The sequence below is a fragment of the Orcinus orca genome, chromosome 20 (assembly GCF_937001465.1).
Source record: "Orcinus orca chromosome 20, mOrcOrc1.1, whole genome shotgun sequence".
NCBI lineage: Eukaryota > Metazoa > Chordata > Mammalia > Artiodactyla > Delphinidae > Orcinus > Orcinus orca.
In genome coordinates this window covers 54,803,073-54,873,851 of record NC_064578.1, presented here as the reverse complement: position 1 = coordinate 54,873,851, position 70,779 = coordinate 54,803,073, and the positions used below count along the sequence as shown (strand labels likewise).

Here is a 70,779-nt window from a genome sequence, read left to right as displayed (position 1 = left end):
CCAATTTTTTCCCAGCTTTATTGATGTATGATTGATTTGTTAACTATGAATTAACATTCATTCTCAAATTAATATCTTTCCTCTTTAATAAGCTGCTTTTAAAAAAATTTTATTTTTTTGGATTCAGAAATTCCAAAGACTTAAGAACTGAGATTTGATAGCCTGAGGTGGCCAGGGGAGGTCGGGACAGAATGGAGGTTGGGACTAAATCAGAAATTCTTCCTGCTGAATTGAAAGGTCTTCATCTGCAAATCACTAGACCTCGTTGTCATTACAATCACCTGGACTCTCCACCTTCCCCACCCAATTCTTAGCTTTATCTGTCTGGTCTCCATACCAATCAGAATAGGGTTTTTTTGTTGTTGTTGTTTTTAAGATCCTCAACGGTTTTTAAAATCCTTTTACGTACAGCATTCTTTCCTCAACATTGATCTACAGCCTGGAGGTGAATGGGTGGTAATCCTGTTTATTCAAAGGATTCCTGCCATGTACTGCTTTGTGATGAGGTTAAGAAAAAAAGTGGGGTGATGGAAGAAGGACTGTTTCCAGACTAGATGAAATGCTTCTCTTGGGTGCCTACTTTGCTTACGTGTGTGTCTGACACCTCTGAGACTTAATAGGCATCATTTAATATACCTTGAGCACCTAAGATGTACTGTCCTTAGTCCTAAATCCTCAGTCCTAAGTGCTGGGGATAAAATGGCATCTAAAAAAGAAAGAAAATCCTGACCCAAGTGGAGTTTACATTCTAACAGCAAAGAGAGTTGACAATGAATTTAATAAACCAATAAAGTAAGCGGTTATGTTAGAACATCACAGGCTATGGAAAAGACAGAGAGGAAGATTGTGAGTGTTGCAATGATGCAGTGGGTCTACTTGTCCGGAATTTTCTAGCTATTTAATTGCTTACTTCCCTGATTTCATGCAAGGCTGTCGATCAGATCATGCCTCCTCATGGACACCTCCTCCAACCAGCTTTTCTTTTTTTTTTTGCGGTACGCGGGCCTCTCACTGTTGCGGCCTTTCCCGTTGTGGAGCACAGGCTCCGGAGGCACAGGATCAGCGGCCGTGGCTCACGGGCCCAGCTCTCCGCGGCATGTGGGATCCTCCCGGACCGGGGCACAAACCCGTGTCCCCTGCATCGGCAGGTGGACTTTCAACCACTGCGCCACCAGGGAAGCCCCCAACCAGCTTTTCTAAAATAGCAATTCATGATATTCACCTCCAAGCTGTGTCTTTATACTTAATATGTACAGCAAGCTGACATTATAAGCTCATTTGCTTATTTCTTTATCATCTGTCTCCACAACTAGAATGCAAGCTTGGTGAGGGAATGACATTTTCTGTTTTGTTCAGGGATGTGTGTGCCACTGCCTGGTCCATCACAGACATTCACACAATAAATGAATCAGATGTTCACACAGTAAATGAATCTGTCAAGTGAAAAAAAAAAAGATCAAGTCTGGGAAAACACTAGAAACGGAGAGAAAATCCCTGTGAATGTGTATCTGTGTTATGATAATTTTACATTTGAAAAACGAAAACAGGACTTCCCTGGTGGCTCAGGGCCACAACTATGCAAGCCCACGCGCCTAGAGCCCGTGCTCCGCTACAAGAGAAGCCACCGCCATGAGAAGCCCGCTCACCCTTGCTCGCCACAACTAGAGGAAGCCCGCGCTCAGCAACAACGACCCAGCACAGCCAAAAATAAATCAGTAAATAAAGTAGTTTTTAAAAAGATGAATTTAAAAAAAAGGAAAGAAAGAAAAACAAGAGCAAACCTCTACTTTTAGTAACACCCATTGTGAACCGAGCAGAAGCCTTTGGGAGGCATTTCAGAGGTTAATCACAGTCGCAGAGTGCTTGAGGTAGAGTGGGCTTGGAGTGACACAGCCCTCTTTGGGAATATTTTCTCAGGCACCTTTGTGAGTTCTGTCTTGGTTTTCTCCTTGATTATCTTGTATTTCCTTCAGGGTTCGGTACATTGTGTGGATAAGAAATCCAGTTAAAAAGTGTGAGTTGGGCTTCCTTGGTGGCGCAGTGGATGAGAGTCCGCCTGCCGATGCAGGGGACGCGGGTTCATGCCCCGGTCCGGGAAGATCCCACATGCCGCAGAGCGGCTGGGCCCGTGAGCCATGGCTGCTGAACCTGCGCGTCCGGAGCCTGTGCTCCGGAACCGGAGAGGCCACAACAGTGAAAGGTCTGCGTACCGCAAAAGAAAAAAAAAAAAAAGTGCGAGTTTGTGTTTTTTTTGCCTGACCTACCATCTACATTCAAGCTTTCCGAGGATGGCCATTCCTTTTTTAAAATAAATTTATTTATTTTTGGCTGCATTGGGTTTTCGTTGCTGCGCACAGGCTTTCTCTAGTTGTGGCCAGCGGGGGCTACTCTTCATTGCGGTGCATGGTCTTCTCATGGCAGTGGCTTCTCTTGTTGCAGAGCATGGGCCATAGGTGCGCGGGCTTCAGTAGTTGTGGCTCCTGGGCTCAGCAGTTGTGACTCCCTGGCTCTGGAGCGCAGGCTCAGTAGTTGTGGCGCACGGGCTTAGCTGCTCCGTGGCATGTGGGATCTTCCGGGACCAGGGCTCGAACCCGTGTCCCCTGCATTGGCAGGCGGATTCTTAACCACTACGCCACCAGGGAAGTCCAGTATGGCCATTCTTAATAATATTGGTGATGGAATGTACATGATAGATAAGAGAGAGGAAGGTATGAACGATGAGATTCCAAGTGTCAGGAGTGTGCAAATGTGTGTTTGGAAGTGCTGTTGATTCACATGGACGAGAAAACATGGATGTGCCTCAGCTTTCGGGGGGAGCAGAGTCATGAGTTTTAATTTTGAGTTTCTGAAGTCACCTTGTAAAATTTTGGAACCTCTTAACTAATTGAATTATTCAATACACTTTCCCGAGTGTCTGTCAAGCTCCAGGGTCTGCCTGGGCTCTGAGGACACACATATAAACCATTCAGTATATATATATTTTAATCATGCCACTCACATCCTGTTTACTACTCCAGCCTCTGTTTTCCCATCCAACAAATCCCTCGGAAGGTTGAAGAAAGGGGATTGTTTCTATATCTGGGTACCACTGTCTTTATGTCAGAGACTATCCATCTCTATTTCCTTTTATCCAAAAGAGCAATTCAGCCTTACAAATCACTACTTTATTGATGGATGGTTAAAAAAAAAAAAATTCCATGTGAGAAAGAAAAAAAAAAGTAAGGAATTGCAATAGGGATTGTAAGGGAAGCAAACTTTTATGCTTTTAAGGTTCTTGCTGGCGGTTCCTGAGAGTTAAATTGACATAAGTTTGACCAGCAGGAGGAAAACATACACATTAAAAAAATACAGAATGCTTCATAATGTTGCGTGTCATCCATGCACAAGGCCTATGCTAATTTACTCTGTATCATTCTGTTCCGATTTTATTACCCATGCTGTGGAAGCTAGCTCCATGCAAATTTATTGAATACAAGTTTTACACGACACGGGAGCCTTCACGAGGACTCAAGACGCAAGGAGATGGCAAGACTTACTTTTTTTTTTAAAAATCAATAATCACTTTTTTAAAAATTGGAAAGTATAGTTGATTTACAATGTTGTGTTACTTTCAGGTGTACAGCAAAGTGATTATACATATAGGGCTGGCCAAAAAATTCGTTTGGTTTTAAGGAAACAGACACATTTTTCATTTTCACCAAGAATTTTATTGAACAATGTATTCACTAACCAAATGAAATTTTTGGGCCAACCCAATATCTATATATTCTTTTTCAGATTCTTTTTCATTATGGTTTATTACAAAATATGAACTATAGTTCCCTGTGCTATACAGTAGGAACTTGTTGTTCATCTATTTTATATAGTTTGTATCTGCTAATCCCAAACTCCCAATCCATCCCTACCCCCCTTTCCTCCTAAATTTGTTTTCTGTGTCTGAGTCTGTTTTGTAAATAAGTTCATTTGTGTCATTGTTTTTTGATTCCACATATAAGAGATATCATATGATAAAGCCTACTTGCTTTTACATTGGGTTATATAAGAGACGTGTCTAGAACTCTCTCATTTACAACTTGTATTAAATAAATGTACATGGTTTTCTCAGCTTCTCATCCTTAATGACAAGAATGTGACTTCCTTCTGAATAAGAATCATCTGTCATCTGGGAATTTCACCTTCCACTTTTAGGAAAAAGAAGAAAGGTCAGAGTGTTTTCCCTGTATTTGCGGTTTCAGGTGCCTTTCACTCTAAATAGTCAGTATGCCAGAGCTGCATAGTTTGGGGTGGCCTGTAGTAAACTCCTTCAGGGTGAAGACTTTCTCAATAGGGGAGACGGACTGAGCGCATCTCCAGTTATAACAAGGAGAAATGGGGATTTGCAGCCACAGTGTATAGTGAGGGGATCAGTGGATGGAAAATCACTGAGAACAGTTCCAAAGGTGGAATTCTGACTTAATGAGTCTAATAGGATTCTCGATGAGGCAGGTCAAGGACTTAGACATTAAATGGAGGGATGAGAAACTTGATCAGATATCAGAGGTGATCAGATATCAAGGGTGGGGGAAATGATTTAGTCGAATTCTTTGCTAAGAAGGGGCTTGGGCATGTGGAAGGCAGGCCCAAGACCAAGGTCAAGGTCGTTATTCCCTCAATTACAAATGCGACCTGGGGGGTGAAGGGAAAGACTAGGGGGCCAGAGCTGGGGAAATTGATGCAAAAGTAAAGGGCAATGGAGGCGGGAGTGGGGGTGGGAATCTGAAAGGGAAACGGGGACTTGGAGGCAAGAATTCCTCCCTCCTCAGCAGGAAAGACATTCACACCCTCATTCAGTGCAAAGAATGAGATTTGACAGCTGCTTCAGAGAGTATTTTGAATATCAACAGAACACAAAGAGTAGGCATACATCTGTTAACAATGGTAAACAAACTTAATTCTATTTACTATGAAAGCCCTAGGGGTGGGGATTTGGGGGGGATGGGACATACTCTCATTCTTCGGATTTCTAAGAAATTACCGGTCCAGAACAGTAGTTTTAATTTTTTTTTAATTTTTAAATTTAATTTTATTTATTTTTATACAGCAGGTTCTTATTAGTTATCTATTTTATACATATTAGTGTATATATGTCAATCCCAATCTCCCAATTCATTCCACCCCTCCCCCCCAACCCCTGCCGCTTTCCCCACTTGGTGTCCGTATGTTTGCAGTAGTTTTTTTAAATAAACTTACTTTCTTTAAGACACTTTTAATTTTACAACAAGTTCAGATGTACAGAAAAACTGGAAAGAGTACAGAGTCCCCATCATACCTGCGACCAGTTTCCCCTGTACATTAATACATTCTTAGTCCAACAAGGACCTACTCTATAGTTCAGGGAACTCTGCTCACTACTCTGTAATAGCCCAAATGGGAAAAGAATTTGAAAAAGAATAGATACATGTAAATGCATAATACCTGAAACTGCTGAAAATGCTGTATACCTGAAACTAACACAACGTTCATAATCAACTATACTCCAATATAAAATAAAAATATTTTAAAGAATAAATTTAACAATACATATACATGAGTATGGCAAATTTGTTACAATTGTTACCAATATTATTATTATTAGCTGCAGTTCATAGTTTATTCAGATTTCCTTAGTTTTTTTCTTTTTTTTTTCTTCTTTTAACCTAATGTCCTTTTTTCTGTTCCAGGATCCCATCGAGGACATCATGCTACATACAGTTGTCACGTTTTCTTGGGCTCCACTGGGCTGTGAGGCTTTCTCAGACTTTCCTTATCTTTGACAACCTGGACAGTTTTGAGGCATTCTGGTCAGGTATTTTGTAGAATGTGCGCTTCAGTTGGGATTGGTCTCTTGTTTTTCTTATGATTAGACTGTAATCATGGGTTTTGGGGAGGAAGACCGTACATTTCAGTGCCTTCTGATCACATTTCAAGGGTACATCCTTTTTTTTTTTTTTTTTTTGGCCTCTCCACAAGGCTTGTGGGATCTTAGTTCTATGACCAGGGACCGAACCTAGGCCCTCGGCACTGAAAGCTCGGAGTCCTAACCACTGGACCGCCAGGGAGTTCCCTTAAGAATACATACTGATCCAAGACGCTCTCCTTGACCAAACTTCAGTCAGGCTCCCCTGAGGCCTGTAGGGAAACACAACTGGCCACCCCGATATGCGTCTCTTTGGCACGCGGGTTATTTGGAGCTGAAAATAATCAAGGCCCCAAAGACTCAGGAAGAACATTTGACCTTCCCCCTAACTGCTTAAAGAATTAAAATGGTGGGTCTGTTCCCAGAATAGAGCTACGACCAGAGATGTCTGCAAAGAATATGAGCTAACAGTAGGGGAAACTCGGCAGGACCTGGAGATCAGAGTCCTCTTTGTTGCATTGTCCCTGCCGGCCCAGCAAATCTTTGTCTACCAAGGATTTGCTTTTCCATCTCCATGTGAGTTGTCTTCCTCCCCTTTCAGGTTCCAAACCACCAGCCCCAACATCCTCTCTTGTCTTTAGCTGAAGTTGGCATTTAAGATGACAGTGTTGGCCATTTTGACAAGTTACTCAGTTTTCCTGGGACTCTCCCATGTATACATGCTATTAAATGTTTGTTTCATTTTCTCTTGTTAATCTGTCTCATGTCAATTTAACCCTTAGATCAGCCAGAAGAACCTAGAAGAGTAGAAGCACATTTCTTGCTCCTGGACAATACTGACCAAGACTTTCTCTCTCTTTTTAAAAAAATCTTATTCATTCATTGATTTATTTCTGGTTATGCCAGGTCTTAGTTGCGGCCCACAAACTTTTAATTGCAGCATGCATGTGGGATCTAGTTCCCCTGACCAGGGCTCAAACTGACGTCCCCTTCATTCGGAGGCAAATTCTTAACCACTGCGCCACCCCTATGCCACCGGGGAAGTCTGTGAAGACTCTCTCTTTGACCGAACTTCAGTCAGACTCCCTTGAAGCCTCTTAACTAGGCCTTGACCTTGGCCTTTGACCTGTCTGTGGCCTGCCCGGTCCAGTCTTAGCAAAGAATCTGGCTGCCTCCACCCCCATCCTTGATATCCGATAACTCCTGATATCTGATCAAGTTCCTCATCCCACACCCTTGATGTTTAAGTCCTTGGTCTGCCTTTAGCAAGAATCCTGTTAAGCCAGTTAGTAAGAATCCCCCTACCTTGATGTCTCCTCTCAGTCATTTTCCATCCACAGACCCACGTTTACTCTGCTGTTGGCTCCGAGTCCCTGGATTTTAGTCCAATCTCAATCCCCTATGGCAATGGTCACAACTCCTATTTATTTGTCTGAAATAGTCTTTACCAGTTCTTAAAATGTATTTTGTTTTATATTGAAGTATAATTGATTTACAATGTTGTGCTAGTTTCAGGCCTACAGCAAAGTGATTCAGTTATACATATACTAGTATCTATTATTTTTCAAGTTCTTTTCCCATTTAGGTAATTACAGAATATTGAGCAGAGTTCCCTGTGCTGTACTGTAGGTCTTTGTTGGTTATCTATTTTAGATATAGTAGTGTGAACATGTCAGTCCCAAACTCCCAATCTGTCCCTTCCCCCCCCGCCCCACTGCCCACCCGCCCTCCCCAGCCGTAAGTTCATTCTCTAAGTCTGTGAGTCTGTTTCTGTTTTAAGTCTTTACCATATTTTTTCTTTTGTTGCCCACACCATGCCACTTGTGGGATCTTAGTTCCCTAACCAGGGATTGAACCTGGACCCTCGGCAGTGGAAGCGTGGAGTCTTAACCACTGGACCGCCAGGGAATTCACAAGGCTTTACCAATTTTACAAGTGTCCAGTGGATAATTTTGTTTTCTTTAACACTTGTTCCAGAAACTTCACTGTCAAACACTCAGAGCCATACCATTTATTCCAGGATTCCATGCTCAGATGGGGTTTACTGATGGTGTACTTGTTTAAAAAAGAGAGTACATGCCAAAGCGATGAAGGGTTGGAGACAGGAGAGGGGAGAGATGGGCCATGAAGGACCTCTCTGGTCAGCATTGGGAAACTAACGTCTCAATAACTGTGTCCTGTTATTCGCCCTCTGGACTCATTTTTACCAGCCACTCTGTGCTGTCCAATACAGTAGCCATGTGTAGCTTTTTAAAATTAAATAAATTAAATTAAGAATTCAGCTCTTCACAACAAGGTCCTACTGTATAGCACAGGGAACTATCTATATTCAATATCCTGAGATTAAACCATATGGGCAAGGATATAAAAAGGAATCTATAAGGAATTCCCTGGCAGTCCAGTAGTTAGGACTTCATGCTTTCACCACCAAGGGCCCAGGCTCGATCCCTGGTCAGGGAACTAGGGTCCCACAGGCTTCACAGTGTGGCAAAAAAAAAAAAAAAAAGAATGTGTATATATATGTGTAACTGAGTCACTTTGCTGTACAGCAATTAACACAGCATTGTAAATCAACTATACTTTAATAAAAAAATACAATTTAAATTTTTTTTAAAAAGGTAGGGGAAAAAAAGAGAATTCAGCTCCTCAGTCTAGAGTTGCCAGGCAAAATACAGGATGCCCAGTTAGATGTGAAGAGCCGATGAACAATGAGTGACTTTTTTTTTTTTTTTTTTTTGCGGTACGCGGACCTCTCAATGTTGTGGCCTCTCCCGTTGCAGAGCACTGGCTCCGGACGCGCAGGCTCAGCGGCCATGGCTCACGGGCCCAGCCGCTCCGCGGCATGTGGGATCTTCCCAGACCGGGGCACGAACCCGTGTCCCCTGCATCGGCAGGCGGACTCTCAACCACTGCGCCACCAGGGAAGCCCCCAAGAGTGACTTTTGAGTATAATTTTTCAGTATGTAACAGGGAAGAGCTAAATCTGACTACACATTGAAACTGTATCTTTTACTTTAAACTGTGCTTCCCGTTGCTTTTGTTCACTAAAAGGATACTATCTATACATAATGGCCTGCCTCCGGGAACCCTACCCATCTGCCTGAAGGTTAAACCAAAGTGCCTTTGTTCAGGGAAGTATCCTGACCCGGTCCACCTGTGGATGGCTGCAAGAAAGAAGAAATTAACACATCCCCTCCCCGAGGCTGGCCATTCCAGGAGATATTTGCAAACTTTATGGCCTTTTTCTTTACTTCCTCATCTCCTCCCCCTCTCTGTTCTATTTTTAAAAACTGGCATTCAAACCCAGATAAGATGGTTATGGTTGAGACTTTAGTGTGCCGTTTTCTCGGTCTGCTGGCTTTTCTCGCCTCAACGCTTCGTCTCCCGATTTATTGGCCTGTAGTGCGCCGAACAGAGCGAGCTTGGACTCGGTAACAAGTATAAGTATGTCCCAAAGAGTGCGTGTTTATCTGAAATGCACATTTAACAGAGAATCCTGGATTTTTTTTGTCCTAAATCTGGCAACTCTCCCTCAGCTGCAGGAACCACATTTCAAGTGTTCACAGCAGATGCTGGACCCATGGCTACCATGTTGGACAGCACAGATATTATGTTATATATCTGCATTCTCACAGAAAGTTTTACTGGACAGTGCTGATCTATAAAATGGCTTTTATGGAAACAGTCAGGTCTGGGAGATGGGGAAGGACATCACAGAGGGAATGGAAATTGCAGTCAGGGCAAGCATAGGGGTGTGAAATAAAATTCATATTTTATGGCAAGACAAGAAAAATTTAAACATAAAAAAAATTCTTCTCTGCCTCTTGTTCCCTCTCCCCCCACTGTGCATTGTATATCTGCATTATGCATCACCAAACCTAAAAAAGCAGCGTTCTCCTAGCATCAAAGACAGCTCCTTAAGATAGGATTCCTTCTAGAGCTTATAAGGGGTCACATGACCCACCACGAAGTTGCTTAGATCTGGATTATGTAGACTGTCAATAATACATTATATAATGTACAGCCCTCTATCTAAAAACTCATATAATTGTGCCTTGTCTTCTAAGGGGCGGAACAGTTCTCAGAGCTTTCTGAGATGCTCTTCCCTGGCTATGATCCTCTAATTTGGAAATTTCCATTTCTTTCTTAGATCGACCAATTAATTTTTTGTTAAAAAAAATCAGAGGAGAGGTCTAGAAATTAGGGGAGAGGTCTAGAAAATATGATTAGATTCCAAGGCATTGCAGCTTCTGGAAAAGAGATTTCAGGTGTCTAGGTCATTTCAAAGAATGGGTTCTCATGAGCTTGCTGCAAAGAGATATTTTCGACATAGAGCAATGACAGCTCACTTAGGGAATTCCTCTTGGATTACTGTAGAATCCTGAAGAGGATTGGGGTGGGGCATAATCTCATTTTCTTTATCTGCTTAGGATCTGTTAGGACAGTCTTTTAGTTTCCAAAATCCAGTTTCGCTGAATATTCCTGAAGATTTTTATTATTTTTTAAAAATAAATTTATTTATTTATTTTTGGCTGCGTTGGGTCTTTGTTGCTGCGCGCGGGCTTTCTCTAATTGTGGTCAGCGGGGGCTACTCTTCGTTGTGGTGCGCGGGCTTCTCATTGCGGTGGTTTCTCTTGTTGGCGAGCACGGGCTCTAGGCATAGCAGGCTCAGTAGTTGTGTCGCGCAGACTTCAGTAGTTGTGGCTCATGGGCTCTAGAGCGCAGGCTTATTAGTTCTGGTGCACAGGCTTAGTTGCTCCGCGCCATGTGGGATCTTCCTGGACCAGGGCTCGAACCCATGTCCCCTGCCGTGGCAGGCAGATTCTTAACCACTGCCTCACCAGGGAAGTCCCTTCCTGAAGATTCTTGTGAACAATTTATTTGTTCATTAGGTATTAGTTGAAATCTATTTTCCAGGTCCTAATTCATTGGTAAGAAAGGGAGATGCAATTCCTTGGTACTTGGAGTCCATGTCAAGGGTTCAGAACTTGAGAAGGCCAAGAGTTATAGTGGTTGGGTAGAGGGGTTCAGTTCAAGGGCAACTCCCTGTTGATTTGGGATCCTAGGAAAGAAATTCTAAAGAAAGCATCAGGAGGAAAACCTTTTCCTCTTCCAAATCAGGTCTTGTAGTTGGAGGCCTGAAAATTAATAGGAGAAAAGAGGTTTAGTAACAAGTACATGAAGGACCTCCCAGTAATGAGAAACTTTTATATATCAATTTAACTGAAGGAGGGGGCATTAGGATTTCAGTGGGAGGGTATGGAAATTTCTTTCGGGCTTTTTTTTTTTTTTAATGCGGTACGCAGGCCTCTCACTGTTGTGGCCTCTCCCGTTGCAGATCACAGGCTCCAGACGTGTAGGTTCAGCGGCCATGGCTCACAGGCCCAGCCGCTCCGCGGCATGTGGGATCTTCCTGGACCGGGGCACGAACCTGTGTCCCTTGCATCGGCAGGCGGACTCTCAACCACTGCTCCACCAGGGAAGCCCTCTTTCGGGCTTTTTGATGCTAAGAGAATGGGCAGTCTGTCTTAGCAGCAGAATTTGCAGGAAACTTCCCTTGGAGGGAATGGTTAAGGGCAGCTGTTTTTTGAGGCGGCAGATGAAGGAAGCTTATCTAAAGATTTATTTTTGCATCTTCAGCAGCTGAAATGTTTTCACTTTGGGATGCAGATAGCTTGGGGATAAAAGGAACTTCCCTGGCGGTCCAGTGGTCGACTCCACGCTTCCACTGCAGAGGACTAAGATCCTGCATGCCCCACAGTGCGGCCCCCGCTGCCCCCCTCCCCCCCAAAAAAGATAATTTGGGCATGAAAGATTGTTTCATCGAAACTCTGAGGGTCCATGTGGGCCCCCATTTAAAAAGGAGGTAAGACAGGCAAGCATAGTAGGGTGGGGAGGTATGTAAGAAGACGCTGTGAGAACCCGCATTCATAGGATAAAGAGTTTAATCTGAAAGGCTCTTGAGTGCTTTTTTTTTTTTTTTTTTATTTTGCGGTACGCGGGTCTCTCACTGTTGTGGCCTTTCCCGTTGCGGAGCACAGGCTCCGGACGCGCAGGCTCAGCGGCCATGGCTCACGGGCCCAGCTGCTCCGTGGCATGTGGGATCTTCCCGGACCGGGGCATGAACCCGCGTCCCCTGCATCGGCAGGCGGACTCCCAGCCACCAGGGAAGCCCTTTGAATGCTTTTTTTTTTTGGCCACACTTGCAGCTTCCTTGGCCCTAGGCAGTGAAAGCGCAGGAGTCCTAACCACTGGAGCACCAGGGAATTCCCTCCTGAATGCTTTTCGAGGAACTCTTATGAGGCTGGAGGGTGGAATGGTGGTGCCCATGAGTAAAGCTGAAACTTCACAAATAGTAAGGAACCTGATCTCTGAAATAGAAGCTTCATGAGAGCAGAGAACAGGTCCGAATGAATCAACTGGTGTCTTTCCAGGGCAGTTGCATCTGTGCTCGATATTTGAGTCAGTTATAGTGTCTTAAGTTTGATTTTTTATCGTGGGTGATTGGAAGTCAATAAAATGTTTTTCTATACAGGCTGCCACTGTACCCATTTCACAGATGGGCACACTGAGACCCCGGCAGAGTGTGGAGACCGGAGAGCACATTTTGGGTGAACATGGAGAAAGAAGAGGGGTTGAGTAGACGAGAAATAAACTTTGAGGAAGTGGTGTAAACCCCCAAGAAGACAAATGTCTGCAGTTACCCAGGACTTTCTTTTGGAGTGAGGACTCCTGTTTAGTGGGTGAGATCTGTGACTCCACACATGAAGTCCCTTGCTTGGGCCACCTGGGCTGTGACCACCTTCTGCATCAGAATAGGAGCACCTCAAGGGCAAAGCGTTAGGCAGACACGTCTCTCGTATCATTCAGCTTGGGTGCTGGCCTGCAGAAAGCTTGTTGAGTAGCTCAATTAATTATGGCTCCATTTAGCAAATCAGCATCCCAAGTGCTTAACAAGCATGCTTTCATTTATTTACCCTGGCCACGAGTAAGTCAATGGCTAACGCGGTTCTCATTGTGACTTGAGAACCTAGAGATGTCAAAGTCACTTGCTCAGAATCACGGAGCTTGGTTGGTACAAGCTAGGATTCACACTCAGGCAGTCGGAGTGAGACTCGAGATCTTATTCGTGTTCCTAGCTCCACCTACTGGAGGCTTCCGGTAATTTTATTTTACTTTTTGGCCTCGGCTTGGGGATCTTAGTCCCCCGACCAAGAATTGAACCTGTGCCTCCTGCAGTGGAAGCGTGGAGTCCTAACCACTGGACTGCCAGGGAAATCCCCTGGTAATTATTAGTCTAATTCTTAGATACAAGGGCAGGCCTTGTATCTCGGTGTGATCAAAAAAAGTCCAGAAAATCTCCCTTCCTGCCAAGATCAGAGCTAAGGGCCATGGAGTGTTTGCTTGGGGATTCGCCTTCAGTTAGTTCCCTGTGCTGTACAGTAGGTCCTTGTTGATTATTTTATATATATTAGTGTGTATATGTTAATCCCAACCTTCTCGTTTATCCCTCCCCCAACCCCAAAATTGGGATTTTTCATATCCCCATTTAAGAGATCAGCAAAATGAGGTTTGGCATAGGGGGAAATCGTCTATGTAAAGTTATTAACTTCATGTCTTACTTGTGATAAGAGCTCATTAATTGGGAAACTACTATTATATCATTGTAGTGATAAGTAATACTATTGAAGTTTATTATTGTTTTTATAGTAATGTGTTACCATTATTATCACTATTTTTTGTTAGTACCTATAAGAATTACCACTATTATAAATATTGCTATTATAGTAATAAGCATTACTATTATAGTAATTAGTATTACTATAAATATTACTATAAGTATTACTATTATCACTATTAGTAGTGTTTAAAATGACTGTTTATTGGGCTTCGTTGGTGGCACAGTGGTTGAGAGTCCGCTTGCCGGTGCAGGCGACACGGGTTCGTGCCCCGGTCCGGGAAGATCCCACATGCCGCGGAGCGGCTGGGCCCTTGCGCCATGGCCGCTGAGCCTGCACGTCCGGAGCCTGTGCTCTGCAACAGAAGAGACCACAACAGTGGGAGGTTCACGTACCGCAAAAAAAAAAAAAAGGAGAAGATGAAGACTGACATTAAAGGCATGCTGTAGCAGGACAAGTGGTGGTGCTATGTTTTGAACCCAGGACGCTGGAACTTAAGCGGTCCCATCTGTCACGTAATACAGCCTTTAGAATTCTGGTTTCCTTTATCTTGTCCACGTACCAGGCCAGAAAAGGAAATGTTTGCAGGGACAGCGTCTCAGCTTTGGAGGAAATGGCTTTGCTCGGAGCGCCCCCTGGTGGCAGGGGCGGGAAAGCGCGCCTCTGATGACTGCCATTTATTGTGTTTGCGAGGTACACGCAGCATGTCGGAGAAAAGTCAATTTGGATTTAGGTCAAATTTGGCTTGTTGACCTGCATCCATAATCTTTTGTATACACTCCCACTCCTAGTAGACCACTCCAACTCCCCTACCACTCCAAGTCTATTTAAACTCACATTCCTGCTAAAACATCCACCCTGCAAACAAGTCCCTTCCCCCCACTGGCTCCCCCTGGGTGGTTACGTCTCACCCGGATGAGGAATCGGCGTCCTATGCGCTTGCCCTGCATCCACTCTGGCCTCTCTGGCATATGTTCTGAAGCTAGACCAGAATGTTCTTTTCGAAACGCAAATAATTATCCTGACATAAACCCAGGTCAAAAGAACTTAATGGACCCCAGTGTCCTTGTAAAGCCAAATTCTTACCAGCGTTTACAGGGACCTAAATAACCTTGTCTCTCTTAGTTCTGCATGGTAATTACTCTCTCTCTGCCTCATTAGATTTCAGCCACGCTGATTATCCCTTATTTCTTTTCTGACAGAGGGCTGTCAGCCTGATTCTCTCTGCCTGGAATGCTTTTTGCTAGCTAATCACCAGCCTGATTATCCCTTTTAAACGTAAATGCCATTTCCTCAGAAAATATGTTCCTGACAAGACCAAATTTCCCTCTTTTTTTTGCAAAACAGACCACATTTTTTGGAGTCATACTCAGAAGCTTCTATTATAGCTATGCTTTTTTTTCTTTTAAAGAGAGGAAATTTAAAAACATAGGAAATCAAATGTTACAAAATGAACAAGAAGCATACTGGGTATGCCGGTCTGAACCAGTACCTGATCCTGCTGTCAACTGGCAGGAAATAAAGACATAGGATCATTGCACCAGGAAGGTGCAACCGAAAAAATCCAGACTGTGGGACATCCTTACAGGTCAAATGGCTCAGGTTCTACAACATAGATTATAACAAAGGGAATATAATATTCCGGAGAAGGGTCTGGGTGATCGGGAAGCATCAGAAGAGAAGGGAAAATTATTTCTGTGACTTTATTATGGTGTTTCATCAGTCTCTTATTTAATGATGTATTTCTGTATCTTACTGGGAACGTAAGATCCTTGAGGACAGAAGTTATTCTCGAATTCACCCATCCAAACAGCAGTACAGTGTTTGGCATGGAGCACTGCCCCCAAATATTTTTCTCAATTAGTTCACTAAAAAAATGAATGATGGGGGTTTCCCTGGTGGCGCAGTGGTTGAGAGTCCGCCTGCCGATGCAGGGGACACGGGTTCGTGCCCCGGTCTGGGAAGATCCCACATGCCATGGCGTGACTAGGCCCGTGAGCCATGGCCGCTGAGCCTGCGCGTCCGGATCCTGTGCTCTGCAACGGGAGAGGCCACAACAGTGAGAGGCCCGCGTACCGGAAAAAAAAAAAAAGAATGATGAGACTTCCATGGTGGCACAGTGGTTAAGAATCCGCCTGCCAATGCAGAGGACACAGGTTCGAGCCCTGGTCCGGGAAGATCCCACATGCTGCAGAGCAGCTAAGCCTGCAAGCTACAACTACTGAAGCCCTCACACCTAGAGCCCGTGCTCCGCAACAAGAGAAGCCACCGCAATGAGAAGCCTGTGCACCGCAACGAAGAGTAGCCCCCGCTTGCCACAACTAGAGAAAAAACCTGTGTGCGGCAACGAAGACCCAACGCAGCCAAAAATAAATAAATAAATTTATATTAAAAAAAAAAGGAAGAGAATTTTAACACATGCTACAGCATGGATGAACCTTGTGGACATCCTACTAAGGGGAATGTTGCCAAAGTCTGGCTCCCTGTGCACCGTTGCCAAATAAAAATATGGAGACAGAGAATTGGAAGATAGGAGATAGAGAGGCTTTTTACTTTCTTTGCTAGGCAAAGGGAAGGCACAGTAGGCTAGTGCCTCAAGAACTGTGCTCCCCCCCTTCCTGGGGAATTGCAGGGATTCTTATAGGGAAGTTCGCAGTCGAAGCGAGTGATAAGGATCAAAATGATGAAGGTCTTGCATTCTTCTTCTTCTTGCATTATTTCAAAACAGTCATCGCTGGAGTCAGGCAACCCGGTAATTGGGTCCGTTAGTCTCTGGGTTATCAGTCTGCAGACCTCCTTTCTGAAATGCAAACAGCTACAAGGGCTGATTTGCTACAAGAGTTTAGTAAAGAATAAATACCAGATGCAGGATGTTAATTACCTAAATTACACAGGATTAAGGGGGACAGGTTAGCTTTGTGAAGGAGAAATCTAACTACAGACACTACAGATTAGTAACAGTTAAAACTAGGAAAAACAAAACAAAACAAAACTAGGATTAACTCAGGCCAGTTTATGTTTCTTCTCTAGCCTGTTCACTGCTCCCTTTATTTTCCTGTTTGTCAGGAGAGGAAAAAAAACCTCATTTCTATTTTTGTTGCAACAGAAGTAAGCCTGACAGGAAAGGACAAATATTATATGATTCCACTTAAATGAAGTACCTAGAGTCATCAGATTCATAGAGACAGAAAGTAGAATGATGATGGCCAGGAACTGAGGGGAGAAAGGGGGAACTGTTGAATGGGTACAGAGTTTCAATTTTGCAAGATGAAAAAAGTTCTGGAGTTGCATTGCACAAAATGCGAATGTACTTAACATGACTGAACTGCACCCTTAAAGATGGTTAAAATGGTACATTTTATGATATGTGTACTTTACCACAGTAAAGAGCATCTCAGAACCATCCCCTGAGCGTAACCATAGAAGAGTCCAGGGCTGATAGCAACACCAGGTACTCCCCACCCACCCAAACCTGTCCTGTTTTACTGAAAGCCTGCTTTCGGTTTTAAGGTTTGTTGGATTTGCTGGCAAAATAACCACTCGTCTCACACACATAAACAGCTTTTATCAATTCTTTAACGAAAGGTGATTTCACTTAATTTTAATATACAATCATTAGAAGGAAAAGAATAAGAATATTAGAAAAAACGTAACAGGGTACACATCACCGAATTGGGCCGACACCTACATCCAGATACAAACAGCAGCTGGGAACTTCTGAGTAACAGCAATCTGGAGCCCCAGGTGGGAAGGGTCCCAGGTTTGTGCGTCCATCCTACTGGTTAGATTTCCGATTGGCGTTCTCAGGGCTTCTGTTGTTTATAATTCCAGGCCTCAAACTGATATTATCAGTTTGCCCGCAAAAATGCAGCTCTGGTTCAATTATAACAATGCTGCTAATTTCACCATGCAAGTCACAAGATTTTCCAGACCCCGGGGCACTGGCCAGGTCTCCAGGGCTCAAGAAATTCTAAGACCCATTCCCTTTCTTATCATCCGTGCTGCTTGACTTGTAACAGTCGTTAGGTGTGCAGGCAAGCAGGCAGTCCAGGAAGGGTCACAGGTCGGTCAGAGGCCTGCTTCTGCCTCTGAAGCCTGGATAAGATTATTTTACTAGTTTTCCCAACACATCTTCACCCCCAGCAACCCAGGGGTTAAGGGTTGTCTTTTGTGCACAAGGACTCCCTGCTTTGGGTTTTTTTTTTTTTTTTTTTGCAGTACGCGGGCCTCTCACTGTTTTGGCCTCTCCCATTGCGGAGCACAGGCTCCGGACGCGCAGGCCCAGCGGCCATGGCTCACGGGCCCAGCTGCTCCGGGGCTTGTGGGATCTTCCCGGACCGGGGCACGAACCCGTTCCCTGCATGGGCAGGCAGACTCTCAACCACTGCGCCACCAGGGAAGCCACCTGTTTTTTTTGTTTGTTTGTTTGTTTGTTTTGCGGTACGCGGGCCTCTCACTGCTGTGGCCTCTCCCGCTGCGGAGCACAGGCTCCGGACGCGCAGGCTCAGCGGCCATGGCTCACGGGCCCAGCCGCTCCGCGGCATAGGGGATCTTCCCAGACCGGGGCACGAACCCGCGTCCCCTGCATCGGCAGGCGGACTCTCAACCACTGAGCCACCAGGGAAGCCCTGGTTTTTAGAGATGTATCAGCTCCAGCCCTACACAGCTTAAACTCAACGTCACTGGCTTTGATCCAGGGCTCCAGGCTCTACTCCAACCATCCAGTAAGTCTTGGGTAACCCCCTCTTCTGTAGGAAACCGGGCATTGAGTTCAGATCTTCCTAAAGAGACCTCAGCAATCCAAGTGTGCAATTGGGTCAGCCTGGCTTCTGACCCATTTTCTGCATGAAGACAGGAGCTGGGAGCTGTGGGTGTGTGTGAAAAGAGGTGTGTGTGAAAAGAGGTGTGTGTGCGCGTGTGTGTGTGTGTGTGTGTGTGTGATTGGATCAGTGTCCTGATGATCTACGACTATTTTTTGGCTCGTGTCCAACAATATTAATAATTACCCTTATACAGTGAATGTGACACGTGGACCACTGATTTCAGTCTTCTGTTTGCCCTCTGTGTCTGTGGGTTCCTCATCTGCAGATACAGGGGTGACTGTAAGGGACTTGAGCGTCCGTGGAGTTTGGTATTCATGAGGGGTGACTGTACAGTGATTTACATTAAAACACTTTTGGGTTTGCTCCGCCCAGCAACTCTGAGAAGCTGGCTCTGTTATTTATCATTGGTAGCAATTTTAAAAATGGTGGTAAAATACACATACCATAAAATTTACCATTTTAACCATTTTTAAGTGTACAGTTCAGTAATGTTAGGTATATCTACATTACTGTGCAACCAACCTCCAGAGCTCTTTTCATCTTATAAAACTGAAACCGTGTCCTCACCAAGAACTCCCCATTTCTCCCTCACCCCAGCCCCTGGCAAGCCACCGTTCTCCTTTACGTTGCTATGAATTTGACTACTCTCAGTACTTCCTAGAAGTGGAATCATAACAATATTTGTCTTTCTGTGACTGGGTTATGTCACTTAGCATATCGTCCTCAAGTTGCGTCCGTGTTGTAGCATGCGTCAGAGTTTCCTGTCTTTTCGTGGCTGAATAATATTCTGCTGTATGTATAGACCACGTTGTGTTTATCCATTTCTTCGTGGATGGCCATTTGGGTTGCTTTCATCTTTCAGCTGTCGTGAACAATGCTGCTGTGAACATGGGTGTATCAATATCTCCTTGAGACCTTATTTTCAGTTCTTTTGGATGTACACCCAGAAGTGGAATTGCTGGTGAAACTGCACCTCATATTGGGACTTGAACCCGGCCAAAACCCTGACAGGGACTTGAACCCACGGTCTTTTAATTAGAATCACTGGTCTAATTAGAATCACAAATTAGAATCACTGGTCTCTGGACTCACTGAGGCTCAGATTCTTTGTGTCTCAGCGCAGAAGGAATTCCACGAGAGGCAAAGGAGAGTGTCTGACCCTACGAGGTCTGACTAGGACTGTCATAGCACTTATTCAACTCAGTAGAAGGGTGGTAACATTTTCCTTCCACCTAATGACCTGGGGCATATCTTGTGCTTTTATTTATGGCTTCATAGTTAAACAAGGCTGCTTCACTCCACAGTGTTCTGATAGCTTTCTTGAGCTGATGATCTCAATTTAAAAATCAGCATTCGTATCCACTCAACTCATACCAATTAAGCAGGTAGGGTGTGCCCAGCACTTTGCTGGAAGCTTTTGCTTCTGTAGGGGTGGAAAACTTGGCTTTCCATGTTCTTTGGCTGGTCTAATAATTAAATTGACATAAGGCAGATTAACAAGTTTAATTTGGTATGTATGGGAGCCCTGTATAAACTCTGAAGCTCAAAGACATTCAGGCAACTGAGGCTTAAATGCTCCCCTGACCTAAGGGGAACTGGGTAGGGATCTGGGGCTTCAAAGGGAAGGAAGACATCCACAGGAAGATGGGACGGGCAAAGGCTTGGTAAACAAATGTTTGCCACTCCTTGCAGGTGAGTCTTTTTTTTTTTTTTAACATCTTTATTGGAATATACAGGTGAGTCTTTCTGAGATAAAAAGTTCTCTCTGGTAATAGGTCTCTTCTTGCCATAGGCCTCCTAATGTAAATTATTTTGAGCAATTAAGTGAGAGGCAAAGAGCTTTCCCTGAGTCTGCAGGGTCTTGATTGCTTTCAGCTCAACACAACCCACGTGACAGAGTGGCAAATTGGGGGGAGACAGATTCCACTCCCCCTCACTTCTCTTCAAGCAATCCTTCCAGTGACTTGGAAACATATTAGAAGTCTTGTTTATGTTTAAGAAACCAAAGCTGGGAGATGGAGAACTTGCCCAATGTGTCCTTTTACCAACTGGTCTCCATAACTCTTTTGCTCCATGGAATTGGACTCCCAGGGCCAAGAGTGGATGGACATGTTTTAAAAAAATAATTAATTAATTAACTAGGCTGTGCCAGGTCTTAGTTGTGGCATGTAGGATGTTCGTTGCTGCTTGCGGGATCTTCGTTGCAGCATTATGGGATCTAGTTCCCTGACCAGGGATCGAACACAGGCCCCCTGCATTGGGAGCATGGAGTCTTAACCACTGGACTACCAGAGAAGTCCCTCTCAGCAGCTCTCTTTAGCCTTCCCAACTGCGTCTAAGATGCTGTGTCAGAACGTCTGCCAATCTGTTCCAAAGCTGGTCTGCAGATGACTGCTGGAGCCCAGGGAGTGTTCTGAGAGTTCCACGGCTCCCTGTCTGAACACCCTTGACCTGGTGGCCTTGGGTGTGAGCAATACCGTGGGAGCTGGCGTGCACATCATGGTTGGTGAAGTGGCCAAGTACGTAGCTGGACCTGCAATGGTCATCTGCTTCTTGGTGGCCACCCTGTCTTCTGTGTTGTCTGGGCTCTGCTATGCTGAGTTTTGGACCTGGGTACCAGGTCTGTGTATTGCTACAGCTATGTCACAATGGGACAATGGTATGCTTTCATCATTGGCTGGAACCTCATACTCTCTAATGTCATTGGTGAGATGGTAGGGGTGGGGGCAACAAAGGACTTATTATGGGAAACTAGGAGGGGGGTCTTCAGTCATTCCTGAGAATTTGTTATCCACCTTGTGTGATGTAATATGTAACAGTGGCAGGAAAACCACACAACTTCATTGTACTGAGCTCTATCCTGCTTTCCTTAAATGGTGGACCAAGAACCTAGAAGGAAAGGGAGCTGTAGGGAAGGGGTAACAGGGAGGCATGTCCCACAGGCTCATCCCCTCACCATTTTGAAGTTCTGGCTCAGCTGTTGCCTTCTTGGAATTTTCCCTTACACCTCAGTTTAAAATTTCAACACTTGGGCTTCCCTGGTGGCGCAGTGGTTGAGATGCAGGGGACGCGGGTTCGTGCCCTGGTCCGGGAAGATCCCACATGCCGCGGAGCGTCTGGGCCCGTGAGCCATGGCCGCTGAGCCTGCGTGTCCGGAGCCTGTGCTCCACAGTGGGAGAGGCCACAACAGTGAGAGGCCCGCGTACTGCCAAAAAAAAAATTTCAACCCTCATCTCCCAGACCGCCCACTCCCACTTAACCTGTTTTCTTTTCTTGAATAACATTGATCTCCTAACATATTAAATAAAATGGACCCATTTTTTTGGACCGCCTGGGTCTACTCTCACCACTCAATGAAAAGGAACTCTTTGGGATTAGGTATTTTGTCTGTTTTTGTTTTTTTGGTTTCTTTGGCCGTGCCGTGCGGCTTGTGGGATATAGGATCTTAGTTCCTCGACCAGAGGTCAGGCCCGTGCCCCCTGCAGTGGAAGGGTGGAATCCTAACCACTGGACCACCAGGGAAAGTCCCATGCAGCGACTTACTTTTAATATTAAAATGTATTCACTCAATTAAATTCATTCTCAGCTTTGCCACACCTGGTCATGAACAGAACTCTTTTCCCAGAGTTCCTTTTTCAGAAACTTTCTATAACTTCCTTCTCTACATTCAGATTTTATCCTGTGCTTCTCCCACCCTCCTCACTTTAACCTAGCTTTGGGACAAAATTAATTTCCTTTAACAAAATGCATGTCCATTCCTTATAACTTTTTAGAAACTTCTTTGCACACAAAGATGTTTTCCTTCTTAATTACATATATTAACCAGAATCTTAACCCTTAGAAAAGTTAATTTCTAGTAGAAACTAAGAAATGAGCAATTGTGAACTATTTGTTATGCTAGCATTTTTTAAGTTGAAGTATAGTTTATTTACAATATTACATCAGTTTCAGATGTACGGCCTAGTGATGCAGTATTTTTACAGATTATATTCGATTAAAAGTTATTACAAGATAATGGTTATAATTCCTTGTGCTCTAAGAGATCTCCTTGTTGCTTATCTAGTTTATATATAGTGCTTAGTGTCTGTTAATCCCAAACCCTTAACTTGCCACTCACCCTTCCCTCTCTCCACTGGTAGCCACCTGTTTGTTTTCTGAATCTGTGAGTCTGTTTCCGTTTTGCTATATACATTCATTTGTAATTTTTTTTTTTTAGATTCCACATATAAGTGATATCACCTAGTATATGTAAAAATACTGAGTCACTATGCTGTACACCTGAAACGAATGTAATATTGTAAACCAACCAACTATATTTATAACTAAATAAATAAACAAACACATCCATTCAGGAAGAAAAGCACCTTTGTGGGTGTTGTGGGATCTAGCGCCATATGCCCAAAGAACCCTGGAGAAGTCCCGTCTATCTGTGGACCTGGGAAACACCAGAAAGATGTCTATGTGGGCTACGGAACCTGCAGAGCCAGGGAACCTGCGCGGACCCCTCCTCTGGTGGTGAGGAGGTGGGGGGAACCTGGAGAGTACTGACTTGGGCAGATTCCCACGCAGAAGAGAGAATGTACAAAAGTCCAGTCTTCTCCAGTGGAGATTCCAACTGCCAAAAAAACCAGTCTGGTCAAAGCAAATGCGGCAGTAAGAGGAACTTTCCCCTCCCCCCTCCAGGGAAACATCTCGTGGGGCTGATCTGTCCAGAGGGCACCTCTCCCACCACAGAGGAGGAAAGTGGTGAGTGAGTGCGCAGCTACCCTAGTTACCCAGGACATCGCTGGAGACCCAGAGTACTGAGGCTGGACATCCCTGACAAGGGAGAGGAAGCTTACTGGGAAAGAGGCAGATAAGCATTTAAAAGGGTACTAAAGCAATTGCTTTCAACAGGGGGTCCTCTTACAAGCCTCTGGGAGTACTACATCTGGGAATCTCCCTACTGGGTCCACCAGCACCCTCAAAAGCCCTGATTGCTAAACCCACACCTCCCGCCACTCTTCGGGCGCTCCTTGTTTGAGCTTCCACCTGCAGCACCCAAGGGAGCTCTGGTAGACAGGGCGCATGTTCAGAAAACTGGCCACCTGCCATGGGCAAGGGCGCCCACAAATTTGAGCTATAGCGCCACCTTCTGGAAAACCAAAAAGAGGCTTCCAGGAGGCTGTCTGCCGAGTTGCAAGACCAGAGAAGACGTAGAAGCTTAAGAATTCTCCACAAGAGGGAGCAAGAAGAATGGAACAGGTGTACTGATACAAAGAGAGAGCCGCAGATAACGCAGGACACCACCATGGAACACAGTACGCCAGCTGTGAAAGCACTGATGCAAAACTCCAAGGAAAGCAGAAAATAAAAATGTCATTACAAAAATAAAATAATACTTTTCCAACAGTTGAGCTCAAAGCCAGGACATTTTGTGATTTAGCAGTTAAAGAATTCAAAACTGCTGTTTTGAAGAAACTCAGTGAGCTACAAGAAAACTCAGAAAGAAAATTAAATGAAATCTTAAAAAACCCAAAAAACAAAACACACCCTATCAAAGTGGGATTTTTACCAATGAGATAGAAACCATAAAAAAGAACCAAACAACTTCTGGAGGTGAAGAACTCAGTGGATGAAATGAAAAATGCAGCAGAAAACATCTGTAGGAGAGTAGAGAAAGCGGAAAATAGAATAAGTGAGTTAGAGGATAGGAATTTTGAATAGAGGTTAACAAAGAAGAAAGAATGAAAAAGAGCAAAGAAAGCCTATGTGATCTATGGAGTTCCATCAAAAGTACTAATAGAAGAATTGGGAACCAGAAGGAGAAGGGAGGGAGAAGGGAGCAAATATTTATTTAAAGAAATATTAGCTTGGTGTGATGAATTGGGAGATTGGGATTGACATATATACACTAATATGTGTAAAATGGATAACTAATAAGAAGCTGCTGTAGAAAAAAATAAATATTAGCTGAGAACTTCTCAAACCGAAGAGAGAATTGGATACGCAAATACATGAAGCTCATAGGTCACCCTATTATCTCAATGCAAAAGGCCTTCTCAGAGAAACTGTACAATGAAACTGTCAAAAATCGACAAAGAAAGAATTCTCCAGGCAGCTAGGGAAAGGAAAATTGTAACCTACAAAGGAACCCCCATTAGGATATCAGTGGATTTCTCAGAAGCAGCCCAGGAGACTGGAATGACATATTCAAAGTGTTGAAAGGAAAAGATTCCTGGCCAAGAATATTCCATCTGGCAATGTAACCCTTCAGATATGAAGGAGAGAGGCTGGGAAATTAGGGTGTCATGAGGGGTGATGGTCATGACACTCTCACCTTGAAACACAGGGTAATGGTTGAATGAAAAAGGAAAAAAGAAAAACAATGTAAGCATAGCTCTTACATTTACCAAAGTCACTGTGAGATGAACTAAATATAATTGGGGCTTCCCTGGTGGTGCAGTGGTTGAGAGTCCGCCTGCCAAGGCAGGGGACATGGGTTCATGCCCCGGTCCGGGAAGATCCCACATGCCGCGGAGCAGCTGGGCCCGTGAGCCATGGCCGCTGAGCCTGCGCGTCCGGAGCCTGTGCTCCGCAACGGGAAAGGCCACAACAGTGAGAGACCCGCGTACCGCAAAAAAAAAAAAAAAAAAGGTAAATTATATTGGACATATGAGAGGGTGAGGAGAAGGAAGCAGAGGTGGAAGTGAGTTACATTCTCATGGATCATAGCAGGAAGATAATGCCTGACAATTGGGGTCTTTTAAATTCTATATAATGTGATATTGGAGATAAACATCCTCAAGGATTAAATCTCTGTCCTAATATTATTTTAAACTCTTTGCATGGTTTCTTCTATTATGTTATGGTTGTTTTGAAAAGTTAGACTCCTTTAAGTATATGAAGTTTATTTCAGTATAAGGTGTGTGGAATGGATTCCATATAAAGTGTCTCCAAATGTCCCGCTGTTGTTAAAGAGGGGAGTGCCCTTTCCTTCTAAGTCCCTGATGTCTATTTTAGTGCCTGGCACACAGTGGGCCCTTTGGCAGTGTTAGATGAATCAACTCTATACTCTACTTCTTTTACTTGGCCACACATTTTTTAAAATAAATTTTATTTATTTATTTATTTATTTACAGCTGTGTTGGGTCTTCATTGCTGCGTGTGGGCTTTCTCTAGTTGTGGCGAGTGGGGGCTACTCTTTGTTGTGGAGCACAGGCTCTAGGCACGTGGGCTTCAGTAGTTGTGGCACATGGGCTCCGTAGTTGCGGCTCACAGGCTCTAGAGCGCAGGCTCAGTAGTTGTGGTGCATGGGCTTAGTTGCTCTGCGGCATGTGAGATCTTCCCAGTTCAGGGATCGAACCCATGTCCCCTGCATTGGCAGGCGGATTCTTAACCACTGCGCCACTAGGGAAGCCCTTGGCCACACATCTTATTCAGTAGCAATATGACACTGTTGAAGCATTTAAACTTTGCCGCTGTTGGAGCAGAAAAACTTTCCCCCTCTATCCTTTTAGAGTCTTTGACTGGAGCTTACAAAAAAGACAGACCAAAGGCAAATTACCAGGAGAAAGGATTATATACAGGACCTAACAAAAGTATAACTTGCTAAATGATTAAAGTTACAGGCTTATGTACTCAACTTAGTAGGGGGAGGGGGTAGGGAGAAAAGGCTTCTATGCGAAGAACAAATGGCTTTCTTTGGGAAAGACAAACAAATTAAGAGAAGAAACTGGAGATGAGAAAGTTTGCAATAATGTTTGTGCAGATGTGAGTGGTCTTTCCACCTTCTTCAGGCTATAACACTGCGGGACAAGAGAATTACAGTAATAGGTTTACTCACCTTTGCCTCTTTGGGAGTAGCCTCTCCCCAAGTGGGAGTTTCCAGCAGCCTTACTTACCAGAATTTTCTGCTGTGAGTCAGACAAGGGAAGCTCTGAGAAGTCGTTCTGCATCTGTTGCATCTCAATGTCTTCCCTTTGAAATCACCTTTCTACCAACTCTTGGGTTTTGAGCGGGTCCCCAACACAACCAACTAAAACGCTCCACAACAGCTTAAGCCAGTTCATTCCATCTTGTGTGGTTGGCCCTTCAAAAGTTAATGTAGGGGCTTCCCTGGTGGCGCAGTGGTTAAGAATCCGCCTGCCAATGCAGGGGACACGGGTTCGAGCCCTGGTCCGGGAAGTTCCCACATGCCACGAAGCAATGAAGTCCATGTGCCACAACTATTGAGCCTGCCCTCTAGAGCCCGCGAGACACAGCTACTGAGCCCACGTGCCTACAGCCCATGCTCCGCAACCAGAGAAGCCGCTACAATGAGAAGCCCGTGCACCTCAATGAAGAGTAGCCCCCGCTCGCCTCAACTAGAGAAAGCCTGCGTGGAGCAGCGAAGACCCAACGCAGCCAAAAATTAAAAAAAAAAAAAAAGTTAATGTAACAGTCAACCATGACAGTTAAATCCCAGGTTGGTGCCCAGTGTTTTAGCATGTGTGTTATTTGATGCATGTCATAATCCTGTCAGGCCTCCACCAGCAGCCACCCAGCTGCAACACTCCCCTCTCACTCCCAGGTTTTTCCTTCCTTACCTCTTACATCCTATTTCCCTTCCCTGCCTGGGTTCTCAGCTCTCCCAGCAGAAGGGGCCCTTGAAGAAGAGGACTAAGTCGCACTCCCCTTTATCTTCTTCCATCCCTTTGTGCAACGCTGGATGCAAGCACCATGCTTATTAAATGTTTTTGCTGCTTGAGTTAACATCAGAGATTTTAAGCTCCCCTTCTCCTGGTTGGGGCCCAGGTGGGCTTGGGGGTTCCCCACATTTGAGTGTCTCAGGCCATGGGCGGACTGTGCAAAGTTGAGTGTAAGAAGACTGGAGAGAGCAGGGTTGGAAAAAACAGTCGAATATTTTTAATAGAGGGTTTTTGTTTCAACCCAGTACATTCTCAGTAAATGTCTAATGTGTGAGGCCACTCTTTCTTGTTTGGAATCTATTCTGTAGTAGGCTGATAATACCACTTCATTGGTTTTCCTTTTTTCCAGTTTACTGAAGTACGATTCACAAAACTGCGTATATTTGGACTGTACAAAGTGAAGATCTCTTTAAGATGTCCAAAATGATGATTTAATACACATAGACACTGTGAATGATTACCACAATCAAGTTAATTAACTGTCATCTCCCATAGCTTCTACTTGTGTGTGTCTGTGTGTTGAGAACACAAGCAGTTCTCTCATACTAGACAGCAAAAATACAATACAGCAGTATTAACTATAGTCAACATGACATATATTAGGTACCTAGAACTTGTTTGTCTTTTAACTGAAAGTTTGTACCCTTTACTGATATCTCCCCACTTTCTCCACCACCTACTCCTTACAACTACAGTTCTAATTTATGGTGTTATGAGTTTGATTTACTTAGATTCCACATATAAGTGAAATCATACATTGTTTTTCATTGTCTGATATATTTCAATAAGCATAATGTCCTCAGGTCCATTCACGTTTTCACAAACAGCAAGGTTTCCTTCTTTTAATGGCTGACTAATATTCCATTGTCTATATATACACACTACATTTCCTTTTCCTTTTTTGTTTTTTTGATTATAATGTAAGATTTTATTTAACAGTTATTGGAAAATAGAAAATGTTATTTAAAAAAATTCCATTCACAATTACATTCAAATTTACATGGTACCCAAGGAAAAAAATTTAGAAAATAGTATTTAATACTTTTATAGAAGAAAATGATAAAATCAAACAAGATAAAAACATTTTGTTAATGCATATACAAGCTCAATATCAGGGACATGTACTATAAATTATTACCAAAATTGACCTACAAAGTTAATATAATTCCAATAAAAATCTCAATAGATTTTTTCATGAAATTTGGTGAACTTATTTTAAAATTCCTGTGTATGAGAAGATGTTCAGGAATAGGCAGGGCAGCTATGAGAAGAACTAAGAGAATTTGCTCTTCTAGATATCAAGAATTATTTTAAAGCTATAGTAATTAAAACAGTATGGAATTTTGTAGGGTTAAAAATAGATTAATCAGACAAACTCGAGAGCTTAGAAACAGACTTTGGCTTATATATGTATATTTGGTTTATGAGAAAAGTGGCCTCAACAACGGAAATTTATTGGAGTAATTGGCTATCTGTATGGCAAGAAAGAGAATTAGATCATTGCCTCTATATAAAAAAAATTCCAAAAAAAAAAAAAAAATTCCAGGTAGATTAAAGGCTTAAATTTGTTAAAAAATAGTTTTAAAATACAAGAGGACAATTTTATGATCCTGTGAAGAAAAATATGTTTAGATACATGGAAAAAAGCATAAATTGTAAAGAAAATTGATTCATTTACATTAAAATTTAAAATGCCTGCATGACAAAAGGTAACAAAGCCAAACGACAAAGATTTTTTGCAACATACATAACAGACAATCTCTCCAAAATATATAAAGAACACTTTACCACCAGTAGGATAATGAGAGTAGCTAACATTTACTAAGCAGTTACTATATGCCAGGATCTGTTCTAAGTGGTTAGTATGTATTAACTCCCTTAACCATCAGAGTAATCCTATGAGATACTATTTTTATCTTTATCTTACAGATGAAGAAACTGAGCCACAGAGAGGTAACATCCAAGTACAAACAACGGTTAATGACACATTTGGAATCGAAACTAATGCAGTTCAGCGTGTCTGCTGCTAACCACTATGTAGAATTGTGCCTTTCCCCCCGCAAAAGAAAAGTAATTCAGCTGACCACCAAGCAAAGATGTGAACAGGTTATTCATAGAAGAGTTGCTGGAATTGCCAGTAAAGATGAAAATATGCCCAACTTCATTAATCAGAGAAATGCAGTTTATTTTATTCTTATAAGTTTATTTCTTTATGTATTTATTTATGGCTGTGTTGGGTCTTCCTTGCTGCACGTGGGCTTTCTCTAGTTGTGGTGAGCGGGGGCTACTCTTCGTTGTCGTGCATGGGCTTCTCATTGCAGTGGCTTCTCTTGTTGCGGAGCACAGGCTCTAGGTACACGGGCTTCAGTAGTTATGGCACACGGGCTCAGTAGTTGTGGCTCGCGGGCTCTAGAGCACAGGCTCAGTAGTTGTGGCTCACAGGCTTAGTTGCTCCGCGGCATGTGGGATCTTCCTGGACCAGGGCTCAAACCCGTGTCCCCTGCATTGGCAGGCGGATTCTTAACCACTGTGCCACCAGGGAAGCCCAGAGATGCAATTTAAAATTTTAATAATGTTTCTCACCCATCAGGTTGGCAAAATTTGTAAAAGTCTGAGAATACTAAATGGTGACCAGATTTGACAAGATAGGAATTCATATATCCTGCAGAATAGAGTGTAAATTGGCACACAAACGTTGGAGAGCAAGGTGGCAATATTTAGTAAAACAGACCTATATGTACCTGATGACCCAGCAGTTTCACTTCCAGGTAAACGCACATATAAAGAAAAATGTGTGTTATTATGTTTAATGCGTTTTTTTTAACATTTTTATTGGAGTATAATTGCTTCACACTGCTGTGTTAGTTTCTGCTGTACAACAAAGTGAATCAGCTATATGTATACCTATATCCCCATATCCCCTCCCTCTTGCTTCTCCCTCCAACCCTCCCTATCCCAGCCCTCTAGGTGGTCACGAAGCACCGAGCTGATCTCCTTGTGCTATGCGGCTGCTTCCCACTAGCTATCGATTTTAAAATGAAGGGAATTCTAACACATGCTACAACGTGGATGAACCTTATGGACATTCTGCTAAGTGAAATAAGCATGACAGGAAAGGACAAATATTGTTTGATTCCACTTAAATGAAGTACCTAGAGTCATCAGATTCAGAGACAGAAAGTAGAATGGTGATGGCCAGGAACCAGTGGAGGAGAAAGAGGAAATTGTAGTTTAATGGGTACAGAGTTTCAGTGTTTTTTTTTTTTTTATTATCAGAGTTTCAGTTTTGCAAAATGAAAAACTTTGGTTGCACATAATGTGAATGTACTTAACACTACTGAACTGCACGCTTAGAAACGGTTAAAATGGTAAATAAATTTTCTGTTGTGTGTATTTTGCCACACACAGACTCCAAATCTCAGAACCGTCCCCTGAGGGTAACCACTCACGCTCAACTGGCTGATAGTATCACTGCAGGCTTGCCCCGCCCATCCCCGAGCGTCCCCACCCATCCCCACCCAGGGATTGGGTTGTCTTTTATTGTGGCAGCGTTCCCAGATTTGGTTTTTAGAGATGTATCAGCTCCAGCCCTACACAGCTTAAACTCAACCTCCCTGACTCTGATCCAGGGCTCCAGTTTCTGCTCCAAGAATTTGGTAAGTCTTGGGCAACCCCTCTTCTGCAGGAGACTGGGCGCTGAGTTCAGATCCTCCTGAAGAGACCTCTGCAATCCAAGTGTGCAGCTGGGTCAGCCTGGCTCCAGCCTGAGGGTGGCAAGACCCGTTTTCCAGATGAAAGCAGAAGGAGCTGGGAGCTGTGTGTGTGGTTGTGTAAGAAGAGGCGGGGGAGGGGGAGGTTGCATCAGTGTCTGGAGGCTCTAAGACTTTTTTTTTTTTTTTTTTGCGGTACGCGGGCCTCTCACTGTTGTGGCCTCTCCCGTTGCGGAGCACAGGGTCCGGACGCGCAGGCTCAGCGGCCATGGCTCACTGGCTCAGCCGCTCCGCGGCATGTGGGGTCTTCCCGGACCGGGGCACGAACCCGCGTCCCCTGCATCGGCAGGCGGACTCTCAACCACTGCGCCACCAGGGAAGCCCCAAGAGTCACTTTTTTGATTGGTGTTCAAACAATATTAAAGCTTACCCTTATATGGGGTTTATGACATGTGGACCATTGATTTCAGTCTCGTGTATACTGTTGACCCTCCGGATCTGTGGATTCCTCCTCTGGGGGTACAAGTGGAGACGGTAAGAAACTTGAGCATTGCGGATATTGCGCCGAGGAGGAGGACTGTATGGTGATTTACATTAAATCGCTTTTGGGTTCCTTAACACCCAGCAACTCTGTGAAGCTGGCTCTACTATTTATCATTGGCTGAACTTTTGTTTCTTTTTTTTGCGGTACGCGGGCCTCTCACTGTTGTGGCCTCTCCCATTGCAGAGCACAGGCTCCGGACGCGCAGGCTCAGCGGCCATGACCCACTGGCTCAGCCGCTCCGCGGCATGTGGGATCTTCCCGGACCGGGGCACGAACCCGTGTCCCCTGCATCGGCAGGTGGACTCCCAACCACTGCACCACCAGGGAAGCCCTTTTTTTAAAAAAAATTAATTAATTAATTTTATTTTTGGCTGCGCTGGGTCTTCGTTGCTGTGCACGGGCTTTCTCGAGTTGCGACGAGCGGGGTCTACTCTTTGTTGTGGTGCGCGGGCTTCTTATTGCTGTGGCTTCTCTTGTTGCAGAGCACGGGCTCTGGGCGCGTGGGCTTCGGTAGTTGTGGCACTCGGGCTCAGCAGTTGTGGCCCGCGGGCTCCAGAGCACAGGCTCAGTAGTTGTGGCGCACGGGGCGTAGTTGCTCTGTGGCATGTGGGATCTTCCTGGACCAGGGCTCGAACCCGTGTGTCCTGCATTGGCAGGCGGATTCCTAACCACTGCCCCACCAGGAAAGTCCTTGGCTGAACTTTAAAAAAAATGGTGGTAAAATACACATAACATAAAATTTGCCACCTTAACCAGTTTTATGTGTACAGTTCAGTGATGTTAAGTATATTTACATTGTTGCACAACCAATCTCCACAGGTCTTATCATCTTGTAAAACTGAAACTGTGTCATTTCACAATGACTCCCCATTTCCCCCTCACCCCAGACCCTAGAAAACCACAATTCTACTTTCTGTCTCTAATCAAGTGAGTTTGACTACTCTAGGTACTTCATAGAAGTGGAATCATACATATATTTTTTTTTGTGACTGGCCTATGTCACTTAGCATAATGTCCTCAAGGTTCTATCATGTTGTAGCATGCATCGGAATTTCCTGTCGTTTTTTTTTTTCCTGGCTGTGCCACGAGGCATGCGGGATGTTAATTCCCAGACCAGGGATCGAAATGTGCTCCCTGCAGTGATATCGTGGAGTCCTAACAACTGGACCACCAGAGAATTCCCTTTCCTGTCTTTTTGAAGCTGAATGACATTCCACTGTGTGTATAGATCACATTGTATTTATCCATTCCTTTGTGGGTAGACATTTGGGTTGCTTCCATCTTTCAGCTACTGTGAATAATGTTGCTATAAACATGGGTGTACAGATATCTCTCTGAGACCCTATTTGCAGTTCTTTTGGGTATATACCCATAGGGGGAATTGCTGGATCATATGGTAAATCCATTGTTTAGTTTTCGGAGGAACCACCATACTTTATCTACAGCAGCTGCTCCATTTTACTTTCCTACTAACAGTGCCCAAGGGTTCGTCAGCAGCGTTTGAAAAAGAAGAAAACAGAGGTCCAGAGCAGTAAATGACTTGTTCAAAGGCACAGGGGTGTTGGTAGAGCCAAGATTCTAATCATAGTTTCTTGGCTTTTTGAATGCTTGCTCTTAACCAAAATGCAAAACTTGGAGTATCAGGTACGGAAGCGCCCTGATGATAACTTTTGTTCACTGGGTCAGCCTAGCCCTATAGCCTTGTAGAGTGGAGACATTTCATGCCCCAAAGGAGCAGGAAACAGAGTTCCATCATTTCTGATTCAGAATGAAGATTAGTCCTCCCTCCCTCCAGGCAGTTGGGAGCCACTCTGGTTTGATGTTTTCCCCGGGCTGGGCTACAGTCTGTCCCTCCCTGCAAATTCCATCTCATTCTGCCCCAACTCAGAGTTCCAGTTCAATTTCACTCTGCAAGCAATGAAAGAGGAAGCTTTAGGTTTCAGGATCCTTGGTGTAGAAATGCGTGGAGTGTGGGCTTGTTGTGGAATCCAAGTTCATGTGCCTGATGGCACAGTGAGGCCAGACAAATTGAAACGTTGGTGTTTGGAGCAGGGAAAGGTTTATTAATTGCGAGGGTGCCACCCTCTTGAGAAGGTGGGAGAAATAGGTTGATCTCAAATCCACCTTGCTGGCTGGCCGGGTTGCAAGGTTTCTAAAGAAAAGAGGAAAGGGGAGGTGATCTTTGTGATTTTAGTTTCTGGATAAGATCTCAGTTGCAGACTTCCTGACGGCATTTTTGTGACTCAGTGGGTCATTGGTGATAGTGATTGATCTACGTGTTCCTGCAAAGCAAACTAGTACGTCAAGGTCCTGTGATCCCTTAACTTCTTTCTAGAAGAGAGCAAAAACAATGGTTGAGGCATTTTGTTATTTACTTAGAGCCTACAGGACAAGTTAAGAATTTCAAGCAGGTTGGTCCCTGCTGTTTTTTCCTTTAAGGCCACTGGTACTGCTTTCCCTTTGTTTCTGCATACCCTCACTTCCCTGACTAGTAAGCGCTGGAGTCTGCTCTCCGGAACTTGGGAAGACCTGGGAGACAGAATCCTTTCCTTACAAACCAATGAGGGGACACGAAGAAACTTTTGGATGAGGAGGGTCCTGCAGGGTCCTGCCTGAGTTCAATCCCCCTTTTCTTTGGTACTCCTCAATCCTGAGGGGAACAGGGTTGAGACAAGAAAGGGAATAAAGTTTTGGATGGAGAGGTGAATCATAAACTCAGCAGGGGAACTCGGTTTTACGGGGACTTGGTTTCATCGTGCTGGTCACCGAGCCCCTTAAACTGTCACTTCACTCACATCAAGGAAGGGAGGGGATAAAGATGATAATAATAAATTTCCTTGTTTTATAGAAGAAAGGAGGACAAAGTGGTATATAGTTCATGCAAAATCAAACAAGCTACACATCACAGAGCTAGATTTGAACCAGCAGAGCTGGATGATTTCTTTTTTTTAATTTATTTTATTTATTTTTCTTTTTTTAAAATTAATTTATTAAAAAAAATTTTTGGCTGCGTTGGGTCTAAGTTACTGTGTGCAGCCTTTCTCTAGTTGCAGTGAGCGGGGGCTACTCTTCGTTGTGGTGCGCGGGCTTCTCATTGCTGTGGCTTCTCTTGCTGCAGAGCACAGGCTCTAGGCGCCTGGGCTTCAGTAGTTGAGGCTCATCGGCTCTAGAGTGCAGGCTCAGTAGTTGTAGCCCATGGGCTTAGTTGCTCTGTGGCATGTGGGATCTTCCCGGATCAGGGCTCGAACCCATGTCCCCTGCATTGGCAGGTGGATTCTTAACCACTGCGCCAACAGGGAAGTCCAGTCTGCTGGGTCTTAACTGCCTTCAACTCAAAACAGTCCACATCCCCAAATGGCACATTTTGGGGATACATAATCTGCTCCCCCTCACTTCTCTTCGAGCAACTCTTCCAGTAACTTTGAAATACATTAAAAGTCTTCTTTATGTTTGAAGAAACCAAAGCTCAGAGACAGAGAACTTGCCCAATGTGTACTTTACCATCTGCTCCCCATAACTCCATTGTTCTGTGGAATTGAACTCCCAGGGCCAGGGCTGGATGGACATTCTTGATGGCTTTGTGTCTTGCTTTCTCAGCAGATTGTAGCCTCCTCAACTATGTCTAAGATGCTGTATCAGGATGTTTACCAATTTGGTCAGAAGCTGATCCGCAGGCGGCCTCTGGAGCCCAGGGAAGAGTCTGAGAGCTGCATGGCTCGTTGTCTGAACACCTTAGACCTGGTGGCCCTGGGCGTGGGCAGCACCTTGGGAGCTGGTGTGTACATCCTGGCCGGTGAAGTGGCCAAGGACAAAGCTGGGCCAGCGATTGTCATCTGCTTCCTGGTGGCCGCCCTGTCTTCTGTGTTGTCTGGGCTCTGCTATGCAGAGTTTGGGGCCCGGGTACCATGCTCTGGTTCTGCATATCTCTACAGCTATGTCACAGTGGGACAACTGTGTGCCTTCATTACCGGCTGGAACCTCATACTGTCCTATGTCATCGGTGAGATGATGGGAGTGGGAGGAAGGTGTGGGGCTTACTTAATTAAGATCAGGAAATTAGGAGGTGGGATTTAGGTCTTGACTCATTCGTGAGAAATTTGTTATCCACCTTGTGGGGTGAAGTGGGTAATAGTGTCAGGAAACCCCCACAACTTCATTCTACTCTGCTCTATCCTATTTTCCTTAAATTATGGGGCCTAGAACAAAGAAGGAAAGCAAAGTGTAGGGAGTGGGTGAGAGGGAGGCATGTCCCACAGGCTCATCCCCTCACCATGTGGAAGTCTCTCCTCAGTTGTTGCCTTCATGGGAGTTTCCTTTGCTACTTGATTTAAAATTTCAAACCTCATCTCCCAGACTTTTCACTCCCACTTAACCTGTTTTCTTTTTCTTTTTTGCATAACATTGATCTCCTAACATTAAACAGTTGACCTATTTAGTGGATCATCTGGGTCTACTGTCCCCAGCCCATGAAAAGAAACTCTTAGAGATTAGGTATTTTGTGTGCGTCCCCCCACCTCTCCCAAATCCATCCCATGACGCGTGGTAGGGGTTCAGTTAATGTGTGTTAATAAATATTCCTTCTGCTGCTGCTGCAGGCACTGCCAGCGTGGCCCGGGCCTGGAGCTCCGCTTTTGACAGCCTGACTGGGAACCACATCTCTCACGTGTTACAGGGAGCTTTCTCTCTGCACGTGCCCTACTCCCTGGCCAAGTACCCAGACTTTTTTGCGCTGGGCTTGGTACTGCTGCTTACGGGTGAGACAGGGTTCAGTGATAGGATGGGAAGAGTAGGGTGTGGGGGGAGAGCTGGGGTGGGAAAGGCTTGGGATGGAAGAATGGTGGGGGGATTATGACTGGAAAGAGGGGTCTGTGGTATGAGAGACAGGAAGGCAAGACGTAGACCATTGTTTCCCACTGTTGGCACCACTGACAATTTGGGCTGGATCATTCTTTGGTGTGTGGGGCTGTCCTGTGGAGTTTTTTTTTTTTGGCCGCGCTGCGTGGCATTGCGGGATCTTAGTTCCCCAACCAGGAGTCAGACTTGTGCCCCCTGCAGTGGAAGCGTACAGTCCTAACCACTGGACCTCCAGGGAAGTCCCAGGTTTTTTTTGGTGGTTGTTTTTTCTTTTTTTAAATCATTGTCGGATGTTGAGTAACATCCCTGGCCTTTATGTACTAAATACCAGGGTCACCCACCCTCCAAACTGTGTCAATCACAGTGTCTCCAGACATTGCTAAAAGTCCCCTGGGGGCCAAAATCACCCCAGGGGAGAATCATTTATTTAGACCAGTGAGTTTCTTCCTTTGTACTGAGATCAAAGATTTTTTTTTTTAATTGACAGGAAATTCGTATAGCATAAAATTAACCATTTTGTTATTTCCCCAGCTTTACTGACATATAATTGATACACATTGTATAAGTTTAAGGTGTACAGTGTGATGATTTGATAGACCTGTCTACTGTGCGATGACTGTCACAATAAGAAATTAACCATCTGAAAGTGTACGATTACGTGGCACTTAGTACGTTCACAATGTTGTGTCACCATCACCTCCCTCTAGTTCCAAACATTTCCATCACCCCAAAAGGAAATCCCATCCCCGCTGAGCACCCGCTGCCCAATACCCCAGCCCCTGGCAACCACGAGTCTGCCTTCTGTGTCTATGAATTTGGTTATCTTGTACGTTTCCTATTCCACCTTTCCCACAGGGGTGCTGGCTCTGGGAGCTCGCGAGTCGGCCCTGGTTAACAAAGTGTTCACAGGCTTGAACCTTTCGGTTCTCAGCTTCATGGTCATCTCTGGCTTCGTCAAGGGAGATCTGCACAACTGGCAACTCACAGAACAGGACTACAAATTGAACACATCTGGATCCAATGACACCTCTAGGTTAGGAGGGTGTCCTTGACCATAGTAATGCTGGTGGGGGCACGTGTGCAGAGCTGGGAATACGGTGGGGACTAAAGAGATCTGGGCTGAAGGATCCAGGTGATGGGGTCCTCCTGGAGCCCAGAACTTGTGGTATTAACCAAAAAGTCCAGTACGGATGGCTGAACACAGCTCACCCACATTCTTTCTTGCTCCTTCTCTCACCATAGATTGGGCCCTCTGGGTTCTGGAGGGTTTGTGCCTTTTGGCTTCGACGGGATTTTCCAAGGAGCAGCTACATGTTTCTACGCATTTGTTGGTTTTGATGCCATTGCCACTACAGGTAACATGGTCATTGTGTGTCCCATCAGGGGTTTGGGCACAGATAAGGCTGCCCTTGGGCATAGGGGTTTCTTTTTGGAGGTTCAAGAGGAAAGCGAATTTTTAAAAAATTAATTAATTTATGGCTGCGTTGGGTCTTCGTTGCTGAGCGCAGGCTTTCTCTAGCTGCGGTGAGCGGGGGCTACTCTTCTTTGCGGTGCGCGGGCTTCTCATTGCGGTGCCTTCACTTATTGGGAGTACAGGCTCTAGGCGTGTGGGCTCAGTAGTTGTGGCTTGCGGGCTTAGTTGCTCCGTGGCATGTGGGATCTTCCCGGACCAGGGCTTGAACCCGTGTTCCCTGCACTGGCAGGTGGATTCTTAACCACTGCGTCACCGGGGAAGTCCGGAAAGGGGATTTTGTATTTCATCACAGTGTGTTTTCCTGGCCCAATGCTTCCTCCCATCCTGCAGGGGAAGAAGCCCGAAATCCTCAGCGATCCATCCCCTTGGGCATTGTGATCTCGCTCCTCATCTGCTTTTTGGCATATGCTGGTGTCTCGGCGGCACTCACCCTCATGGTGCCCTACTACCAGATTCATCCTGACAGCCCCTTACCACACGCTTTCCTCCATGTCGGCTGGGCCCCTGCCAGATATGTCGTGGCTGTTGGCACCCTCTGTGCTCTTACATCCAGGTCAGTGTCAAAGCTTTCTCCCCATCTACTGTCAGATGCTCAGGTATCCCAGCCCTTGGGATTGAGAGACAAGAGGGAAAGACACCTTACCCCACGTGGACTAGGGAGCAGACACCCCAGTCTGTCCTGCTTATCCACGTCCTCACACATGTTCCCATCTTCTCTTCTAGCCTCCTGGGTGCCATGTTCCCTATGCCTCGTGTCATCTACTCAATGGCAGATGACGGGCTCCTCTTCCGGGGACTTGCCCAGATCCATGCCCGTACACGCACCCCCATCATGGCCACCTTGGCTTCTGGAACTCTTGCAGGTAAATAAACGATGCCCATTCCTTCTTTGATCAGTTTTCTTAACTTGGATATTTCTACTGGATTTTCACTCCCTCTCCACCTTGTTTGTGCCCTCGTTCTAGGGGTCATGGCATTACTTTTCGAGCTCAGTGATCTCGTGGACCTCATGTCAATCGGAACCCTGCTGGCTTATTCCCTGGTGTCTTTTTCTGTTCTTGTCCTCAGGTGAGACTACGCCACACCTTGGCTGGGGGTCTTTGACTCGTGGGGATCGAAGGGGAGATAACCGTCGTTTGCCTTCATGCTGCCTTCTAAACGTCCCGCTAGGCTTAAGTTGGGCGAGAGGTGGATTAGACTGCTTGACGTTGGATGAGTAGGGGCTGCTGTTCATATTGACTTAATACCTCTAATTCAGGTACCAACCAGACCAGAATTTAAGCGGGATTGAGAAAACAGAGAAAGAAACTGAGATGAAGCCTGTAGTTGAAGAAAGCCCTTTGGAATCTGTACCTGAAGCAGGAACCTCAAAGATTCTCAAGAGTCTGTGTCACCCTCTCCACACCGTCCCCACCCTGAAATCTGGCCAGATTATCTATGGAAGTGCCTCACTCCTTGGTGAGCAGGGGGATTGCTCTTTGGTGTCTTCTGAAATGGACAGGATAGGACGGGAGTGTGTATATTGGCAGTTGAGGCATCTTGGAGATGGGATGGCCCTTCGTGAGGTGGGCAGTTCTGGGGAGGGGCATGACCCAAGGTCTTGAGCTATTTGGCTTCCGGAGTTGAACCTGTTCTCCTCCACCCTGACCCTTGCAGTTCTCCTGCTGACGACCCTGAGCCTGATACTGGCCCAGTGGCCCAGCCACGTGTTCTCTGGAGACCCCGTGTATACAACAGCAGCTGTGCTGCTGTTACTGCTCACCACTGGGCTCACTGTCATCATTTGGAGGCAGCCCCAGAGCCCCACTCCCCTTCACTTCAAGGTAGGTGACCTTACGTGCCCACCTGTCCACCTGAGTGAGTGAAGTCTGTCTGCATGCTTCGAGACCTAAACATCCTTTGCTGGACCAGGGAAGGAGGGGAGTTATTAAAACTAAGGGACCCTTCCCTGATGCACACTCAGTGCTTTCCATGCCCAACTGCAGTAGGCACTGAACACACAGCCTGAGTAGGACTGAAGTCTTCTCGGCCATGTGGGGTAGAGGCCTGCCTTTCAGACGTCTGTGGTGTGTCCAGGGAATAACTGACTTTGCCCGCAGGTCCCTGCGTTGCCTCTTCTCCCACTCATGAGCATCTTTGTGAATGTTTACTTGATGATGCAGATGACCTCTGGGACTTGGGCCCAATTTGCTGTCTGGATGGTGATTGGTAAGTGGCTTTCTGGGATTAAAAGACCTCTTGAGTGACTGAACCCAATCCTGTTTCTACTACCTCTCCCCGCAGACTGTGTCGGACACCATGATAGCAGGCCTGTTGGGCATTTGTAAGCAGGGAGAGCACCTACTTTTCCTTCTCATTGTCTTATTTCTCTACTAGGATTTGTCATATACTTTGGATATGGCATCCGACACAGCTTGGAGAAGAATAATCAACAGCCACCAGCCTCCAACTCCCAGACTTTTGACAAAAACATCCCTGGTGCTGAATCACCTTAACCACAGGCAATAGACGCTGTGTGGAATCCCACCGTGCACTGGAGGTATCTTCTGGTTCAAGGGGCACTTTGAGGCTCTATGGAGTGTGAAGGTGGGATGAATTTACAGCCCTATATTTAATGCCAGTGGACAAAATGACTTCTATGTTGTATAGTTTTTAAGTAACCATTTCAAAGCATTATATATATATATATATATATATATATATATATACATATACATATACATATATATACACACACACACACTCAGAAAAGTGCATGCTTCATACCTGTGCAGCAAGATGAATTTTCACAAAGAAAGTACAAGGTAACCAGAAACCAGAGAAAAAATAAAATATTAACCTACACGTAAGAAGTGCCTTCTTGTGCCTTTTTCCAGCAAAAACACATAGATTGCCACATGGGAAGAAAACATAGGTAACTATATATTGTGTCAAGAGTTGCACTGTATTTATTTACTTTTTTTGTGGTATGATTCTTCATTTTATTAATCTTCTTTAATGATATTCAATAACTCTTTTTTTTTTTTTTTTTGCGCTACGTGGGCCTTTCGCTGTTGTGGCCTCTCCCGTTGCGGAGCACAGGCTCTGGATGCGCAGGCTCAGCGGCCATGGCTCACGGGCCCAGCCGCTCTGCGGCATGTGGGATCTTCCCTGACCGGGGCTCGAACCCGTGTCCCCTGCTTTGGCAGGCGGACTCTCAACCACTGCGCCACCAGGGAAGCCCCAATAACTCTTTGTTATTATTTCCAAAGAGCTGAGTGGAAATTATTCCTAAATATTTTAAAATTTTGATGCCGTTGTATTATTATTTCTTTGGTTGCACCACACAGCTTGCGGGATCTCAGTTCCCAGAACAGGGATGGAACCTGGGTCACAGGTTCCCGAAATCCTAACCATTAGACCACCAGGGAACTCCCAATGCTGTTATAATTTTTTCTCTCCTTTTTGTTACTGGTGAAATGAAAAACAATTTTGTGTGTTTATTTAAAACTTTCTTTAAAAAACTAAATATATACAATTTTTAATTTACAGTCATACCTCAGTAAAGCTGGAATACAAATAGGGACATTGGATGACTTTATCACATTCATCATTCATTTTTAAGATAACATCATACAGTGATTCTTAAACTTATTGGATTTTTGATACCTCCATATTTCCACTGGGATTTTAATACACATCTGCTGTCCTCACACATTATTCGTTTTTTAAAAAATGAGATATAGTTGATTTACAATATTAGTTTCAGGTGTACCACACAGTGATGTAATATTTTATAGATTATATTCCATTTAAAGTAATTATATATAATGGCTTTATTTTCCTGTGCTGTACAATATATCCTGTAGCTTATTTTATACATAGTAGTTTGTATCTCTTAATCCCTCACCCCTATTTGCCCTAACCCTTCTCTCTCCCCACTGGTAACCACTAGTTTGTTCTCTTTATCTGTGAATCTGTTTCTCTTTTGTACGCATTCATTTATTTTTTAGATTCCACACGTGATACCGCACAGTATTTGTTTTTCTCTGACCTATTTCACGAAGTATAATAACCTCCAGGTCCATCCTGTTGCAAATGGAGAGCTTCATTCTTTTTTTAATGGCTGAGTAGTATTCTATTGTATTTATACACCACACCTTTTTTATCCATTCATCTGTTGACAGACACTTGGGTTGCTTCTGTATCTTTTCTATTGTAAATAGACATGCTGCGAACATTAATGCTGTGAACATTGGGGTGAATGTATCTTTTTGAGTTAGTGTTTTTTGCTTTATTCAGATATATAACCAGGAGTGGAATTGCTGGGTCATGTGGTAGTTCTCTTTTTACTTTTTGGGAACCCTCCATACTGTTTTCCAGAGCGGCTGCACCAACTTCAGTAGACATTCGCTTCCCATCTTCGGTGCCTCATCTCTTCTGCTTACCTGCAGGCTTGAAGCACAACTGTACTCTCTTTGTCTTCCATGTCCACAGAGGTGGGCCAGTCTGGTTAATTCCAGCTAAGACTTCTGTCAAAGTATTTAAATACTCTTAATTTTTTCCATTATTTGAAATTTCACAGTTGGCTAGGTCACTCATTACATAATAATTTAAAAAAATTTTAAAAAATATTTATTTGGCTGCATCGGGTTTTAGTTGTGGCATGTGGGATCTTTTGTTGTGGTGGGTGGGCTCTTTGTTGCAGCGCGTGGGCTCTCTAGTTGTGGTGCAAGGGCTCTAGAGTGCACAGGCCCAGTAGTTGCAGCACGAAGGCTAAGTCGCCTTGTGGCATGTGGGATCTTAGTTCCCCGACCAGGGATCAAACCCGAGGCCCCTGATTGGAAGGTGGATTCTTGACCACTAGACCACCAGGGAATTCCCTACCCAATAATTTAAAGAATATGAATTCTGTCTAGCAAAAGATGGCCTGTTCCTCCCGGATAACCACGTATAACCTAGATGTGGAAGTTTTCAATGGATTTGTGCATGAGTTTTGCTTCATACGGATACTGGAATAATCCCCACACCCTGCCAAAAGAAAAACGAAAAACAAAATAACACAGCCAGTCAACAATGTAATTTTCGCTAAGGAGCTCCTGAGAATAAGAGGAGGTTCTTTGGGAAAGGTGATATGTGTCTATGGAAAACTTTCTTTTAAGTGATTAAAAAAAAAATTTTTTTTTTTTTTTTTTTTTTTTGGGCCGTGCTGCAGGGCTTGTGGGATCATGGTTTCCCAACTAGGGATTGAACCTGGGCCCTTGGCAGTGAAAGTGCAGAGTCCTTAACCACTGGACTGCCAGGGAATTCCAATTTTTTTTTTTTTTTTTTTAGGTAAGAAGTGGATTTATTTAGAGAGAAACACACTTCCCAGACAGACTGTGGGTCATCTTGGAAGGTGAGAGAGGCGTCAGGGGTACGGGGTTGTCGGTTTTTATAGGGGTGGGTAATTTCATAGGCTGAGTGGGAGGAGTATTCCAGCTATTTTGGGGAAGGGGTGGGGATTTCCAGGAATTGGGCCACTGCCCACTTTTTGATCCTTATCAGTGTTGGAGCTGTCACGGTGCCTGTGGTTACATCATTTAGCTTGCTGATGTGTTACAGTGAGGGTATACTGTATACTGAGGCTCAAGGTCTAGTGGAAGTTGATTTGTCTACTATCTTGGAGCGATTTGGTTCTAGTCAGTTTATGTCATGTCCTCGGGCTATGTCATTCTTTCAAAGGTTATGCCCTGCCCCTTCCCCTCCTATTTCATTCCCCTCTCAGATTTTACTCCCTATTCTTATGGGAAGCAGAGGGTTGATGGTCATCTGTAACTGCTTCAAGGCTGAGTAGGGACAATGACCCTTCCTGTCAGGGAGTAAAAATCTCTGGATGCCTGATCTAGGGGCCCAGGGGCAGGACAGCTCCTTGTTTTAAGTCAGTATGGGCTGGAATCCTCACATAGCCATACATCTTGATGTGGAACTGCTGTAACTGCTTCCATAGCCTTTCTATGATCTCCTTGATGATGAAGCACTTTTTCTAACAGCATTAGAGCACAAAAATATCTATCTATAAATGACGAGAGATTTTAGATGCTATCCCTTCCCAGGCAGTCTCCCAACCAGGTGTTAGAGTGCCCAAAAAGTTGTCTCAAAGAAACGGCACAGAATGTGTCCCCAGTGGTGCTGACGATGAGAGGGAGTTGGTCTAGCTTATCACTGTCCCTTCGTGGCTTGCCAGCTGAAACCGTGGAACTCAGATTTGGGACTTGAACCCACGCACTGGGAATTGAACCCAGCCAAGACCCAGACTGGGACTTGAACCCAAGGTCTTTATATATTTATTTTTTTTGCGGTACGCGGGCCTCTCACTGTTGTGGCCTCTCCCGTTGCGGAGCACAGGCTCTGGACGCGCAGGCTCAGCGGCTATGGCTCATGGGCCCAGCCGCTCCGCGGCATGTGGGATCTTCCCGGACCAGGGCACGAACCCGCGTCCCCTGCATCGGCAGGCGGACTCTCAACCACTGCGCCACCAGGGGAGCCCCCAAGGTCTGTAAATTGAGATCACACACCTGGTCTCAGGACTTAATGAAGTTCAGGTTCTTGATGTCTCATCACAGAAAGAATTCAGTGAGAGACAAAGTGATAGGTAAGAAGTGGATTTATTTAGAGAGAAACACACTCCACAGACAGAGTGTGGGCCGTCTCAGAAGGCGAGAGAGGCCCTGAAAAATTTTAATTAATGCTGTAAAATAGTATATTCTTTTAAGTGGGAATGTTGAGTCAAAGACATGCACGTTTAAAATGTTGCCAAATTTCAGAAGAAACAAATACGACATCCACACAGGTAATTAAAGTATTCCTGGTATCACATTAAACAAGGAAAAAGAAACAGACAGTGTTACTTTATTCAGTTCAGGATATCCAAAATGTTATCATTTAAACGTATCATGTAAAACTCACTAATGAGATATCTGACCTTTTTTACTTCTGAACAGTCTTCAAATCTCAGTGTGTATTTTACACTTACTTTACCACCTGGCCACGCTTCAAGTGCTCAAGATTGTATGTGGCTGTTGGTTACCAAGCTGGAGAATGCTGACCTAGAATCTCTCCCAAGCTTACCCATTGGTTTAGTGCAGCAGTCAGGTAAACTCTGGTCCATAGCTCAAATCTTTTGACTGTGGCCCTGATTCTGTTTGGTTTAGAGGCTGAGTGGTTTTTATTCTTAAAAGGTTGTAAAAAATAATAATAATAAAAATAAAGAGGAGCATGTGGTCCAGAGCATACGTGGCCTGCAAAACCTAAAATATTTATTGTTTGGCCCTCAACAGAAAAACTCTGGCGAACCCTGGTCTGGTGTAGCCGAACGCACAGGTTTATTCTGTTTATTTGCAATGTCAATGCGTTCAAGTTGCTTTGCTTTTGTGACGTTTCACTTTAGCCACACATACCTAGAAAAGACTGGAAGCATCTCTAGTGACCTTTGACTTCTCTTTGCATAGCTTTTTCCCCCCTTGGTCAATCTAGCTAAAGCTTTGCTCATTTTGTTCATCTTCTCAAAGAACCAACTTCTGGTTCTGCTGATTCTTCGTATCATTAAAAAAATTCTCTATTTCACTTTTCTCTACTCTAATCCCTGCTATTTTCTGCCTTCTGTTGCTTTTGGTTTTGTTTGTTCTTTTTTTTAGCTTCTTACCATGTAGAGTTAGTTTATTGATTTGAGGTCTTTCTTCTTTTTCAATGTAGGCATTTCCTGCCGTAAACTGTCTTCTGAGCGTGCCTTTCACTGCATCCTGTAAGTTGTGGTTTGTTTTGATTTTCACTCCTATGTATTTTCTAATTTCCCTTATGATTTCTTCTTTCACCCATCTGTTGCTTAAGAGTGTGTGGTTTAATTTCCATATAGTATTCTTGTTTTCCTTCTGTTGATTTCTAGTTTCATTACATTGTGGTCAGGTTTCAATCTGTGCTTTTAATCTTTTCAATTTGTTGAGATTATTTTGTGGCCTAACACAGGGTCTATCCTGGAGAATGTTCTATATGTGTTCTGTTGTTGGTGGAATGGTCTGTATACGTCTGGCATCCCTCTCCCCAAATATGTTCCATGTTCCCTCATTCCCTCCCTGCCGAGAATCCAAATCCTTAACCTAATCCTAACACTAAGGTATACGTAACCCAAGGACAAAGTAACTTGAATTGAAATGTAACCCCAACCCTGAGATAAAGCAAACATAAGGCCTACGTCAACCTGATTCTGAACCCTCTGTCGGCCTTCATAAGGCACTCCTCTGGGCTCTAACCACACTGGCATCCCCTGTGCCACAGTTCTCCCACTGGCTGTAGCACCCACCCTAGATCTCCCAGGCCACATTCATGGATAGCATTCAAGTTCTGCAGCTCTCAGAGGCTCCCCTCCTGGACTCTCTCCTTTTCTCCAGTCTCCCAGGACCTGTCTGAGATCAAGCCCCTCCCTCCTAATGCACCAGGCCCTCCCATGGCCATCAGCCCCACCCCTAGCTTTTCAAACTCACTCCCATGGGCTCTAGTCCTCTCCCACCCATACTCTTAGATTCCCCACCATGGGCTCAAGTCCTTTCTCCAAGACAACCCACTTTCTTCACTCTAGGACTGACCCTCTTAAGACAGCTCCAGAGTCTGCTCCCTGAGCTCTCTCAAGGACTTGATCCTGGGCCCTGGCCCCTTCCCCAGGGCAAATCCACCTGCCTCCCTTGAGTATCACCTTCCCATCCCTGTTGCGGAACTCCAGGATTTGGAGAGGTCCAGTGCTGATTCTGTTCCTTATTTTTTATAAATTTATTTATTATTTATTTATTTTTGGCTGCATTGGGTCTTCGTTGCTGCGCGCAGGCTTTCTCTAGTTGCGACGAGCGGGGGCTACTCTTCATTGTGATGCATGGGCTTCTCATTGCGGTGGCTTCTCTCGTTGCAGAACATGGGCTCTAGGCACATGGACTTCAGTAGTTGTGGCACGCGGGCTTCAGTAGTTGTCACTCACAGGCTTAGTTGCTCCGCGGCATGTGGGATCTTCCCGGACCAGGGCTCGAACCCGTGTCCCCTGCATTGGCAGGAGGATTCTTAACCACTGCGCCACCAGGGAAGCCGCTGTTCCTTCTTGAACAGGCCATGTTTGAACAAAGACACTGGCTTATAAGCAATTTTAACGTCAGCCATGCTGGTGCGTGTCTAGTGACATCACGTGATTATCTTACTTTGCATATCCTTGAGTGATGACATTTAACACATCTGCACTTACTTATTTGCCATTTGGTGATCTTAAGTGCTTATGTAAGTCTCGCTCCACCTTTTAATTGATTTGTTGTTCTATTATTGACTTGAAGGATTCTTTTTATCCTTTCTTTGTGAATCCTTTGTCAGGTTTATGTAAATATCTTCTCCCAGTCTTCTTGCTTTCTCACCACCTTCATGGTGTCATTTGATGATCAGAACTTTGTACTTTTGATGAAGTCCAACTTAATAACTTTTTATTTTTTGTTTAATGTCTTCTGTACACTAAGAAATGCTGCCTACCCCAATGCTGTGACAATAATCTCCTAAATTTTCTATTTTTTTTTTTTTGGCCGCGCCGCACGGCTTGTGGGGGATCTCAGTTCCCCAACCAGCGGTCAAACCTGTGCCCCCCTGCAGTGGAAGCATGGAGTCTTAACCACTGGACCACCAGGGAATTCCCCATATTTTCTTCTAGAAGTTTGATAGTCTTTTCTCAGCTCACTGCACCCACAGGGGGTCTTCTTGTAAAAATTCACTAATAGCAATGTTAATGGTAATGAGAACAACAGAAACAGCTAATATTTATTGAGCTTACACAACATTTCAGATACACGTTCAAGGAGCTTACATGTACCAAACTCATTTAATCACAACAGCAGTATTAGGTAGGTGTGATTATCGCCATTTCACAGATAATGCACAGAGAGTAATAGCTAATTTTCTCAGTGCCTCACAGGGAGTAAAGAGGTGGGATGGTGATGGAAACAGGTAGCGGTATGTACCACGAGAAAAGCTCTCCCACATATGCTCCATTAGCAGAGTTTTACCTTAGAACAAATCTGAAATATGACAGAGATGAAATGGTATTGGAAGGTTTCTACACATTCAGGAAACTAACCTATCCAGCAGAAAATAGTCTACAACTGAGTATGTTGTGATCGATAAGAAAAAGTGATTTCTCCGATACTCCAAATTCACCTCTCATATGACTTCTGATATTCTATAAGCAGAAGAGGGACCAGTGAAGGCTTTCTTGCGTTAAGTCTTATCATGGATTTTCCTCTTGTCGTGGAAGAAATGAATGTTGAATAGAGGCCTCTGTATGCTCTTTGTACCCAAAAGGTTTCTCAACAGCATGAATTCTCTGATGTTCTGGAGGATGGTCTACACGTTTACATGCCTTTCCACATTCCTTACACTCAGAGGGTTTCTCACCAGTATGAATTTTCTGATGCTGTGTAAGTTGATGGCCGTGACTGAAGGCCTTCCCACATTCTTTACACTCGTAGGGTTTCTCCCCTGTATGAATTCGCTCATGTTTGACAAGGCTTGACCCATAAATAAAGGCCTTTCCACATTCCTTACATTTGTAAGGCGTTTCACCAGTGTGGATCCTCTCATGCTGTGTAAGGTGATAGCCACAGTTAAAGGCCTTCCCACATTCTGTACATTTATATGGCTTCTCACCCGTATGAATTCTCTCGTGTTTCACGAGACTCGAACCCCAGCGGAAGGCCTTCCCACATTCCTTACACTCATGAGGTTTCTCACCAGTGTGAATTTTCTGATGCTGAGTGAGATAATTGACGCGAGTAAAGGCTTTCCCACATTCTTGGCACTCATAGGGCTTCTCACCGGTGTGAATTCTCTTATGTTGAACGAGGCTGGAACCACAAATGAAGGCCTTCCCACAGTCCTTACATTCGTAGGGTTTTTCACCACTGTGGATTCTCTTATGCTGAATTAGTTTATACACTCGGCTAAAGGTCTTCCCACAGTCTTTGCATTCATAGTCTTTCTCACCGGTGTGAAATCTCTGATGCTGAGTGAGCTCATCACCGCGTCTGAAGGCCTTCCCACAGTCTTTACATTCATAGGGCTTCTCACCCGTATGAATTCTCTTATGAATAACGAGGCTTGAACCCCACCGAAACGCCTTCCCGCAGTCCTTACATTCATAAGGTTTCTCACCAGTGTGAATTTTTTGATGTTGAGTAAGTTGATTACCCCAACGGAAGGCCTTTTTACATTCTTTACATTCATAGGGTTTCTCACCAGTGTGAATTTTCTGATGTTGAGTAAGCTGATAGCCTCGGCTAAAGGCCTTCCCACATTCCTTACATTCATAGGAATTTTCCCTGTTATGAAGTCTCTGATGTGGTCGGACAGAGGTATTTTCTCTGCAAGTGGGCGTCTTCCCACAGTTGATTTGATTGATATATCCCTCTTGTGGGGCCTGTGGTCCTTCAAACTCACCTTCACACATCCAGTCAAGGCCAAGGGATTTACTTTTTCTATTTGAGTTCTGTTTGGAAAAATTTATCTCATAAGTGCCCTTCTGTGTAGGTAGACTCTTGGTCTCATATGGTGATTCCAAATCTGAAAAAAAACAAAACGAAAAAAAACCCCCAAAAACCCCAACATATTTTGTTTCTTTTTAAGAAAACAAAAACCTAATCATAAACTAAAACCTTCTCTAGCAGAAATAAAACTCCTCCAGTAGGAAAAATATGAATCACTTAGGGCCCTTATTAAAATCTAGATTCCATGTCTAGCATCACAATACTTAATGAGGAAACACTGGAGACATCCCTGCTAAAATCAAACAAAAAAGGCACTTACTATCAGCGCTACTGTTTCCTACCAGCTGAAACAATTAAGCAAAAAAAAAAAATTAGAGGGACAAATCTCAAAAACGAAGATGAAAAAGTACAATTTATAGATGTGATGACAAACCTGGAAAACCAAGAAAATCAAATCTAGAACTACTGTAGGAAAATAAAAAGATACAGTTGGATAGTTGTGTATACACACAAAAACACAAGTAATATCATTAAAAGTAATTCTGGATACAAAGATCCAACATTCAAAAGATGTGTGTAGAATTAAATTTAATAATAAAAATTATGAAACAGGAGGAAAAATCTGAGCATCAATAAGGATGCTAGGGGCTTCCCTGGTGGCGCAGTGGTTGAGAGTCCACCTGCCGATGCAGGGGACACGGGTTCGTGCCCCAGTCCGGGAAGATCCCACATGCCGCGGAGCGGCTGGGCCTGTGAGCCATGGCCGCTGAGTCTGTGCGTCCGGAGCCTGCGCTCCGCAACGGGAGAGGCCACAACAGTGAGAGGCCCGCGTACCGCCAAAAAAAAAAAAAGGATGCTAACTCAAGGGACTGTAAAACATGTTTAAATTCATGAGTTCATTCAGATACTAAAAAATGTTAAATGGCCAACTTTGGAGCATGCTAGGAAACCAGCCCTTTGTTATTAAAAACTGATAGTTTTTTTTCTTTAATGAACAAAGTTTTCATCTTTCTTATCCAATATGAGCAGTTCCACTACACAACCAATTAGCAGGTGGGTCAGTTTCTCTTCAAAGAATTATTTATAGTGAATAAATGAAGAGGCAATGATAGAATACCACCATTTTGAACCCCCAATGAAATACTGAATCTAGGTACTGAGTGTCAGTGACTGCTAACACAGCGTCAAAAGAGACATAAGCAGATATTGCTTCGTGATGGAAGAACAGAGAACCCAGGAAGCAGTATCACCAAAAAACAGATACAAAGGAAAAAAGCACATGAAGCTAGGATAACAACCAACTTTCAGAAACTGTGAATGGCACAGGGTCCTCTTTTCTACGTCCTTGCTACTCAGTAGGGGTGAAACATGAGAAGGAAAACAAATTGAGAAGGGAATGGGGTGAAGATAAAGTTCAAGGTGGTGACTTCTTCCTCAGAGGCCTTGGGCCTGAGACCTTTGTAGGGAGCTCTGCAAACACCTCAGGGGTGCAGCTGCCCCCTGCCCAGCTGGGCCGCTTGTGGTAATGATGGCTTTCCCGAGCCGGGCTGGCTGTCGCTCTCCTCTGCACCACTTTAGTGTCTTTTCTCCTCAACTATCGAAGCTCTCTCCCTTGCTTCCATAAGACAATTGTGTCTGGTTTAGAAATGAGATGTCTTGCTTTCAAAAAAAGAAATGCCACATGATGTGAACTTAGGAGAAAACTGTTGGCTTAAGATTTTCTGATTGCGCTTTAGTCAAATTTGTGTAACAACCTAAAACTGACTTCAGGAAAAGAGAAAGGCCTGAAGGACAAACAGGAAACCAGATGGGTAGGGAAAAGGGCTATTTTATTCTATTCTATTTTACATTTACTTCATTTTTTAAAACAGTTAAAAAATTTTATTTATTTTTATGTTTATTTTTTGGTCTTGTGTCGAGGCTTGCAGGATCTTAGGTCCCCGACCAGGAATTGAACCCAGGCCCACAGCAGTGACAGTGCCGAGTCCTAACCACTGGACCGCCAGGGAATTCCCGAAAAGGTCTTTATTTAAACTTCTGGAGGCAAGCAGAACCGGGCAGTTGAGAGTACGGATTCTGGGGCCAGAATTCTTAGGTTCCAGGTTTGCTTCTGCTTCCTTGATTAAGTCACTTTGTGCCCCAGTATACTCATCTACGAATTAGACGTAATAATTTCCTAGCTCATAAACTTGTGAGAACGGAATGAAACGTATTTGTACATATACATACACACCAGGCTCAGAATGTTTTCTGGTGCAGAGCAAGCACAGTATTTATTAGCCATTAATATTATGGCTGTTATTTTGCTAATAGAAAAACAAGAAATTTCCTTACATATTTATCATCCAATATTTAACTCAGAATTCATAGATTATAACTTTTGACCTCACTTCGGGTACAATGTGTAGGGAATGCAATATGCTCAGTGTGGCTTTACACAGATTCTGTTCATTCATCCCACCTCTACCTCAAACATAGAGTCTGGTTTGCCAGAGAAAATCAAGTCACTGTGTAGAGCCATTTCCCCTGAAGGTGGGTCCCCAAAGTTCCATCGACAGCAATTTGGGTGTAAACATAGGCTCACAGCATGAAGCTTGGTTTCTTTGAAGCTGGTCATGAAATGAAATAAATACATTTATTCTAATAAATTAAATAACTCTAATCAGTCCTTTGGCCAGTAAGGAAGAGAGGTAATTACAGGAGGGGCCAGACAGAGATGGGAAGATCACTGATGGATGAGGAGGTGAAGGTGCATGCGTAACGCCCATTTCCAACTGGACAAAGCTCAAAACACCCCTTGGGTGCAGGAAGAAAGAAATTCAACTAGTATCTTGAAAGGTGGTCCTGAAAGGAGACAGCTGACTGTGCAGGGAGCAGAGTCCAGATTATCTGAGGCAGGCAACTTACCCAGCGAGACCAAGTTACTGTAGTTCTCCAACATCACGTCCCAGTACAGGTCTCTCTGCGTAGAGTCCAGACATGCCCACTCCTCCTGAGAGAAGTCTATGGCTACATCGGAGAATGTCACCAAACCCTGGAAACGCAAACCCACACGTCCCTGATGAAACGAAAGCACAGAGTTTCCAGATGGAGGAGGGGGGAGGAAGGGCTACGCTCTGTGCAGGGGTGGATACAGCGAGTAGATTAAAAGCCTGTGGTATGGGGAGGGGTCAGTGAGGACACGACTGTGGCTGAAGCCCCTCCTGCTGCAGGGGAAACCACCTACACCCTGGGGAATTCTTTTTTAAAAATTTTTTTTATTTATTTTATTATATTATTATTATTATTTTTTGCAGTACACCGGCCTCCCACTGTTGTGGCCTCTCCCGTTGCGGAGTACAGGCTCCGGACGCGCAGGCTCAGTGGCCATGGCTCATGAGCCCAGCCGCTCCACAGCACGTGGGATCTTCCTGGACCGGGGCACGAACCCGTGTCCCCTGCATCGGCAGGCGGACTCTCAACCACTGCGCCACCAGGGAAGCCCTTTATTTATTTTATTCTTGGCTGTGTTGGGTCTTTGTTGCTGTCCGCAGGCTTTCCTCTGGTTGCGGCGAGCGGGGGCTACTCTTCGTTGCGGTGCGCAGGCTTCTCATTGCAGTGGCTTCTCTTTTTGCAGAGCACGGGCTCAGTAGTTGTGGCGCACGGGCTTCGTTGCTCCACAGCATGTGGGATCTTCCCGGACCAGGGCTCGAACCTGTGTCCCCTGCCTTGGCAGGCGGATTCTTAACCACTGCGCCACCAGGGAAGCCCCTGGGGAATTCTTAATCATGCCAACCTGTCAGGAAATGGATAAGCCAATTCCAGTTTTCCTCTGTTGCACAAGCACAGAGCCTGCTAACGGGCCTGTCTCACGAATTTTCAGCAAGCATGGATTCTTACAGCATCCTTTTCTCTTTAAGGAGAAAGAAAAAAAAATGTCTGGGGTTTACTTCCCAAATGTAACATAAGATCTTTTATCTTAGAAAATCGGGTTTGCATGTTTGAATGTTTTCAAGTCTCGGGTTCATCATTTTACCAGGTTATCTTTTAAGCAGTCCACCTTTGTAATGACAAAAGCATTTTTTTATTCCATCATAGAGAAGGATTAGATTTAATCATGATAGTTACACACTTAGGTTGAGCAAAATGTCTAAAGTTTCCCCGATTCCAGGAGTATATGATCATTACTCTTGTATGAAATGACCTTCTTACCTGTTACCATCCGCTAGCTTTGCCTTTTCTTTGTTCCTGATTTAGAGGAAACTGGTATCAAATGATTCAGGAGCATACAGACAGGTCCGTGCAAAACAAAATTTATCTCCCGGGTCCCCTGGCAGGAACATGATCTCTGAGTCCACAGGCCCTAATCACAGCTCTACGCAATTCTAAAAGCTTCGTAAAGTGTGAGCTTTCACTACACACTAAGACTGAGACCAAAGAATATGAATGTTCCCTCTTATCTGCCTGGGAAAAAGATCAGTGGAGATGAGTGAGGAATTCTAGTTTTCTCGTGTGGTCAAATGGGACCAATGTCTCCAACTCATCAAATCGTAGACTGGACTCAAATATTTCTCCAAAGGTAGTTTCTGCTTCCATTGTTCCAATTACTCTTGACAAAAAAGTGAGTACATAAGAGATACTGAGTAACTAGCTCAAGGGTTAAGTGAACATTAGTCACAGAGGTGGGCAATAGGCTGTATGGCGTTATTATTCACTGGAACAGGAAGAGCTGGGAAGTAGGTACTTGGATGGGACTCACTTGGGCAGGAGCCTTCATGATATTTCAAAGAAGTATCCATAGGACCTAAATATCACAATTCAAGAAGGAAAGAGAAAAACATACTTACGTGGGCCATGGTTTTAGAATTCAAGAACTGATCGGTCCTCTTGGGGTCTCCTTTACTGAAGACACAAAATCCAGAGAAGCCAGATCTAGACAAGGAAAAAGGCATTAAAATACGTGCACCTCGGTCCCCAAATGACTTAATACAACCTTTTCACTCCTCCATCTTTTCTTCCAAAGAATGCTCATCTTCTTCCCCCACAAGGCCCCCCACATAAACACAGCACATCTAAAGATGAAAAGGATTCTGGAAAAAAACAAAACAAGTTTTCCCTGAAACCCCAGGAAACCCAGCTGCACAGACAGGACAGAGGAACTTTTATTTTTTTGTCTTGAAGTCAGATCCAGAAATTTCAGTGGGAGGATTCCTGGCCAGCTCCCTGTTGGGGGAATATGGATTAAGAATTTGGCCTTGGGGCTTCCCTGGTGGCGCAGTGGTTGAGAGTCCGCCTGCTGATGCAGGGGACGCGGGTTCGTGCCCCGGTCCGGGAAGATCCCACTTGCCACGGAGCGGATGGGCCCGTGAGCCATGGCCGCTGAGCCTGCGCGTCCAGAGCCTGTGCTCCGCAACGGGAGAGGCCACAACAGTGAGAGGCCTGCGTACCGCAAAAAAAAAAAAAAAAAAAAAAATACCTTAAGATAGTCCCAAATTTTTTTAAAAAAATTAACAAAGAAAAGGACTCAGTTATGAGGGGGCAGGTATGTTGCAGCCATTAAGTGAACTTTGAATAGACAGGTCTGTGGTAGGCAAAAGAACAGTCTCCCAAAGATGTCCATGTCCTAATCCTGGAACCTGTGACTATGTTACATTACACAGCAAAAGGGAGTTAGGTTGCAGAGGGACTTAAAGTCCTGAATCATCTGACCTTTAAAATAGGGAGATTATCCTGAATTATGCAAGGTGGGCCCCGTGTAATCATGAGGGTCTTCAAAAGTGAGTAAGGGGGATGAAAGAGGAGAGAAAGATGTGAGGACAGAAGCAGAGTCAGAGTGACAAGGGTCTAGTACTTGGGGTTTTGAAATATGCAGTCGTCACTCAGGGGGACACAGTCTTTGAAAAAAAGGAATAACTTTACAGTGGAGGAAACTGACAAACACTACCTAAGCCAGATGATCAAGTTCAACCTCACCAATCACAAATCTTGTTGATAGTATGTCTTCTTGCTATGATGTGATGAAAGTGGTAATTTACTGCTGTGATCTTCCACCCCCAAACCCATAAACCCAGTCTAATCATGAGGAAAACATCGCATTCCAATAGAGGGTCATCCTACAAAATACCTGACCAGTACCACTTAAAAATGTCACAGTCGTCAGAAACAATGGAAGTCAGAAATGGGCACAGCCAAGAGGACCTTAAGGAAACATGACAACGAAATGTAATGTGGTATCCTGGACGGGATCCTGGAACAGATGAAAACCATTACGTAAAAAGTAAGGAAATCTGAATAAAGCAAAGACATCAGTTAATGATAATGGTTCAGAACTGAGTTGTTAATAATAGAAGAAACTGGGTGCAGGGTACCTGGGAATTCTCTGTATTATCTTTGCAATTTTTCTTTAAATCTAAGACCATTCTAAAAAATAAAATCTATGAAAGAAGAACAATATGCAACCATACGTAGCCCACAAAGCATGAAATATTTAATATGTGACCCTTTAGAGAAAAAGTTTGCCAAACCCTGCTCTGGATCCAAAACTTGTAATCAGCATCAAACCATACTGCTTCTCACAGGTCATACAAAGATACAACCGAAACATATGGAAACTGTCAGGCCTCAAATAAGACCTGGCTAATAACAAATTTCTATTTATTGATTACTGGAAAAAAAAATCCTTGCCTTTGATGACAAAGACCTTTGCTCAAACCCCACCCTTAAAAGCCTCGCAGGGGGCTTCCCTGGTGGTGCAGTGGTTAGGAGTCTGCCTGCCGATGCAGGGGACGTGGGTTCGTGCCCCGGTCTGGGAGGATCCCGTGTGCCGCGGAGTGGCCGCTGGGCCTGCGCATCCGGAGCCTGTGCTCCGCAACGGGAGAGGCCACAACAGTGAGAGGCCCGCGTACCGCAAAAAAAAGAAAAAAAAAAAAAAAAAAGCCTCACAAAGCTGGTAACTTTGTCATTAACTGACTACAACAACCAAACCTTCTCTTTTCTTACTGTGCTCTGAAAGTCAGCCCTGTGGAAAAGACCAAGATATCTAGCCTTTGATTCCACCTAAAAATTTAATATCCTCCTTAGCAAATCACACACTAAAAGTGCTAACAGTAACCTCCCAGTAGTATTCCTCGATCCTAGCGGAGTCTTGGAAGACCACACAGGAGGATGTGAACAATTTGCTTATTGAATATGTGAGTACTCATTGAGACGGTTGGTCAATGGGGAATACACATTCACGACTCTTGTCACACCTCTTGGGAAGAAATTACTGGGTCAAGTCACTATTAAAAAGGACATTTCGGGGCAAGGAAAGCAAATATTCTTAAGCGCTATAAACACAAATCATTTACTGAACAAGAAGATAACTCATCTGAACCTTGATTTCAAGATCTGTGATGATGATGATTCTTTCTCCTTGGGATGCTTTTTCTGGAGGACAGCTGGCCTAGAGGAAAGAGAGGTCAGAATGAGACATTAGGACTTTTCTGGAGCACAGACTACATCCGAAAATGCCCTGAGGCCACACCTGCTCCCATGTCTTATCTAAAACCAATCAGAAATAAGAGGGCACCCACATCTGAGTATTTCAGAGATTCGTGGAAACTAGACTCTAGGAATTGGGGTACCCCCACCTCCTAGGTCAGGGACCTCTCCTTTCCAAAAAAGAATCTTATTCCACAGGCCCTTCCATTCTGTCATTCAGGTAGCCTGAATTTTAGATGGAGAGCACCTCTAGCTCCAAAGCTGCCATCTCATAACCATGTCTGTGCCATTCTTGTCATTTTCACTACAGCATTCAGGCTCTGACTTTCCCTTGGGGCCACTGTGCCCAAACAAGTACCCGCATGGTTGGAACGTGAAGGGAGAGGAAGCAGCAGAGACATCAGAGCTACACACTCAATCCGGGGCCACACACCCAAGAACAGTCCTGCACCTGTCACAGCTGAACAATCACATACACCTAGGCTCTGTCACACTGGCTGACGCCCACGCCAGAGACATGGTACACGGCTGCGCCAACCCCACAGAAATGCAACGGCACATCTCATAGCCTCGGGGACACATCCGGGCCCCGCCACCCCCGCAGAGCCCACACGCATGTAACTCACACAGAGCACAGTGGAGGAGTCACAGCCCGGCCGCGTCACCGCTACAGATGCTCACACGCACAGGACGCACACAAACCGCGAGGAGCCGCGTCTCGTCCCCCCGCTACACACACTCACTCGCAAGTGCGTCACAAACACAGGGACCGGGCCTGTCTCCCTCACCGACGCCCACGCGCACATCTCAGTCTGCAGACATGGCCGAGCCCCTGATCACACACACAGACATACACACAGGCACACGCTCGCACTTCCTCCGCAGCGCTCCCGAAGCCAGAGGCCGAGGCTCCGTTTCGGGCCTCTTCTCCTTCTCCCTCATCGCCATCGCTCGCCGTATTCCGCTTTGTTTTCCTCATGGGATGCTAATTACTCACCGTTTGGGGCCCAACAACCGACGGCGTCGGGAGGGAGCGCCGGCGTTGAGGTTACCTCCGGACAGGGTCACCGGCAAACCAAAGCTTCAATAAAAATCGTTCTGGCAGAAAGCGCATCTCCCAGCATGCAACTCCCCGAGCTGCTAATGGGGCTGTGCCCCAGAGCCCTCTGGGAAACGTAGTCCATAAACCCGGGAATCCGCGGAGCTGAAAACGCACGGCCTCTCTTTCCCAGCATGCAACTCCACAACGGCACTAATAGAGCTGTGCCTCAGAGACTTCTGGGAAATGTAGTTCGCACCTTGGGTAATACACAGGCCTTCGGAAGGCTTCTCGCCCTGCCTCTAGAGGAGCTGTGACTTGGGAGGGAGCGTATTTCAGAGTCGCAGAATTTGTAAATGCTGGGAGACCTACCAGCCGTTCAGATTTCTTTTCTTTTTAAAATTATTATTATTATTTTAACGGGAGAAAAGCATGCAAATTTTATTAAATTTTTACATGCACATGAGAGCTTTCAGAAGAGAATAAAGCCCTGAAGAAGTAACCAGAGCAGGAAGCTTTTATACCTTTTAGACAAAGAAAGGATAAATTTGTGAAGTACTGACAGTGCAATGGGCTAGTGATAGTCCAATTAGGGCCTGGTAATCCTTATCTTCATTTAATGAGGTTTGTTTGCAGATTCCTCTGGTGCCATCTGTGGACTGGTAAGAGTCTATCTCCATTAAAAGAAGAATTTAGTTCCTGCCTTTGGACAGAGAAGGGGGATCTTTCTGTATGTTTACCGCTTCTTAATTGCCTTCAGCTCAAAATAATTTTTATGTCAAAGAGGCATATTTTAGGCTGACATACCTGGTTTCCATCAATTATGATACAGGCATTGCTTGCAATAAGGAAGGCCATGAAATCTTTCAGTAAGTGTTCTCTTTTTGTATATCATGGTGTTTTATACTGTTTATGTATTAGTTTAATTTAGGTCTATTTGCTGTGAGTCAGTAATACTCATATTTACTTTCTAAGGTGCCTACGAATTTTGTGCTAAGATCTCATCCCATCTTACTAACACCTCTACTATGAAAGAGCTCAGTTTCTATGCTGGGGATTTGCCTGCCTCCCATAAATTGTTTTTGTTGTTGTTTTTCAAACAGGTTTTATTGATCTTCTAATGGGACCAAGTGAAACACAGAGGCATTTAACATAAACCAATACTCTCAATTGTTTATGCATTTTTGTGTAGGGATGGCATTTCCCTAGATTATTCTAATCTTTTCTTTATTTTTTATTCTAGTTGATTTACATATTATATTAATTTCAGATGTACAACATAGTGATATAATATTTTTATAGATTATACTCCATTTAAAGTTATTAAAATATTGGCTATATTCCCTGTGCTGTACAATATATCTTTGTATCTTATTTGTTTTAAACATGGTAGTGTGTACCTCTTAATCCACAACCCTTATCTTGCCCCTGCCCCAGTACTCCTCCCACTGATAACTGCTAGTTTGTTCTTTCTATATGTGTCTATTTCCATTTTGTTATATTTATTCATTTGTTTTCTTATTTAGATTCCACATGTAAGTGACAGCGTACAGTGTTTGTCTTTCTCTGTTTGACTTATTTCACTAAGCATAATCCCTCCAGGTCTATCCATGTTGTTGCAAATAGCTAAAATTTCATCTTTTTTATGGCTGAGTAATATTCCATTGAATATGTAAACCACATCTTGTTTATCCATTTATCCATGGATAGACACATAGAGTTGCTTCCATATCTTGGCTGTTGTAAATCATGCTGCTATGAATATTGGGGTGCATGTATCTTTTTTAATTAGTGTTTTTATTTTCTTTAGATATATACCCAGGAGTGGAATTGCTGGATCATAGGGTAGTTCTATTTTTAGTTTTCTGGGGAACCTCCATACTGTTTTCCATAATGGCTACATACACCAGTTTACATTCACATCAGCAGTGTACTAGAGTTCCCTGTTCTCCATACCTTGGCAACATTTGTTATTTGTGGTCTTTTTGACCATAGCCATTCTGACAGGTGTAAGGTGATATCTCACTGTAGTTTTGATTTGCATTTCCCTGATGATTGGCAATGTTGAGCGTCTTTTCATGTGCCTTTTGGCCATCTGTAGGTCTTCTTTGGAAAAATGTCTATTCAGGTCTTCTGCCCATTTTTTAATTGAGTTCTTGTTGTTTTTGATATTGAGTTGTATGAGCTGTTAATATATTTTGGATATTATCCCCTTTTCAGACATATCATTTGCAAATATTTTGTCCCATTCAGTAGGTTGTCTTTTCATTCTGTTGATGTTTTCCTTTGCTATGCAAAGCTTGTAAGTTTAATTAGGTCTCGTTTGTTTGTATGGTAGGGAAGTCCCTACCATACTGTTTTGATTACTGCAGCTTTGTAGTATAGTCTGAAGTCAGGTAGTGTGATACCTCCAGCTTTGTTCGATTTTCTCAGAATTGCTTTGGCTGTTCAGGGTCTTTTGTGGTTCCACATAAATTTTAGTATTATTTGTTCTAGTTCTGTGAAAAATGTAATGGGTATTTTGATAGAAATTGCCTTAAGGACTTCTCTGGTGGCGCAGTGGTTAAGAATCTGCCTGCCAATGCAGGAGACACGGGTTCAAGCCCTGGTCCGGGAAGATCCCACATGCCGCGGAGCAACTAAGCCCATGTGCCACAACTACTGAGCCTGCGCTCTAGAGCCCACGAGCCACAACTACTGAGCCCATGTGCCACAACTCCTGAAGCCTGCAGGCCTAGAGCCTGTGCTCCAGAAGAAGAGAAGCCACCACAATGAGAAGCATGCCCACCACAACAAAAAGTAGCCCCTGCTCTCTGCAACTAGAGAAAGCTGGCAGGCAGCAACGAAGACCCAGCACAGCCAAAAATAAATAAAATAAGTAAATAAATTTATTTAAATAAAAAAGAAATTGCCTTAAATTTGTAGATTGCTTTAGGTTGTATGGCTATTTTAACACTATTCTTCCAATCCATGAATACTGGATATCTTTCCATTTCTTTGTATCATTTTCAATTTCCTTCACTAGTGTTTTATAGTTTTTAGAATATAGGTCTTTCACTTCCTTGGATAAGTTTATTCCTAGATATTTTATTCTTTTTGTTGTGATTTTAAATGGGATTTTTTTTTTACTTTAGCTTTCTGATAGTTCATTATTAGTGTATAGAAAAGCAATAGATTTCTGTATATTAATCTTGTATCCTGCAACTTGCTGAATTCATTTATTAGTTCTAATAGTTGTGGATAGAGACTTTAGGGTTTTCTATATAAAGTATCATGTCATCTGCAAATAGTGACAGTTGAACCATCCTCATGACCCTGAAAGAAATTCAGCTGGGTTATGGTGTATGACCCTTTCAATATATTGTTGGATTCCAGTTTGCTAATATTTTGTTGAGGATTTTTGCATCTATATTCATTACAGATATTGACCTATATTTTCTGTGGCTTAACATGTGATCTGTTCTGGAGAATGTTTCATATATACTTGAAAATAATGTATATTCTGCTGTTTTTGGATGTAATGTCCTGTAATGTATCTACTAAGTCCAACTGGTATATTGTGTCATTTAAGGCCCTTGTTGCCTTATTGATTTTCTTTTCTTTTTTCTAAATTTAAATGATACATTTATTGAGCTGTGCCTTTTCTACCACACTGGATTAAATAAACTTGTCAAGAAGTACGGTTTTTGTCACCTTCTGGGACATTTAGTAATTTGCTCTTCTTTCTTTTATGTACCTCTGTTAGTACATATGGCCAACTGGTCACCTGTAACAGGTAGGTCTCATGTTATTAGATACACAGGTAAGGAAAGTTACATTCATTATGTCCTTGGTTCAAAGCAACAGGGGCTCCCTAGCACATAAATCTTTGCAGAATCAAGTGTCTACTATTTTATATATACATATTAAAAAAGAAGCAAAGGCACTAGACTACTTGGATTAAACATTCTGTACAGAGGGATAATACCAGGCTTTGCTTTTCCTCATCTGTAGTAAGTTTCAGGTCCTTGACAGAAACAATGTCTGCTTACATTCTCTTTTCAAGAATTTTTTACCACACTGAATTGGAAGATGTAAGCAGTGTCTCTCGCTGGGGCACAGGGCAGAATAATTGCCTAACTAATATAATAAAGATAATGACTCCCTCTGATCAAATATTGGGCAGGATTGCTTGCAACTCATTTTAAGAGATTGGGGTATCTTGAACTAAGGAATCCTCAGTTGTGATCCAAACCTCTCCCATGCACAGCATCCACCTGGATCTCTTTGCATCACCCTGTGGAATTCGGGGTGGACAAGGTGAACATAGATAATCATGAAACTCTAGCTGCCTGTTATGTCATGAAAGATAAAGTATTTTGTATCATATTAAGGCATTTAAATTTTATTTATTTTTGCCCAAACCCATGAAATTATCAGGCTAACATGTTGTCTTTGCAAATATGGTAAAATCAAAGACACCTCAAATTTCTTTCCAGATTCTCCAAATTTCTTTTCTTTGGTGTTAATGGGATACCCAAAGAGACATGACTTTCTTTTTTTCCATTTTCTCCAAGTTTAAAAAAAATGCAAATTAGAGGGGATAATGTTTCTTCTCTTTTTCTCTTCACTCTAATAAACCCTAATTATCACCTGCAGCAATAGGTAATATTTCCCCTTTAAATGAACCAGTGGAAGACTCCCCTTCCAATAGCCACCAGGGCACTTCCTGTTTGCTCACACCTTGTTCAGTTCAACGTGAAGAATATTTATGGACACAGAGACTGTGGGGGACAGAAGACACAATTATGCCCTCTGGAGGTTTATGGTGGAGGTGGGGAGCTAGAGACGTGACTTCCTTAAACACAGTGAATAAAGCCTCTTCATAGAGCTGGTTGAGGACTAGGAGAATAGTCCCAGTAAAGAGTAGCAAATTCTCTAGTCCAGATAATGTGTGAGGCGGAAATATGTGCCTTTTATTGTTCTATATGTTAATACAGCTGATTATAAAATGTAAGGATGAAACAGGCAGCCTAAATGTCCTTAATTTTTGTTTGTTTTCTTACTGGTGGAAGGAGTAAAGATCAATGAGTTACCAACATTGATGTAGAGTTTTGGGTGATTCAAAAATATTGCAAGTTTATTGGCTGAGCTGCCATTAGCCAATAGAGTGCTTGAAACTAAACAGAAATGCATCTTGCTGGTATTTGTATGTAGTTACTGTCTTCTTGGTGTACTCTGATACCTCACTATACTTATATACCGACTTCAGATGTATTCATCAAAAAGCTACATCTATTCATTGGAATTATGAGGTAGGGGGAAACTGAAATATTTTAACTTGTTTTATACAGTTATACATGTCCCCATCCTATTTTATGCTGTGTCATGAATGGAGGGGATACTAGGAACAGGGGAGTCTGGAAGCACCAAGGGCTGTGCGGTTAAGCATGGTTGCACTCATGGGCAGATAGAGTGAAGCCTCTTATCCTGGTCACTCTCTAGATGGTGGTAGCTACAAAGAGAAATAGGCAACAGAGATCTCAGGGTGAAGAGCCCAAGGAAAATGAAATCTCCCTGTTCCCTTAGGCAGCCCTTCATGGTAGCCTCCCATAACTAGCCCTTTGAATCCTTTTACACCCTTGGTCATTGTAATATTGCTAGAGCATCTGACATTTTCAGATGTTAAAATCCCTGGTGACCACTTAGGAAAAAAAAAAGAAAACCCAAAATACATTCAACTTATTGTTTTCGGAAAGGGTTCACGCCAGGGGAGGAAGCTACCATAACAAAGCAGACAGACTTTTTAGATGAATTCAACATCCTGTTATTTTTTGCTACTTCAGAATTTATAGCAGGCATTGATGTGTACCATGATGTATTTCCCTGATTTATGAGTTTCAGAGGGCGTATCCTCATTACGGAGAAGTGCAGGTAGAGGAGTGTTAGTGAGACCAACTCCCTCACTGTCTGCCAGCAGTGGGCGTGATAGAATAGGATGTAGCCAGAGTACCTCCGTCCTTTCACATCCCAAGTTTTCACCATATACGTGATCTGTTTGTTGGCCATTCAGATGGCTTGATCTCAACATCTCTATGAAAAAGTGTTATGTCTGCCAGTGAGAGTAGATCATGAAACTTAACAAAATTGGGAGTCCTGCTTACCAATCAAGGTTTATTGGGACTATTTAAGCAAACATACAATGTTCAAGCCTTCTCAGAGAATCAGGCTGACAGACCTTGTGCTTCTAGAAGTTCCCGCCCCAAATCCTCACACTACTCAGAGGTCTCAGGTGTGTTGTGTGATATCTCTAGGTCAGTGCTACTGAAAATGGGTCTTGGGGGAGGGACATCATTACCAACAGGAAACTTGTTAAAGGTGTCATTTCATGGGCACCACCTCAAACTTGCAGATTCACAACTTCTTAGAATGGGGTCCTGATCCCAAAGAGATTTGTATTCATTTTCAAGGTTCAGAAAAAAATGTTTAGCTAAGTGGTTCCCGTCTGGTTTCCCATTAGGATCAGATGACCAGTATTAAGAAATAACATCACCTGTGCCCTCCCCACAGTGTCCATCTATTAGTCCTGTGGGATCATCAGTGTTATTTTAATTAAGTGCTCCAGGTGATTCTAAGGTGAGGCCAGGGTTAAGTACGTGGGCTTCTGGGTATATTTGTGAGAGTTCAGAGCAAGCTTCAGTCCGAGGAGAGGCAGTAAGTTTTGCTCTGCGTCGGCTTTCAAGGGGCTAGTCGGTGAAGCCCACATACCCCATGTTAGCAGAATTTTGGGACATTTATATGAAGAGAGAAGAAGTGTAGACAACAAAGAAAAACTCATAGATTGGTCTCCATGTAGGAGCTGATTGTTCCTGAATCTCTCCTGAGATGAAGGACAGGAGAGGTTGGCTTTTTCAGCATTTCAAGGTCCTTCTGCCTGTGGCTGTGCTGGGAGCAGGTGAAGGAGCTGTGCTGACGCCGTTGAAGGCATATTCTCAAGATGCTGGTGTGATTCCTCAACATAATATTGAGGAGAAAAGGACCCAGTGCAGGAGGAAGAAGAGGAGGAATGGCAGCTTCTCAGGTAAGTGTCCTGTCCTGGGTCAGAGGCTGGGTTTGCTTTTCCTCCTGAAATGTCATGGATCGAGAACCTGCAAACCTTTAATTATCTACTTTTGGTGTTCTTGCCTAGCGAGGTTGTTTTCAACTACTTTTTTATTTTTTTTATTTTTTTGCGGTATGCGGGCCTCTCACTGTTGTGGCTTCTCCCGTTGCGGAGCACAGGCTCCAGACGCGCAGGCTCAGCGGCCATGGTTCACGGGCCCAGCCGCTCCGCAGCAAGTGGGATCTTCCCGGACCGGGGCACGAACCCGTGTCCACCGCATCGGCAGGCGGACTCTCAACCACTGCGCCACCAGGGAAGCCCCTCAACTACTTACTTTTAAACATTTATTCTTATGATAGTCAAGATCACGTCTTTAGACTACTTCTCCCTTATGTCCCAGAGCCTTCTCTCTATTGTTTGCATCCAAGCTCCCTGCAGAGCCTGAAGAAGTCTCAATATGATTTAATGAATTTCAAGTATTGAAAATATTTCCTTTGTGAGAGATGAACATGGGAAGACATTAGTACCCAAGATTCCCATTGGGATGGGGTCGGGTGTTGGTATCTTACTGAATTTGGGGAAAGTGGAGTGGTTGCCTTGCATCTGGATGCAACATCATCTCTTTAGAACAGGATTAAGAAAATGCACATATAAACAGGATGATCTTAGTGGTCCAAAATTCCTTAGAAAGTTCTGAAAAAAATTATAGACTGTTCTCTACATTGGTAACAAAGACTTACTATTTAAATGCACTATTATGAATACAGAACAAGGGAGGTATTTATGGATTGAAAGTTGCATAAAACTGACATTTTTTTCAAGATAGTTTCAGATTTCCTTAGTTTTGCCAAAAATACCCAAGCAGTGACAATGTGTCCTCCTGAGTGTTTCAGTCACCTGAAACCAATTTATCCCAATTATACCTGATCACTGATTCAGGTGTTTTCTGCCAGGTTCCTGCACTGTGAAGTTCCTATTTTCCCCCTTTTTTCTTTCTTTTTTTTTTTTTTTTTGCTGTACGCGGGCCTCTCACTGTTGTGGCCTCTCCCGTTGCGGAGCACAGGCTCTGACGCGCAGGCTCAGCGGCCATGGCTCACGGGCCTAGCCGCTCCGCGGCATGTGGGGTCTTCCCAGACCGGGGTACGAACCCGTGTCCCCTGCATCGGCAGGCGGACTCTCAACCACTGCGCCACCAGGGAAGCACCCCCCTTTTTTCTTTAATAAAGGTCTTGGAAAGATTTAGTGAGGGATGTCTCAGTTAATGTGGCAACTCCATTTCTTCTTAGTTTCTCTTTGCTTCTAGTTTGCTTTGAAATATGAGCACTCAACTGTGTTTAGTAGAGATAATTGAGTTTTGTAAGTGGAGGTTTTCATCAGTCAAGACTGGGTTTGGATAGTTTCCATTATACTCCATGCTCACGTTACAGACATACTCTTCTTTATCATTTCTTCGTGTTCTCCAAAAAGTTTCCGAGGATAGTATTACTAATATATGTTCAACTGTGTCAATATTCATAAATATAGCTCAGCACAAATTATAAAGATCTGTAAAGATAAGATTCAGAACCAATAGCTCTAATTTATTTTATATCATTGTACACGTTTGCATCATAGTGTATTTTAAAAATACAAAGGATATCTTCCACAAATAGATTTATAAGATTTACTCAGTAAAAAATAACACTAATTTCATTGCTATGAATATTTTCTTCTATATAACTTTTGATATGTACAAAGTCGCCATTTTTATGTATATCTGTGTACATTGTGTTAACATTATCTGATCCATTTTTTCTTATTTCTATTCTTCCTAATTACAGACACTGATATAAACATTCATTAGGATTGTCTCTGTGTACTTGTGTTCTTTGTAGATAACTTCTAGTTCAGGTAAACTGGAGTAAAACCCAGGCTCTAACATTTACTGAATGGTTGACAAATATGCTCAAGAAAAGAGGAACAGTAATGTCATGTTTCTTAAACTATTTATGTGGTGCATTCAATGCTATGTAAAAAAACAAACAAACTAGAAAGTATATAGTAAATATTCAAAAAGGATTGTTGTTGGTGTGCTTACTATCCTATTAGACCTGTAAAATCCATAAAACACTTTCAGTTCAAGATTAACTATAAATTCTTACCTTGCCGTTCTACCTTTATGTTATCAAAATGTGTGGTACATGGGCCAGGGACACTGGCATCACTAGTGAAAAATGAACTTGTTAAAAATGTGGAACTCAGGCCCCACCCCAGAATTCCTGGATCAGATTCTGCATTTTAACAGTATCTCCAGTTTGCCTGTTTACACATTAAAATTGGAAAGTTTTACTTCTGACTCATCATGTATATTTACTGAGAAATATACACAATTTATCCTGTATAATAAAAGTACAACACTCAGAAATGCAATGCCTGTGTTGATGCCATCATTTTATAATTTCTCTTCCAGATAATTATAGTCCCTATAGTGGTTTTGTGGATCGTATGTCATCTTTTCTTGGAGTTAGAAATACAATAGAGAATATTACTGTGTAAAAATTATTTTATTGGATAATTCAAGACACTCTCCTAAATCAAACCGCTTCTTTTAATACTCTCTTGGGCCAAATTATGAACTCTTCCTGTTGTGACTCAACAAATGCACGTTGTATTTTAGGGCCTGTTGACATTCAGAGATGTGACCATAGAATTTTCTCAGGATGAGTGAGAATGCCTGTACTCCCTCCAGCGGAATTGTACAGGGATGTGATGTTAGAGAACTATAGGAACCTGGTCTCCTTGGGTGAGGATAGCTTCCTTCCAGAATTCTTTATTCACCCACAGGGTTTTGGTTCCTTCATTTGTAGAATGTCTCCTGGAATCTTCTGCTTCCTACAGTAGAGTTTCAGATCCCTGCTTTCAAGGAAAAAATGGGAGTTTGTGGGTATAGACAGAAAGGTTTCATGATCATTCATCATGATTCTAACCTTCCTCTTTCTTGAGGTAATCAGCATCTTTTGCTCTAGATTAATGGTAATTCTATAAATTTTCAGTGGTATAAAATAGTGCTGCCCGGGACTTCCCTGGCAGTCCAGTGGTTAAGACTCCACACTTCCACTGCAGGGGGCACGGGTTCAATCCCTGCTCGGGGAACTAAGATCCCACGTGCATCATGGTGCAGCAAATAAATAGATAGATAAATATTGCTGTCTGCGTTTTTTAAAAAATTTATTTTATATTTATTTATGGCTGTGTTGGGTCTTCGTTGCTGCGCAGGGGCTTTCTCTAGTTGCGGTGAGTGGGGGCTACTCTTCATTGTGGTGTGCGGGCTTCTCATTGCAGTGGCTTCTCTTGTTGCGGACCACAGGCTCTAGGCATGCAGGCTTCAGTAATTGTGGCGTACAGGCTCAGTAGTTGTGGCTCGCAGGCTCCAGAGCACAGACTCAGTAGTTGTGGCACACGGGCTTAGTTGCTTCGCGGCATGTGGGATCTTCCTGGACCAGGGCTCAAACCCGTGTGTCCTGCATTGGCAGGTGGATTCTTAACCACTGCGCCACCAGGGAAGTCCTGTCTGCATCTTAAAAATAGATTTTCATCCCTTATTTTTGATTTATTTGTACTTGGACAGAATCTCAGAATATGATTTTTAACTGTTGCTTGGTATAGTAAAGGTGCTTTCAAAAAACAGTATTTGGGGAATCAATCTCTAGAATATGTTAACATTTTACAATGCCTTCTCTTCTCACCTGGGCACAATACTGGATTGGAATATAGAGGATCTCTAGCAAAACTTATGTCTTTTTCTTTTAATTGAGGTACAGTTGATTTACAGTGTTGTGTTTGTTTCAGGTGTACACCAAAGTGATTCAATTTTACATACATATATATTTTTTTCAGATTGTTTTCCCTTATAGATTATTACAAATATTGAGTATAGTTCCCAGCCCTATGCAGTAGGTCCTCGTTGGTTATCTATTTTATCTTTTTTTTTAAAAAAATTATTTGATTTATTTTATTTTATTGGCTGCATTGGGTCTTCGTTTCTGCACACAGGCTTTTCTCTAGTTGCAGCGAGCGAGGGCTACTCTTCGTTGCAGTGCACGGGCTTCTCTTTGCAGTGGCTTCTCTTGTTGCAGAGCATGGGCTCTAGGCACGTGGGCTTCAGGAGCTGTGGCATGCGGGCTCTGTAGTTGTGGCTCACAGGCTGCAGAGCGCAGGCTCAGTAGTTGTGGTGCACAGGCTTAGTTGCTCCATGGCATGTGAGATCTTCCTGGAGCAGGGCTCGAACCCAAGTCCCTTGCATTGGCAGGTGGATTCTTAACCACTGCACCACTGGAGAAGCCCCATTATCTATTTTATATATAAGTAGTATGTATATGTTAAGCCCAAACTCCTAATTATGTTTATTTTTCTAATGAACATATGGCCCTAATGGCCCCCTTTTTGGAGTAAAAGGAGAATCGCTGGGCTAGGTGTGACTGAATGAAGTAGATGATGCAGGTGAGAGGTCCAAAGATCACAGAAGAAGCCAGACTTAAAAATATGGTTTGGAAAGATCTGCTTCACTAGAATTATTTTTGAGAAGCCTAGGCTTATTTCTTTTTTTTCATTTTTCTTTTCTTCTTGTTTATTTTATTTATTTATTTTTTTAGAGATTTCAATTATTCAATGTTTCCAGTTTTTCTTTTTCTTTTTTTTTTATTTTTTAATTTTTGGCTGTGTTGGGTCTTCGTTTCCATGCAAGGGCTTTCTCTAGCTGTGGCGAGCAGGGGCCACTCTTCATCGCGGTGCGCGGGCCTCTCACTGTAGCGGCCTCTCTTGTTGTGGAGCACAAGCTCCAGACGCAGGCTCAGTAGGTGTGGCTCACGGGCCTAGTTGCTCCGAGGCATGTGGGATCTTCCCAGACCAGGGCTCGAACCCGTGTCCCCTGCCTTGGCAGGCACTTTCTCAACCACTGCGCCACCAGGGAAGCCCTCCAGTTTTTCAATGAGGGATAGAGGAGTAAAAGCCAGGGCCTCTTCCCGCAGAGTTTATAATCTGGGGAGAGAACAAGAGAGATACCACATAAAAGAGACAAATAATTCTAGGAGATAAATGTCCATCAATGCGTTTTTCAAAATACAAGTTCTTTCACAAACGTGTAACTAAATACTGACTCCATGGTGCTTCAGTTATATCTGAAAGGGCTTTGAGAGAATAAGAAATCCTGTTACTGGGTAAAACTAGTGGTCCATCTCGCCTTTCCAGTGGCACCAAAGGAAGTTGTAGGGAGAGCAGAGGTTAACTGCCAAGACAGCTTTGTGTGTGTGTGTGTGTGTGTGTGTGTGTGTGTGTGTGTGTGTGTGAAGCCCCAAGACAGCTTTTAATGTGTAAATTTATCCAAAGTTTGAAAATATCACAGAGAATCTTAGGAATCCCAGTAGTCAGTGAATGGGCTATCTGTATGTCCATTACATCTACAGACTCCACACACACCCACTCAGATGATTCTCAGAATGCTGGTATATGAGAAGTTAATTCTCATGTCTGGCTTCGTCGTTCTTTGCCTTTCCCTCTCATATCTTCAATCACCTGTGTCACAGGACACATATAAGTAGCTGGGAAGTGTTAAACTCTGACAGTAAAGCAAAATCAGAGTTAAAGGCAAATGTTTAATGAATCATGTTCAAACACAAGCTAGTCAGTGAAGAACTTTAGGTTTAAAGGGCCAGATATTCTGCATTCCCAAGAAATCACAATCAGCTTCTCATTCTGGTTATTTTCACATTGCATTTTGCGGCCACAAAATTAGCTGTACATTTTTGCGCATTGATCTACCACTGAAAGATTCAAATTAAGAGACTGACAGAAAACATTTTGTATCTGTGTATTTTAAAAAAATCTGTCGATGAACAATAAGCCAGGCATCAGTTTCCTATGGGGGGAACGTTTTCATGGAGTACTGTAAGGCCAAGTCAGTCCACTTCATTTCTTTTTTAAAAAAATTTAATTTATTTATTTTTGTCTGCGTTGGGTCTTCATTGCTGCACGCAGGCTTTCTCTAGTTGCGGCGAGCAGAGGCTACTCTTCATT

General features: G+C 43.7%; 2 protein-coding genes and 1 non-coding gene across 11 annotated transcripts; 1 reads left to right on the top strand and 2 right to left on the bottom strand.

Annotated features, from left to right (window-relative positions):
• Nucleotides 1-3,341: 3,341 nt before the first annotated feature.
• LOC117198732 (U6 spliceosomal RNA) lies at nt 3,342-3,445 on the bottom strand. Its single transcript, XR_004479963.1, has one exon. It is a non-coding gene; the product is annotated as a U6 spliceosomal RNA (small nuclear RNA).
• Nucleotides 3,446-30,608: 27,163 nt separating this feature from the next.
• On the top strand, nt 30,609-43,360 carry LOC101279630 (cationic amino acid transporter 3-like). Of its 4 annotated transcripts, XM_049703413.1 has the most exons (13): nt 30,941-31,290; nt 34,901-35,300; nt 35,896-36,054; nt 37,010-37,187; nt 37,397-37,509; nt 37,959-38,181; nt 38,352-38,491; nt 38,594-38,696; nt 38,887-39,086; nt 39,285-39,451; nt 39,728-39,836; nt 40,005-40,167; nt 42,942-43,360. In XM_049703413.1, exons 1-12 carry the CDS (start codon nt 31,207-31,209, stop codon nt 40,121-40,123), a joined length of 1,995 nt encoding a protein of 664 aa, XP_049559370.1. In that variant the 5' UTR covers nt 30,941-31,206; the 3' UTR covers nt 40,124-40,167; nt 42,942-43,360. The 4 variants fall into 4 exon arrangements, with proteins under 4 accessions (XP_033272265.1, XP_004285739.2, XP_049559370.1 ...); XM_033416374.2 differs by lacking the exons at nt 30,941-31,290; nt 42,942-43,360 and adding an exon at nt 30,609-30,702 and having other exon boundaries at nt 34,898-35,300; nt 40,005-40,334; XM_004285691.4 differs by lacking the exons at nt 30,941-31,290; nt 42,942-43,360 and adding an exon at nt 30,612-30,702 and having other exon boundaries at nt 40,005-40,334.
• Nucleotides 43,361-47,211: 3,851 nt separating this feature from the next.
• On the bottom strand, nt 47,212-57,751 carry ZNF331 (zinc finger protein 331). Of its 6 annotated transcripts, none has more exons than XM_049703463.1 (5): nt 57,606-57,751; nt 56,502-56,570; nt 53,974-54,058; nt 52,055-52,181; nt 47,212-49,223 (listed from the first exon to the last, which is right to left on the bottom strand). In XM_049703463.1, exons 3-5 carry the CDS (start codon nt 53,980-53,982, stop codon nt 47,893-47,895), a joined length of 1,467 nt encoding a protein of 488 aa, XP_049559420.1. In that variant the 5' UTR covers nt 53,983-54,058; nt 56,502-56,570; nt 57,606-57,751; the 3' UTR covers nt 47,212-47,892. The 6 variants fall into 6 exon arrangements, with proteins under 6 accessions (XP_049559420.1, XP_012394479.2, XP_049559421.1 ...); XM_012539025.3 differs by having other exon boundaries at nt 57,661-57,737; XM_049703464.1 differs by lacking the exon at nt 57,606-57,751 and adding an exon at nt 57,235-57,573.
• Between the last annotated feature and the right edge of the window lie 13,028 nt (nt 57,752-70,779).

What these genes read in the sequence shown, in the direction of transcription:
- LOC101279630 (XM_049703413.1), top strand. Translation starts at nt 31,207, where the DNA reads ATGTGGACCATTGATTTCAGTCTCGTGTATACTGTTGACCCTCCGGAT. An exon ending in CATACTGTCCTATGTCATCG is followed by an intron (nt 35,301 to 35,895) that starts GTGAGATGATGG and finishes CTGCTGCTGCAG; the next exon opens with GCACTGCCAGCGTGGCCCGG. An exon ending in GGATCCAATGACACCTCTAG is followed by an intron (nt 37,188 to 37,396) that starts GTTAGGAGGGTG and finishes CTCTCACCATAG; the next exon opens with ATTGGGCCCTCTGGGTTCTG.
- ZNF331 (XM_012539025.3), bottom strand. Translation starts at nt 57,722, where the DNA reads ATGCGCTTTCTGCCAGAACGATTTTTATTGAAGCTTTGGTTTGCCGGT. An exon ending in GCCGGTGACCCTGTCCGGAG is followed by an intron (nt 56,571 to 57,660) that starts GTAACCTCAACG and finishes TCTTTCCTCTAG; the next exon opens with GCCAGCTGTCCTCCAGAAAA. An exon ending in ATTCTAAAACCATGGCCCAC is followed by an intron (nt 52,182 to 53,973) that starts GTAAGTATGTTT and finishes TTGCGTTTCCAG; the next exon opens with GGTTTGGTGACATTCTCCGA.